Raw genomic sequence first — 72,089 nt, 5'->3', positions numbered from 1 at the left:
AATGTCACACACACACTCACACACCTACACACAGAAACACCCACATATTCAGACTGTCAGGCACACACATGCACACACACACAGTCACCCACTCATATACACATTCACTCTCTCACTCCCACTCACACACCTGCACTCACAAACACCCTAACAAACTCTCACCCTTACTCAGACACACACACACTCAGACAGAAATGCACTCCCACATAGACTCACACAATGTCACACACACACCTAAGGAAAAACACACTCACACACACACAAACACAATGACACACACATATACATACTCACACACTCATTCCCAATCACACTTACACTCTCACAAACTCACACACACACACAAACACATGAGCACTCACGCACATTGACACAGTGCCATAAACAGTCACACACCTACACACATGTAGACACACCCACAAACACACAGACACACAGACTCACACGCATTCACACTCACAATAACCCGGTCACACACACTCACACTCCTACTCACACAAACACTGACAGAGACACACGCACTAACACTGAAACACTGTCAAACACACTCGCACACCTACACACACAAACAAACCAACACACAAACACAGGCTCACATGCAATCACAAAGACAATCACAAATAGTCACACACTCTCACCTGCACACACAGACACACACACACCCACTCACAGACAAAAACACTCACACACAATCACACACTCGTATACACACTCTGTCCCACTAACACACCTACACACACACAAACAAACGCATCATCAAACACACACACTCACATACAGAAATCACACAGGCACTCAGACACTCCTACACTCACACACACTGTCACACACACTCACAAACACACACAATCACGCAGATATCAGCACAATCAAACACCTACACACCCAGACTCACTCACACACATTCTCACACACAATCACACACACACAATCACCCCATCTTATACACATTCACACACTCACTCCCACTCACACAACTACGCACACACACTCTCACAGTCACATGCACTCACACCCACACTAAAACTGTCAGACACACACACCTGCACACAGACGCTCAGAAACTCAACCACAAACACAATCACACACAATAACACACTCGTACACACACTCCCACTCTCACTCCCACTCATACTTACACACACACACTCACACACACACATATATTAACCACAAAGTCCCTCAAAAAGAAACACCTACACTCAAACGCTCACACACACTCTCACACACCCACACAAAATCACGAAGACTGAGACACTGTTTCACACACTCACACACATACACACAGACACATTCACTCACATTCTCACACACAATCACAAAAACTCAGACACAATCACACACCCGTATACACACTCACACACACACAAACACTCACACAACTACACTCTCACAAACACACTCACACATTCACACACCTACACACAGAAGCACCCAAATTCTCACACACATTTGCACACACACAATTACGCACCTACACATAGACACACACACATATAGGCACACACACATACTCACACACACTCACACACAATCGCACACTTATATACACACTCACACAATCACTCCCACTCACACAACTAGAATTTCACAAAGAAACACTCACACCCACACAGACTCACAGACACATTCCCACTCACACACTCACACACTGCTGCACTCACACATCTACACACACAGAGACACCAACACACAATCACAGAATGTCACAAACACACACACTCACACACTGCCACAAGCTCTCGCACACCTACTCACACACAAACACACACAGATTCACATGCACTCACACACACTCACACAATGTCACACACACACTCACACACCTACACACAGATACACCCACATATTCAGACTGTCAGGCAACACACATGCAAACACACAGTCACCCACTCATATACACATACACTCACACAATCCCACTCACACCCCTGCACTCTCACAAACACCCTAACACACTCTGACACTTACACACAGACACACAAACACTCAGAGAGAAATGAACTCCCACATAGACTCACACAATGTCACACACACACCTAAACAAAAACACACTCACACACACACAAACACAATGACGCACTCATATACACACTCACACACTCATACCCAATCACACCTACACTCTCACAATCTCACACACACACACATACACATGAGCACTCACGCACATTGACACAGTGCCATAAACAGTCACACACCTACACACATGTAGACACACCCACAAACACACAGACACACAGACTCACACGCATTCACACACACAATCACCCGGTCACACACACTCACACACCTACTCACACAAACACTTACAGACACTCACGCAATAACAGTGAAACATTGCCAAACACACTCGCACACCTACACACACAAACAAACCAACACACAAACACAGGCTCACATGCAAACACAAACACACTCACAAATAGTGACACACTCTCACCTGCACACACAGACACACTCACACCCACTCACAGACAAAATCACTCACACACAATCACACACTCGTATACACACTCACTCCAACTAACACACCTACACACACACAAACAAAGGCATCATCAAACACACACACACTCACATACAGAAATCACACAGGCACTCAGACACTCCTACACTCACACACACTGTCCCACACCCTCACAAACACACACAATCACACAGACGTCGGCACAATCACACACCTACACACACAGACTAACTCACACACATTCTCACACACACTCACACACACCCACAGTCACCCAATCGTATACACATTCACACACTCACTCCCACTCACACAACGAAACACACACACACTCTCACAGAGTCACATGCACTCACACCCACACTAAAATCGTCAGACACACACACCTGCACACAAAGACGCTCAGAAACAAACCCACAAACACAATCACACACAATAACACACTCGTACACACACTCCCACTCTCACTCCCACTCCCACTTACACACACACACACACACACACATATATTAACCACAAAGTCCCTCAAAAAGAAACACCTACACTCAAACGCTCACACACACTCTCACACACCCACACAAATTCACGAAGACTGAGACACTGTTTCACACACTCACACACATACACACAGACACATTCACTCACATTCTCACACACAATCACAAAAACTCAGACACAATCACACACCCGTATACACACTCACACACACACAAACACTCACACAACTACACTCTCACAAACACACTCACACATTCACACACCTACACACAGAAGCACCCAAATTCTCACACACATTTGCACACACACAATTACGCACCTACACATAGACACACACACATATAGGCACACACACATACTCACACACACTCACACACAATCGCACACTTATATACACACTCACACAATCACTCCCACTCACACAACTAGAATTTCACAAAGAAACACTCACACCCACACACACTCACAGACACATTCCCACTCACACACTCACACACTGCTGCACTCACACATCTACACACACAGAGACACCAACACACAATCACAGAATGTCACAAACACACACACTCACACACTGCCACAAGCTCTCGCACACCTACTCACACACAAACACACACAGATTCACATGCACTCACACACACTCACACAATGTCACACACACACTCACACACCTACACACAGATACACCCACATATTCAGACTGTCAGGCAACACACATGCAAACACACAGTCACCCACTCATATACACATACACTCACACAATCCCACTCACACCCCTGCACTCTCACAAACACCCTAACACACTCTGACACTTACACACAGACACACAAACACTCAGAGAGAAATGAACTCCCACATAGACTCACACAATGTCACACACACACCTAAACAAAAACACACTCACACACACACAAACACAATGACGCACTCATATACACACTCACACACTCATACCCAATCACACCTACACTCTCACAATCTCACACACACACACATACACATGAGCACTCACGCACATTGACACAGTGCCATAAACAGTCACACACCTACACACATGTAGACACACCCACAAACACACAGACACACAGACTCACACGCATTCACACACACAATCACCCGGTCACACACACTCACACACCTACTCACACAAACACTTACAGACACTCACGCAATAACAGTGAAACATTGCCAAACACACTCGCACACCTACACACACAAACAAACCAACACACAAACACAGGCTCACATGCAAACACAAACACACTCACAAATAGTGACACACTCTCACCTGCACACACAGACACACTCACACCCACTCACAGACAAAATCACTCACACACAATCACACACTCGTATACACACTCACTCCAACTAACACACCTACACACACACAAACAAAGGCATCATCAAACACACACACACTCACATACAGAAATCACACAGGCACTCAGACACTCCTACACTCACACACACTGTCCCACACCCTCACAAACACACACAATCACACAGACGTCGGCACAATCACACACCTACACACACAGACTAACTCACACACATTCTCACACACACTCACACACACCCACAGTCACCCAATCGTATACACATTCACACACTCACTCCCACTCACACAACGAAACACACACACACTCTCACAGAGTCACATGCACTCACACCCACACTAAAATCGTCAGACACACACACCTGCACACAAAGACGCTCAGAAACAAACCCACAAACACAATCACACACAATAACACACTCGTACACACTCCCACTCTCACTCCCACTCCCACTTACACACACACACACACACACATATATTAACCACAAAGGCCCTCAAAAAGAAACAACTACACTCAAACGCTCACACACACTCTCACACACCCACACAAAATCACGAAGACTGAGACACTGTTCCACACACTCACACACATACACACAGACACATTCACTCACATTCTCACACACAATCACAAAAACTCAGACACAATCACACACCCGTATACTCACTCACACACACAAACACTCACACAACTACACTCTCACAAACACACTCACACATTCACACACCTACACACAGAAACAACCACATTCTCACACACAATTGCACACACACAATTACGCACCTACACATAGACACACACACATATAGGGACACATACCTACTCACACACTATCACACACACTCACACACAATCGCACACTTATATACACACTCACACAATCACTCCCACTCACACAACTGAAATTTCACAAAGAAACACACTCACACCCACACACACTCACAGACTCATTTGCACTCACACACTGCTGCACTCACTCATCTACACACACAGAGACACCAACACACATTCACAGAATGTCACAAATACACACACTCACACAATGCCACAAGGTCTCGCACACCTACTCACACACCAACACACACAGATTCATATGCACTCACACACACTCACACAATGTCACACACACTCACACAATGTCACACACACACTCACACACCTACACACAGAAACACCCACATATTCAGACTGCCAGGCACACACATGCACACACACACACTCACCCACTCATATACACATTCACTCACTCACTCCCACTCACACACCTGCACTCTCACAAACACCCTAACACACTCTCACCCTTACTCACAGACACACACACACTCAGACAGAAATGCACTCCCACATAGACCCACACAATGTCACACACAGACCTAAAAAAAACACACTCACACACACACAAACACAATGACACACACACATATACATACTCACACACTCATTCCCAATCACACTTACACTCTCACAAACTCACACACACACACAGACACATGAGCACTCACGCACATTGACACAGTGCCATAAACAGTCTCACACCTACACACATGTAGACACACCCACAAACACACAGACACACAGACTCACACGCATTCACACTCACAATCACCCGGTCACACACACTCACACCCCTACTCACACAAACACTGACAGACACACGCACTAACACTGAAACACTGTCAAACACACTCGCACACCTACACACACAAACAAACCAACACACAAACCCAGGCTCACATGCAATCAAAAACACACTCACAAATAGTGACACAATCTCACCTGCACACACAGACACACTCACACCCTCTCAGACAAAAACACTCACACACAATCACACACTCGTATACACACTCTCTCCCACTAACACACCTACACACACACAAACAAACGCATCATCAAACACACACACACTCACATACAGAAATCACACAGGCACTCAGACACTCCTACACTCACACACACTGTCACACACACTCACAAACACACGCAATCACACAGATTTCGGCACAATCACACACCTACACACACAGAAACACTCACACACATTCTCACACACAAACACACACACACAATCACCCAATCGTGTACACATTCACACACTCACTCCCACTCACACAACTACGCACACACACTCTCACAGTCACATGCACTCACACCCACACTAAAACTGTCAGACACACACACCTGCACACAGACGCTCAGAAACTCAACCACAAACACAATCACACACAATAACACACTTGTACACACACTCCCACTCTCACTCCCACTCATACTTACACACACACACACTCACACACACACATATATTAACCACAAAGTCCCTCAAAAAGACAAACCTAAACTCAAACGCTCACACACACTCTCACACCCACACAAAATCACGAAGACTGAGACACTGTTTCACACACTCTCACACATACACACAGACACATTCACTCACATTCTCAAACACAATCACACAAACTCAGACACAATCACACACCCTAATACTCACTCACACACACACAAACACTCACACAACTACACTCTCACAAACACACTCACACATTCACACACCTACACACAGAAGCACCCACATTCTCACACACATTTGCACACACACAATTACGGACCTACACATAGACACACACATATATAGGCACACACACATACTCACACACACTCATACACAATCGCACACTTATATACACACTCACACAATCACTCCCACTCACACAACTAGAATTTCACAAAGAAACACACTCACACCCACACACTCACAAACACATTCCCACTCACACACTCACACACTGCTGCACTCACACATCTACACACACAGAGACACCAACACACAATCACAGAATGTCACAAACACACACACTCACACACTGCCACAAGCTCTCGCACACCTACTCACACACAAACACACACAGGTTCACATGCACTCACACACACTCACACAATGTCACACACACACTCACACACCTACACTCAGAAACACCCACATATTCAGACTGTCAGGCAACACACATGCAAACACACAGTAGCCCACTCATATACACATTCACTCACTCACTCCCACTCACACACCTGAACTCTCACAAACACCCTAACACACTCTCACACTTACACACAGACACACACACACTCAGACAGAAATGCACTCCCACATAGACTCACACAATGTCACACACAGACCTAAACAAAAACACACTCACACACACACAAACACAATGACACACTCATATACACACTCACACACTCATTCCCAATCTCACCTACACTCTCACAAACTCACACACACACAGACACATGCGCAATCACGCACATTGACACAGTGCTATAAACAGTCACACACCTACACACATATAGACACACCCACAAACACACAGACACACAGACTCACACGCATTCACACACACAATCACACTGTCACACACACACACACCTACTCACACAAACACTTACAGACACACACGCACTAACACTGAAACACTGTGAAACACACTCGCACACCTACATACACAAACAAAGCAACACACAAACACAGGCTCACATGCAATCACAAACACACTCACAAATAGTCACACACTCTCACCTGCACACACAGACACACTCACACCCACTCACAGACAAAAACACTCACACACAATCACACAATCATATACACACTCACTCCCACTAACACACCTACACACACACTAACAAACGCATCATCAAACACACACACACTCACATACAGAAATCACACAGGCACTCAGACACTCCTACTCTCACACACACTGTCACACACACTCACAAACACACGCAATCACACAGATTTCGGCACAATCACACACCTACACACACAGACTCACTCACACACATTCTCACACACAATCACACACACACAATCACCCAATCGTATACACATTAACACACTCACTCCCACTCACACAACTACACACACACACTCTCACAGAGTCACATGCACTCACACCCACACTAAAACACTCAGACACACACACCTGCCACACAGACGCAGAGAAACTCAACCACAAACACAATCACACACAATAACACACTCGTACACACATTCCCACTCTCACTCCCACTCACACTTACACACACACACACTCACACACACACATATATTAACCACAAAGTCCCCCAAAAAGAAACACCTACACTCAAACGCTCACACACACTCTCAGACACCCACACAAAATCACGAAGACTGAGAGACTGTTTCACACACTCACACACATACACACAGGCACATTCACTCACATTCTCACACACAATCACAAAAACTCAGACACAATCACACACCCGTATACACACTCACACACACACAAACTCTCACACAACTACACTCTCACAAACACACTCACACATTCACACACCTACACACAGAAGTACCCACATTCTCACACACACAATTACGCACCTACACATAGACACACACACATATAGACACACACACTTACTCACACACAATCACACACACACAATCGCACACTTATATACACACACACAATCACATCCACTCACAAAACTAGAATTTCACAAAGACACACTCACACCCACACACACTAACAGACACATTCGCACTCACACACTCACACACTGCTGCACTCACACATCTACACACACAGAGACACCAACACACAATCACAGAATGTAACAAACACACACTCACACACTGCCACAAGCTCTCGCACACCTACTCACACACAAACACACACAGATTCACATGCACTCACACACACACTCACACACCTACACACAGAAACACCCACATATTCAGACTGACAGGCACACACATGCATACTCACACAGTCACCCACTCATATATACATTCACTCACTCACTCCCACTCACACCCCTGCACTCTCACAAACACCCTAACACACTCTCACACTTACACACAGACACACACACACTCAGACAGAAATGCACTCCCACATAGACTCACACAATGTCACACACACTCCTAAACAAAAACACACTCACTCACAAACACAAACACAATGACACACTCATATACACACTCACACACTCATTCCCAAACACACCTACACTCTCACTAACTCACACACACACACAGACACATGAGCACTCACGCACATTGACACAGTGCCATAAACAGTCACACACCTACACACATATAGACACACTTCACAAACACACAGACACACAGACTCACACGCATTCACACACACAATCACACTGTCACACACACTCACACCCCTACTCACACAAACACTTACAGGCACACACGCACTAACGCTCACTCAAACAATGTCAAAGACACTCGCAGACCTACACACACAAACAAAACAACACACAAACACAGGCTCACATGCAATCACACACACACTCACAAATAGTGACACACTCTCACCTGCACTCACAGACACACTCACACCCAATCACAGACAGAACCACTCACACACAATCACACACTCATATACACACTCTCTCCTACTAACACACCTACACACACACTAACAAACGCATCATCAAACACACACACACTCACATACAGAAATCACACAGGCACTCAGACACTCCTACACTCACACACACTGTCACACACACTCACAAACACACGCAATCACACAGATTTCGGCACAATCACACACCTACACACACAGACTCACTCACACACATTCTCACACACAATCACACACACACAATCACCCAATCGTGTACACATTCACACACTCACTCCCACTCACACAACTACACACACTCTCACAAAGTCACATGCACTCACACCCACACTAAAACCGTCAGACACACACACCTGCACACAAAAACGCTCAGAAACTCAACCACAAACACAATCACACAGAATAACACACTCGTACACACACTCCCACTCTCACTCCCACTCCCACTTACACTCACACACACTCACACACACACATATATTAACCACAAAGGCCCTCAAAAAGAAACACCTACACTCAAACGCTCTAACACACTCTCACACACCCACACAAAATCACGAAGTCTGAGACACTGTTTCACACACTCACACACATACACACAGACACATTCACTCACATTCTCACACACAATCACAAAAACTCAGACACAATCACACACCCGTATACACACTCACACACACACAAACACTCACACAACTACACTCTCACATACACACTCACACATTCACACACCTACACACAGAAACAACCACATTCTCACACACAATTGCACACACACATTTACAGACCTACACATAGACACACACACATATAGGCACACACACATAATCACACACAATCACACACACTCACACACAATCGCACACTTATATACACACTCACACATTCACTCCCACTCACACAACAAAAATTTCACAAAGAAACACACTCACACCCACACACACTCACAGACTCATTCGCACTCACACACTCACACACTGCTGCACTCACACATCTACACACACAGAGACACAAACACACATTCACAGAATGTCACAAACACACACACTCACACACTGCCACAAGCTCTCGCACACCTACTCACACACCAACACACACAGATTCACATGCACTCACACACACTCACACAATGTCACACACACACTCACACACCTACACACAGAAACACCCACATATTCAGACTGTCAGGCACACACATGCACACACACACAGTCACGCACTCATATACACATTCACTCACACACTCCCACTCACACAACTGCACTCTCACAAACACCCTAACACACTCTCACACTTACACACAGACACACACACACTCAGACAGAAATGCACTCCCATAGAGACTCACACAATGTCACACACACTCCTAACCAAAAACACACTCACACACACCCAAACACAATGACACACTCATATACACACACACACACTCATTCCCAATCACACCTACACTCTCACCAACTCACACACACACAGACACATGCGCAATTACGCACATTGACACAGTGCGATAAACAGTCACACACCTACACACATATAGACACACCCACAAACACACAGACACACAGACTCACACCCATTCACACTCACAATCACCCGGACACACACACTCACACACCTACTCACACAAACACTTACAGACACACACGCAATAACACTGAAACACTGTCAAACACACTCGCACACCTACACACACAAACAAACCAACACACAAACACAGGCTCACATGCAATCACGAACACACTCACAAATAGTGACACACTCTCACCTGCACACACAGACACACTCACACCCACTCACAGGCAAAAACACTCACACACAATCACACACTCATATACACACTCTCTCCCAATAACACACCTACACACACACAAACAAACGCATCATCAAACACACACACACTCACATACAGAAATCACACAGGCACTCAGACACTCCTACACTCACACACACTGTCACACACCCTCACAAACACACGCAATCACACAGATTTCGGCACAATCACACACCTACACACACAGACTCACTCACACACATTCTCACACACAATCACACACACACACAATCACCCAATCGTATACACATTCACACACTCACTCCCACTCACACAACTACACACACACACTCTCACAGAGTCACATGCACTCACACCCACACTAAAACAGACACACACACCTGCCACACAGACGCTCAGAAACTCAACCACAAACACAATCACACACAATAACACACTCGTACACACACTCCCACTCTCACTCACACTCACACACACACATGTATTAACCACAAAGACCCTCAAAAAGAAACAGCTACACTCAAACGCTCACACACACTCTCAGACACCCACACAAAATCACGAAGACTGAGAGACTGTTTCACACACTCACACACATACACACAGACACATTCACTCACATTCTCACACACAATCACAAAAACTCAGACACAATCAAACACCCGTATACACACTCTCACACACACAAACTCTCACACAACTACACTCTCACAAACACACTCACACATTCACACACCTACACACAGAAGTACCCACATTCTCACACACACAATTACGCACCTACACATAGACACACACACATATAGTCACACACACTTACTCACACACAATCACACACACACACACAATCGCACACTTATATACACACACACAATCACTCCCACTCACACAACTAGAATTTCACAAAGAAACACACTCACACCCACACACACTCACAGACACATTCGCAGTCACACACTCACACACTGCTGCACTCACACATCTACACACACAGAGACACCAACACACAATCACAGAATGTAACAAACACACACTCACACACTGCCAAAAGCTCTCGCACACCTACTCACACACAAACACACACAGATTCACATGCAATCACACACACACTCACACACCTACACACAGAAACACCCACATATTCAGACTGTCAGGCACACACATGCACACACACACAGTCACCCACTCATATACACATTCACTCAGTCACTCCCACTCACACCCCTGCACTCTCACAAACACCCTAACACACTCTCACACTTACACACAGACACACACACACTCAGACAGAAATGCACTCCCACATAGACTCACACAATGTCACACACACACCTAAACAAAAACACACTCACTCACACACACAAACACAATGACACACTCATATACACACTTACACACTCTTTCCCAAACACACCTACACTCTCACTAACTCACACACACACAAACACATGAGCACTCACGCACATTGACACAGTGCCATAAACAGTCACACACCTACACACATATAGACACACTTCACAAACACACAGACACACAGACTCACACGCATTCACACACACAATCACACTGTCACACACACTCACACCCCTACTCACACAAACACTTACAGTCACACACGCACTAACGCTCACTCAAACACTGTCAAAGACACTCGCAGACCTACACACACAAACAAAACAACACACAAACACAGGCTCACATGCAATCACACACACACTCACAAATAGTCACACACTCTCACCTGCACACACAGACACACTCACACCCACTCACAGACAAAACCACTCACACACAATCACACACTCGTATACACCCTCTCTCCCACTAACACACCTACACACACACTAACAAACGCATCATCAAACACACACACACTCACATACAGAAATCACACAGGCACTCAGACACTCCTACACTCACACACACTGTCACACACACTCACAAACACACGCAATCACACAGATTTCGGCACAATCACACACCTACACACACAGACTCACTCACACACATTCTCACACACACTCACACACACCCACAGTCACCCAATCGTATACACATTCACACACTCACTCCCACTCACACAACTACACACACACACTCTCACAGAGTCACATGCACTCACAGCCACACTAAAACCGTCAGACACACACACCTGCACACAAAGACGCTCAGAAACAAACCCACAAACACAATCACACACAATAACACACTCATACACACACTCCCACTCTCACTCCCACTCACACTTACACACACACACTCACACACACACATATATTATCCACAAATGCCCTCAAAAAGAAACACCTACACTCAAACGCTCACACACACTCTCACACACCCACACAAAATCACGAAGACTGAGACACTGTTTCACACACTCACACACATACACACAGACACATTCACTCACATTCTCACACACAATCACAAAAACTCAGACATAATCACACACCCGTATACACACTCACACACACACAAACACTCACACAACTACACTCCCACAAACACACTCACACATTCACACACCTACACACAAACAACCACATTCTCACACACAATTGCACACACACATTTACACACCTACACATAGACACACACACATATATGCACACACACATACTCACACACAATCTCACACTCTCACACACAATCGCACACTTATATACACACTCACACAATCACTAACACTCAAACAACTGAAATTTCACAAAGAAACACACTCACACCCACACACACTCACAGACTCATTTGCACTCACACACTGCTGCACTCACTCATCTACACACACAGAGACAGCAACACACATTCACAGAATTTCACAAATACACACACTCACTCACTGCCACAAGGTCTCGCACACCTACTCACACACCAACACACACAGATTCATATGCATTCACACACACTCACACAATGTCACACACACTCACACAATGTCACACACACACTCACACACCTACACACAGGAACACCCACATATTCAGACTGTCCGGCACACACATGCACACACACACAGTCACCCACTCATATACACATTCACTCACTCACTCCCACTCACACCCCTGCACTCTCACAAACACCCTAACACACTCTCACACTTACACACGGACACACACACACTCAGAGAGAAATGCACTCCCACATAGACTCACACAATATCACAGACACACCTAAACAAAAACACACTCACACACACACAAACACATTGACACACTCATATGCATTCTCACACACTCATTCCCAATCACACCTACACTCTCACAAACTCACACACACACACACAGACACATGAGCACTCACGCACATTGACACAGTGCTATAAACAGTCACACACCTATACACATGTAGACACACCCACAAACACACAGACACACAGACTCACACGCATTCACACACACAATCACCCGGTCACACACACTCACACACCTACTCACACAAACACAGACACACACGCACTAACACTGAAACACTGTCAAACACAGGCACACCTACACACACAAACAAACCAACACACAAACACAGGCTCACATGCAATCACAAACACACTCACAAATAGTCACACACTCTCACCTGCACACACAGACACACTCACACCCACTCACAGGCAAAAACACTCACACAATCTTATACACACTCTCTCCCAATAACACACCTACACACACACAAACAAACGCATCATCAAACACACACTCACATACAGAAATCACACAGGCACTCAGACACTCCTACACTCACACACACTGTCACACACACTCACAAACACACGCAATCACATAGATTTCGGCACAATCACACACCTACACACAGACTCTCTCACACACATTCTCACACACAATCACACAGACACACAATCACCCAATCGTGTACACATTCACACACTCACTCCCACTCACACAACTACACACACACACTCTCACAGTCACATGCACTCACACCCACACTAAAACCGTCAGACACACACACCTGCACACAAAGTAGCTCTGAAACTCACCCACAAACACAATCACACACAATAACACTCTTGTACACACAACCCCACTCTCACTCCCACTCATACTTACACACACACACACTCACACACACATATATTAACCACAAAGGCCCTCAAAAAGAAACACCTACACTCAAACGCTCACACACACTCTCACACACCCACACAAAATCACGAAGACTGAGACACTGTTTCACACACTCACACACATACACACAGACACATTCACTCACATTCTCACACACAATCACAAAAACTCAGACACAATCACACACCCGTATACACACTCACACACACACAAACACTCACACAACTTCACTCTAACATACACACTCACACATTCACACACCTACACACACAAGCACCCACATTTGCACACACACAATTTTGCACCTACACATAGACACACACACATATAGGCACACACACAATCACACACACTCACACACAATCGCACACTTATATACACACTCACACAATCACACCCACACACACAACTAGAAATTCACAAAGAAACACACTCACACCCACACACACTCACAGACACATTCCCACTCACACACTCACACACTGCTGCACTCACACATCTACACACACAGAGACACCAACACACATGCTCAGAATGTCTCAAACACACACTCTCACACACTGCCACAAGCTCTCGCTCACCTACTCACACACCAACACACACAGATTCACTTGCACTCACACACACACTCACACAATGTCACACACACACTCACACACCTACACACAGAAACACCCACATATTCAGACTGTCAGGCACAAACATGCACACACACACAGTCACCCACTCATATACACATTCACTCACTCACTCCCACTCACACACCTGCACTCTCACAAACACCCTAACACACTCTCACCGTTACTCACAGACACACACACACTCAGACAGAAATGCACTCCCACATAGACTCACACAATGTCACACACAGACCTAAACAAAAACACACTCACACACACACAAACACAATGACACACTCATATACATACTCACACACTCATTACCAATCACACTGACACTCTCACCAACTCACACACACACACACAGACACATGAGCACTCACGCGCATTGACACAGTGCCATAAACAGTCACACACCTACACACATGTAGACACACCCACAAACACACAGACACACAGACTCACACTCATTCACACACACAATCACCCGGTCACACACACTCACACACCTACTCACACAAACCAACACACAAACACAGGCTCACATGCAAACACAAACACACTCACAAATAGTCACACACTCTCACCTGCACACACAGACACACTCACACCCACTCACAGACAAAAACACTCACACACATTCACACACTCGTATTCACACTCTCTCCCACTAACACACCTACACACACACAAACAAACGCATCATCAAACACACACACACTCACATACAGAAATCACACAGGCACTCAGACACTCCTACACTCACACACACTGTCACACACACTCACAAACACACGCAATCACACAGATTTCGGCACAATCACACACCTACACACACAGACTCACTCACACACATTCTCACACACAATCACACACACACAATCACCCAATCGTGTACACATTCACACACTCACTCCCACTCACACAACTACACACACACTCTCACAGAGTCACATGCACTCACACCCACACTAAAACATTCAGACACACACACCTGCACACAAAGACGCTCAGAAACTCAACCACAAACACAATCACACACAATAACACACTCGTACACACACTCCCACTCTCACTCACACTCCCACTTACACACACACACACTCACACACACACATATATTAACCACAAAGTCCCTCAAAAAGAAACACCTACACTCAAACGCTCACACACACTCTCACACACCCACACAAAATCACGAAGACTGAGACACTGTTTCACACACTCACACACATACACACAGACACATTCACTCACATTCTCACACACAATCACAAAAACTCAGACACAATCACACACCCGTATACACACTCACACACACACAAACACGCACACAACTACCCTCTCACAAACACACACATTCACACACCTACACACAGAACCACCCACATTTTCACACACAATTGCACACACACAATTACGCACTTACACATAGACGCACACACATATAGGCACACACACATACTCACACACAGTCACACACACTCACACACAATCGCACACTTATATACACACTCACACAGTCACTCCCACTCACACAACTGAAATTTCACAAAGAAACACACTCGCACCCACACACACTCACAGACTCATTCGCACTCACACACTCACACACTGCTGCACTCACTCATCTACACACACAGAGACACCAACACACATTCTCAGAATGTCTCAAACACACACTCTCACACACTGCCACAAGCTCTCGCTCACCTACTCACACACCAACACACACAGATTCACTTGCACTCACACACACACTCACACAATGTCACACACACACTCACACACCTACACACAGAAACACCCACATATTCAGACTGTCAGGCACAAACATGCACACACACACAGTCACCCACTCATATACACATTCACTCACTCACTCCCACTCACACACCTGCACTCTCACAAACACCCTAACACACTCTCACCGTTACTCACAGACACACACACTCAGACAGAAATGCACTCCCACATAGACTCACACAATGTCACACACAGACCTAAACAAAAACACACTCACACACACACAAACACAATGACACACTCATATACATACTCACACACTCATTCCCAATCACACTTACACTCTCACAAACTCACACACACACACAGACACATGAGCACTCACGCACATTGACACAGTGCCATAAACAGTCACACACCTACACACATGTAGACACACCCACAAACACACAGACACACAGACTCACACGCATTCACACTCACAATCACCCGGTCACACACACTCACACACCTACTCACACAAACACTTACAGTCACACACGCAATAACACTGAAACACTGTCAAACACACTCGCACACCTACACACACAAACAAACCAACACACAAACACAGGCTCACATGCAATCACAAACACACTCACAAATAGTCACACACTCTCACCTGCACACACAGACACACTCACACCCACTCACAGACAAAAACACTCACACACAATCACACACTCGTATACACACTCTCTCCCACTAACACACCTACACACACACAAACAAACGCATCATCAAACACATACACACACATACAGAAATCACACAGGCACTCAGACACTCCTACACTCACACACACTGTCACACACACTCACAAACACACGCAATCACACAGATTTCGGCAAATTCACACACCTACACACACAGACTCACTCACACACATTCTCACACACAATCACACACACACGCAATCACCCAATCGTATACACATTCACACACACACTCCCACACACAACTACACACACACACTCTCACAGAGTCACATGCACTCACACCCACACTAAAACTCTCAGACACTCACACCTGCACACAGACGCTCAGAAATTCAACCACAAACACAATCACACACAATAACACACTCGTACACACACTCCCACTCTCACTCACACTCACACTTACACACACACTCACACACACACATATATTAACCACAAAGGCCCTCAAAAAGAAACACCTACACTCAAACGCTCACACACACACTCACACACACACACAAAATCACGAAGACTGAGACACTGTTTCACACACTCACACACATACACACAGACACATTCAATCACATTCTCACACACAATCACAAAAACTCAGACACAATCACACACCCGTATACACACTCACACACACACAAACACTCACACAACTACACTCTCACAAACACACTCACACATTCACACACCTACACACAGAAACAACCACATTCTCACACACAATTGCACACACACATTTACACACCTACACATAGACACACACACATATAGGCACACACACATAATCACACACAATCACACACATTCACACACAATCGCACACTTCTATAAACACTCACACAATCACTCCCACTCACACAACTGAAATTTCACAAAGAAACACACTCACACCCACACACACTCACAGACTCATTCGCACTCACACACTCACACACTGCTGCACTCACACATCTACACACACAGAGACACCAACACACAATCACAGAATGTCACAAACACACACACTCACACACTTCCACAAGCTCTCGAACACCTACTCACACACCAACACCCACAGATTCACATGCACTCACACACACTCACACAATGTCACACACACACTCACACACCTACACACCGAAACACCCACATATTCAGACTGTCAGGCACAAACATGCACACACACACAGTCACCCACTCATATACACATTCACTCACTCACTCCCACTCACACCCCTGCACTCTCACAAACACCCTAACACACTCTCACCCTTACTCACAGACACACACACACTCAGACAGAAATGCACTCCCACATAGACTCACACAATGTCACACACAGACCTAAACCAAAACACACTCACACACACACATACACAATGACACACTCATATACACACTCACACACTCATTCCCAATCACAACTACACTCTCACAAACTCACACACACACACAGACACATGAGCACTCACGCACATTGACACAGTGCCATAAACAGTCACACACCTACACACATGTAGACACACCCACAAACACACAGACACACAGACTCACACGCATTCACACTCACAATCACACGGTCACACACACTCACACACCTACTAACACAAACACTTACAGACACACACGCACTAACACTGAAACACTGTCAAACACACTCGCACACCTACACACACAAACAAAGCAACACACAAACACAGGCTCACATGCAATCACAAACACACTCACAAATAGTCACACACTCTCACCTGCACACACAGACACACTCACACCCACTCACAGACAAAAACACTCACACACAATCACACACTCATATTCACACTCTCTCCCACTAACACACCTACACACACACAAACAAACGCATCATCAAACACACACACACTCACATACAGAAATCACACAGGCACTCAGACACTCCTACACTCACACACACTGTCACACACACTCACAAACACACGCAATCACACAGATTTCGGCACACACACCTACACACACAGACTCACTCACACACATTCTCACACACAATCACACACACACACAATCACCCAATCGTATACACATTCACACACTCTCTCCCACTCACACAACTACACACACACACTCACAATCACATGCACTCACACCCTCACTCAAACTGTCAGGCACACACACCTGCACACAAAGATGCTCAGACACTCACCCACAAACAAAATCACACACAATAAAACACTCGTACACACACTCAGACACTCACACCAACTCACACCTACACACACACACACTCACACACACACATATAATAACCACAAATGCCCTCAAACAGACACAGCTACACTCAAAAACACACACACTCTCACACACCCACACAAAATCATGAAGACTGAGACACTGTTTCAGACACTCACACACATACACACAGTCACAATCACTCACATTCTCACAAACAATCACAAAAACTCAGACACAATCACACACCCGTATACACACACACAAAATCTCACACAACTACACTCTCACAAACACATTCACACATTCACACACCTACACACAGAAGCACCCACATTCTCACACACATTTGCACACACACATTTACGCACCTACCATAGACACGCACACATATAGACACACACACATACTCACACACAATCACACACACTCACACACAATCCCACAATTATATACACACTCACACAATCACTCTCACTCACACTACTAGAATTTCACAAAGAAACACACTCACACCCACACACACTCACAGACTCATTTGCACCCACACACTCACACACTGCTGCACTCACACATCTACACACACAGAGACACCAACACACATTCACAAAATGTCACAAACACACACTCCCACACTCCCACCAGCTCTCGCACACCAACTCACACACCAACACACACAGATTCACATGCACTCACACACACTCACACAATGTCACACACACACTCACACACCTACACACAGAAACACCCACATATTCAGACTGTCTGGCACACACATGCACACACACACTGTCACTCACTCATATACACATTCACTCACTCCCACTCACACCCCTGCACTCTCACAAACACCCTAACACACTCTCACACTTACACACAGACACACACACTCAGACAGAAATGCACTCACACATAGACTCACACAATGTCACACACACACCTAAACAAAAACACACTCACACACACACACAAACACAATGACACACTCATATACACACTCACACACTCATTCCCAATCTCACCTACACACTCACAAACTCACACACACACACAGACACATGAGCACTCACGCACATTGACACAGTGACATAAAAAGTCACACACCTACACACATAGAGACACACTTCACAAACACAGAGACACACAGACTCACACGCACTAACACACACAATCACACTGTCACACACTCTCACACACCTACTCACACTAACACTTACAGACACACACGCACTAACACTCACTCAAACACTGTCAAGCACACTCGCACACCTACACACACAAACAAAACAACACACAAACACAGGCTCAAATAAAATCACACACACACGCACAAATAGTCACACACTCTCACCTGCACACACAGACACACTCACACCCACTCACAGACAAAAACACTCACACACAATCACACACTCGTATACACACTCTCTCCCACAAACACACCTACACACACACTAACAAACGCATCATCAAACACACACACATACAGAAATCACACAGGCACTCAGACACTCCTACACTCACACACACTGTCACACACACTCACAAACACACGCAATCACACAGATTTCGGCACAATCACACACCTACACACACAGACTCACTCACACACATTCTCACACACAATCACACACACTCACACACAGTCACCCAATCGTATACACATTCACACACTCACTCCCACTCACACAACAACACACACACACTCTCACAGAGTCACATGCACTCACACCCACACTAAAACCGTCAGACACACACACCTGCACACAAAGACGCTCATAAACAAACCCACAAACACAATCACACACAATAACACACTCGTACACACACTCCCACTCTCACTCCCACTCACACTTACACACACACACTCACACACACACATATATTAACCACAAAGGCCCTCAAAATGAAACACCTACACTCAAACGCTCTCACACACTCTCAAACACCCACCCAAAATCACGAAGACTGAGACACTGTTTCATATACTCACACACTTACACACAGACACATTCACTCACATTCTCAAACACAATCACAAAAACTCAGACACAGTCACACACCCGTATACACACTCACACACACACAAACACTCACACAACTACCCTCTCACAAACACACTCACACATTCACACACCTACACACAGAAGCACCCACATTCTCACACACATTTGCACACACACCATTACGCACCTACACATAGACACACACACATATAGGCACACACACATACTCACACACAATCACACACTCACACACAATCGCACACTTATATACACTCTCACACAATCACTCCCACTCACACAATTGAAATTTCACAAAGAAACACACTCACACCCACACCCACTCACAGACTCATTCGCACTCACACACTCACACACTGCTGCACTCACTCATCTACACACACAGAGACACCAACACACATTCTCAGAATCTCTCAAACACACACACTCACACACTGCCACAAGCTCTCGCACACCTACTCACACACCAATACACAGATTCACATGCACTCACACACACACTCACACAATGCCACACACACACTCACACACATACACACTGAAACACCCACTTATTCAGACTGTCAGGCACAAACTTGCACACACACACAGTCACCCACTCATATACACATTCACTCACTCACTCCCACTCACACACCTGCACTCTCACAAACACCATAACGCACTCTCACCCTTACTCACAGACACACACACACTCAGACAGAAATGCACTCCCACATAGACTCACACAATGTCACACACAGACCTAAACAAAAACACACTCACACACACACAAACACAATGACACACACATATACATACTCACACACTCATTCCCAATCACACTTACACTCTCACAAACTCACACACACACACAGACACATGAGCACTCACGCACATTGACACAGTGCCATAAACAGTCACACACCTACACACATGTAGACACACCCACAAACACACAGACCCACAGACTCACACGCATTCACACACACAATCACCCGGTCACACACACTCACACACCTACTCACACAAACACTTACAGACACACACGCACTAACACTGAAACACTGTCAAACACTCGCACACCTACACACACAAACAAACCAACACACAAACACAGGCTCACATGCAATCACAAACACACTCACAAATAGTCACACACTCTCACCTGCACACACAGACACACTCACACCCTCTCAGACAAAAAAACTCAGACACAATCACACACTCGTATACACACTCTGTCCCACTAACACACCTACACACACACAAACAAACGCATCATCAAACACACACACTCACATACAGAAATCACACAGGCACTCAGACACTCCTACACTCACACACACTGTCACACACACTCGCAAACACACGCAATCACATAGATTTCGGCACAATCACACACCTACACACACAGACTCACTCACACACATTCACACACACAATCACACAGACACACAATCACCCAATCGTGTACAAATTCACACACTCACTCCCACTCACACAACTACACACACACACTCTCACAGTCACATGCACTCACACCCACACTAAAACCGTCAGACACACACACCTGCACACAAAGAAGCTCTGAAACTCACCCACAAACACAATCACACACAATAACACACTTGTACACACACCCCCACTCTCATTCCCACTCATACTTACACACACACACACTCACACACACATATATTAACCACAAAGGCCCTCAAAAAGAAACACCTACACTCAAACGCTCACACACACTCTCACACACCCACACAAAATCACGAAGACTGAGACACTGTTTCACACACTCACACACATACACACAGACACATTCACTCACATTCTCACACACAATCACAAAAAATCAGACACAATCACACACCCGTATACACACTCACACACACACAAACACTCACACAACTTCACTCTAACATACACACTCACACATTCACACACCTACACACACAAGCACCCACATTCTCACACACACAATTACGCACCTACACATAGACACCCACACATATAGACACACAAACATACACACAATCACACACAATCACTCACAATCGCACACTTATATACACAGTCACACCATCACTCCCACTCACACAACTAGAATTTCACAAAGAAACACACTCACACCCACACACACTCACAGACACTTTCCCACTCAAACACTCACACACTGCTGCACTCACACATCTACACACACAGAGACACCAACACACAATCACAGAATGTCACAAACACACACACTCACACACTGCCACATGCTCTCGCACACCTACTCGCACACCAACACACACAGATTCATATACACTCACACACACTCACACAATGTCACACACACACTCACACAATGTCACACACACACTCACACACCTACACACAGAAACACCCACATATTCAGACTGTCAGGTACACACATGCACACACACACAGTCACCCACTCATATACACATTCACTCACTCACTCCCACTCACACACCTGCACTCTCACAAACACCTTAACACACTCTCACCCTTACTCACAGACACACACACTCAGACAGAAATGCACTCCCACATAGACCCACACAATGTCACACACAGACCTAAAAAAACACACTCACACACACACAAACACAATGACACACACACATATACATACTCACACACTCATTCCCAATCACACTTACACTCTCACAAACTCACACACACACACAGACACATGAGCACTCACGCACATTGACACAGTGCCATAAACAGTCACACACCTACACACATGTAGACACACCCACAAACACACAGACACACAGACTCACACGCATTCACACTCACAATCACCCGGTCACACACACTCACACCCCTACTCACACAAACACTGACAGACACACGCACTAACACTGAAACACTGTCAAACACACTCGCACACCTACACACACAAACAAACCAACACACAAACACAGGCTCACATGCAATCACAATGACACTCACAAATAGTCACACACTCTCACCTGCACACACAGACACACTCACACCCTCTCAGACAAATACACTCACACACAATCACACACGTATACACACTCACTCCCACTAACACACCTACACACACACAAACAAACGCATCATCAAACACACACACTCACATACAGAAATCACACAGGCACTCAGACACTCCTACACTTACACACTGTCACACACCCTCACAAACAAACACAATCACACAAGGTTCGGCACAATCACACACCTACACACACAGACTCACTCACACACATTCTCACACACAATCACACACACACACAATCACCCAATCGTATACACATTCACACACTCACTCCCACTCACACAACTACGCACACACACTCTCACAGTCACATGCACTCACACCCACACTAAAACTGTCAGACACACACACCTGCACACAGACGCTCAGAAACTCAACCACAAACACAATCACACACAATAACACACTTGTATACACACTCCCACTCTCACTCCCACTCATACTTACACACACACACACTCACACACACATATATTAACCACAAAGTCCCTCAAAAAGAAACACCTACACTCAAACGCTCACACACACTCTCACACACCCACACAAAATCACAAAGACTGAGACACTGTTTCACACACTCACACACATACACACAGACACATTCACTCACATTCTCACACACATTCACAAAAACTCAGACACAATCACACACCCGTATACACACTCACACACACACAAACACTCACACAACTACACTCTCACAAACACACTCACACATTCACACACCTACACACAGAAGCACCCACATTCTCACACACATTTGCACACACACAATTACGGACCTACACATAGACACACACACATATAGGCACACACACATACTCACACACACTCACACACAATCGCACACTTATATACACACTCACACAATCACTCCCACTCACACAACTAGAATTTCACAAAGAAACACACTCACACCCACACACACTCACAGACACATTCCCACTCACACACTCACACACTGCTGCACTCACACATCTACACACACAGAGACACCAACACACAATCACAGAATGTCACAAACACACACACTCACACACTGCCACAAGCTCTCGCACACCTACTCACACACAAACACACACAGATTCACATGCACTCACACACACTCACACAATGTCACACACACACTCACACACCTACACACAGATACACCCACATATTCAGACAGTCAGGCAACACACATGCAAACACACAGTCACCCACTCATATACACATACACTCACTCAATGCCACTCACACCCCTGCACTCTCACAAACACCCTAACACACTCTCACACTTACACACAGACACACACACACTCAGAGAGAAATGCACTCCCACATAGACTCACACAATGTCACACACACCTAAACAAAAACACACTCACACACACACAAACACAATGACACACTCATATACACACACACTCATTCCCAATCACACCTACACTCTCACAATCTCACACACACACACAGACACATGAGCACTCACGCACATTGACACAGTGCCATAAAGAGTCACACACCAACACACATGTAGACACACCCACAAACACACAGACACACAGACTCACACGCATTCACACACACAATCACCCGGTCACACACACTCACACACCTACTCACACAAACACTTACAGACACACACGCACTAACACTGAAACACTGTCAAACACACTCGCACACCTACACACACAAACAAACCAACACATATACACAGGCTCACATGCAATCACACACACACTCACAAATAGTGACACACTCTCACCTGCACACACAGACACACTCACACCCACTCACAGACAAAAACACTCACACACAATCACACACTCGTATACACACTCTCTCCCACTAACACACCTACACACACACAAACAAAGGCATCATCAAACACACACACACTCACATACAGAAATCACACAGGCACTCAGACACTCCTACACTCACACACACTGTCACACACCCTCACAAACACACACAATCACACAGGGTTCGGCACAATCACACACCTACACACACAGACTCACACACACACATTCTCACACACAATCACACACACTCACACACAGTCACCCAATCGTATACACATTCACACACTCCCACTCACACAACTACACACACTCTCACAGAGTCACATGCACTCACACCCACACTAAAACCGTCAGACACACACACCTGCACACAAAGACGCTCAGAAACAAACCCACAAACACAATCACACACAATAACACACTCGTACACACACTCCCACTCTCACTCCCACTCCCACTTACACACACACACACTCACACACACACATATATTAACCACAAAGGCCCTCAAAAAGAAACACCTACACTCAAACGCTCACACACACTCTCACACACCCACACAAAATCACGATGACTGAGACACTGTTCCACACACTCACACACATACACACAGACACATTCACTCACATTCTCACACACAATCACAAAAACTCAGACACAATCACACACCCGTATACACACTCACACACACACAAACACTCACACAACTACACTCTCACAAACACTCACACATTCACACACCTACACACAGAAGCACCCACATTATCACACACATTTGCACACACACAATTACGCACCTACACATAGACACACACACATATAGGCACACACACAATCACACACACTCACACACAATCGCACACTTATATACACACTCACACAATCACTCCCACACACACAACTAGAATTTCACAAAGAAACACTCTCACACCCACACACACTCACGGACACATTCCCACTCACACACTCACACACTGCTGCACTCACACATCTACACACACAGAGACACCAACACACATGCTCAGAATGTCTCAAACACACACTCTCACACACTGCCACAAGCTCTCGCTCACCTACTCACACACCAACACACACAGATTCACTTGCACTCACACACACACTCACACAATGTCACACACACACTCACACACCTACACACAGAAACACCCACATATTCAGACTGTCAGGCACAAACATGCACACACACACAGTCACCCACTCATATACACATTCACTCACTCACTCCCACTCACACACCTGCACTCTCACAAACACCCTAACACACTCTCACCGTTACTCACAGACACACACACACTCAGACAGAAATGCACTCCCACATAGACTCACACAATGTCACACACAGACCTAAACAAAAACACACTCACACACACACAAACACAATGACACACTCATATACATACTCACACACTCATTACCAATCACACTGACACTCTCACCAACTCACACACACACACAGACACATGAGCACTCACGCGCATTGACACAGTGCCATAAACAGTCACACACCTACACACATGTAGACACACCCACAAACACACAGACACACAGACTCACACTCATTCACACACACAATCACCCGGTCACACACACTCACTCACCTACTCACACAAACACTTACAGACACACACGCACTCACCCTTAAACACTGTCAAACACACTCGCACACCTACACACACAAACAAACCAACATACAAACACAGGCTAACATGCAATCACAAACACACTCACAAATACTGACACACTCACACCTGCACACACAGACACACTCACACCCACTCACAGACATAAACACTCACACACAATCACACACTCGTATACACACACTCTCCCACTAACACACCTACACACACAAAAAAAAACGCATCATCAAACACACACACACTCACATACAGAAATCACACAGGCACTCAGACACTCCTACACTCACACACACTGTCACACACACTCACAAACACACGCAATCACACAGAGTTCGGCACAATCACACACCTACACACACAGACTCACTCACACACATTCTCACACACAATCACACACACTCACACACAGTCACCCAATCGTATACACATTCACACACTCACTCCCACTCACACAACTACACACACACACTCTCACAGAGTCACATGCACTCACACCCACACTAAAACCGTCAGAAACACACCTGCACACAAAGACGCTCAGAAACTCACCCACAAACACAATCACACACAACACACTCGTGCACACACTCCCACTCTCACTCCCACTCACACTTACACACACACACTCACACACACACATATATTAACCACAAAGGCCCTCAAAAAGAAACACCTACACCCAAACGCTCACACACACTCTCACACACCCACACAAAATCACGAAGACTGAGACACTGTTTCACACATTCACACACATACACACAGACACCTTCACTCACATTCTCACACACAATCACAAAAACTCAGACACAATCACACACCGTATACACACTCACACACACACAAACACTCACACAACTTCACTCTCACAAACACACTCACACATTCACACACCTACACACAGAAGCACCCACATTCTCACACACAATTACGCACCTACACATAGACACACACACATATAGTCACACACACATACACACAATCACACACACTCACACACAAACACACACTTATATACACACACACAATCACTCCCACACACACAACTAGAATTTCAAAAAAAACACACTCACACCCACACACACTCACAGACACATTCCCACTCACACACTCACACACTGCTGCACTCACACATCTACACACACAGAGACTCCAACACACAATCTCAGAATGTCACAAACACACACACTCACACACTGTCACAAGCTCTCGCACACCTTTTCACACACCAACACACACAGATTCATATGCACTCACACACACTCACACATTGTCACACACACACTCACACAATGTCACACACTCACTCACACACCTACACACAGAAACACCCACATATTCAGACTGTCAGGCACACACATGCACACACACAGTCACCCACTCATATACACATTCACTCACTCACTCCCACTCACACACCTGCACTCTCACAAACACCCTAACACACTCTCACACTTACACACAGACACACACACACTCAGACAGAAATGCACTCCCACATAGACTCACACAATGTCACACACACACCTAAACAAAAACACACTCACACACACACAAACACAATGACACACTCATATACACACTCACACACTCATTCCCAATCACACCTACACACTCACAAACTCACACACACACAGACACATGAGCACTCACGCACATTGACACAGTGCCATAAAGAGTCATACACCTACACACATATAGACACACATCACAAACACACAGACACACAGACTCACACGCACTCACACACACAATCACACTGTCACACACACTCACACACCTACTCACACAAACACTTACAGACACACACGCACTTACACTCACTCAAACACTGTCAAACACACTCGCACACCTACACACAAAAACAAAACAACACACAAACACAGGCTCACATGCAATCACACACACACTCACAAATAGTCACACACTCTCACCTGCACTCACAGACACACTCACACCCACTCACAGACAAAATCAATCACACACAATCACACACTCGTATACACACTCTCTCCCACTAACACACATACACACACACTAACAAACGCATCATCAAACACACACACACTCACATACAGAAATCACACAGGCACTCAGACACTCCTACACTCACACACACTGTCACACACACTCACAAACACACGCAATCACACAGATTTCGGCACAAACACACACCTACACACACAGACTCACTCACACACATTCTCACACACAATCACACACACACAATCACCCATTCGTATACACATTCACACACTCACTCCCACTCACACAACTACACACACACACTCTCACAGAGTCACATGCACTCACACCCACACTAAAACCGTCAGACACACACACCTGCACACAAAGACGCTCAGAAACAAACCCACAAACACAATCACACACAATAACACACTTGTACACACACTCCCACTCTCACTCCCACTCACACTTACACACACACACTCACACACACACATATATTAACCACAAAGGCCCTCAAAAAGAAACACCTACACTCAAACGCTCACACACACTCTCACACACCCACACAAAATCACGAAGACTGAGACACTGTTCCACACACTCACACACATACACACAGTCACATTCACTCACATTCTCACACACAATCACAAAAACTCAGACACAATCACACACCCGTATACACACTCACACACACACAAACACTCACACAACTACACTCACAAACACTCACACATTCACACACCTACACACAGAAGCACCCACATTATCACACACATTTGCACACACACAATTACGCACCTACACATAGACACACACACATATAGGCACACACGCAATCACACACACTCACACACAATCGCACACTTATATACACACTCACACAATCACTCCCACTCACACAACTAGAATTTCACAAAGAAACACACTCACACCCACACACACTCACAGACACATTCCCACTCACACACTCACACACTGCTGCACTCACACATCTACACACACAGAGACACCAACACACATGCTCAGAATGTCTCAAACACACACTCTCACACACTGCCACAAGCTCTCGCTCACCTACTCACACACCAACACACACAGATTCACTTGCACTCACACACACACTCACACAATGTCACACACACACTCACACACCTACACACAGAAACACCCACATATTCAGACTGTCAGGCACAAACATGCACACACACACAGTCACCCACTCATATACACATTCACTCACTCACTCCCACTCACACACCTGCACTCTCACAAACACCCTAACACACTCTCACCCTTACTCACAGACACACACACACTCAGACAGAAATGCACTCCCACATAGACTCACACAATGTCACACACAGACCTAAACAAAAACACACTCACACACACAAACACAATGACACACTCATATACATACTCACACACTCATTACCAATCACACTGACACTCTCACCAACTCACACACACACACACAGACACATGAGCACTCACGCGCATTGACACAGTGCCATAAACAGTCACACACCTACACACATGTAGACACACCCACAAACACACAGACACACAGACTCACACTCATTCACACACACAATCACCCGGTCACACACACTCACTCACCTACTCACACAAACACTTACAGACACACACGCACTCACCCTTAAACACTGTCAAACACACTCGCACACCTACACACACAAACAAACCAACATACAAACACAGGCTCACATGCAATCACAAACACACTCACAAATACTGACACACTCACACCTGCACACACAGACACACTCACACCCACTCACAGACATAAACACTCACACACAATCACACACTCGTATACACACACTCTCCCACTAACACACCTACACACACACAAAAAAACGCATCATCAAACACACACACACTCACATACAGAAATCACACAGGCACTCAGACACTCCTACACTCACACACACTGTCACACACACTCACAAACACACGCAATCACACAGAGTTCGGCACAATCACACACCTACACACACAGACTCACTCACACACATTCTCACACACAATCACACACACTCACACACAGTCACCCAATCGTATACACATTCACACACTCACTCCCACTCACACAACTACACACACACACTCTCACAGAGTCACATGCACTCACACCCACACTAAAACCGTCAGAAACACACCTGCACACAAAGACGCTCAGAAACTCACCCACAAACACAATCACACACAACACACTCGTGCACACACTCCCACTCTCACTCCCACTCACACTTACACACACACACACTCACACACACATATATTAACCACAAAGGCCCTCAAAAAGAAACACCTACACCCAAACGCTCACACACACTCTCACACACCCACACAAAATCACGAAGACTGAGACACTGTTTCACACACTCACACACAAACACACACTTATATACACACACACAATCACTCCCACACACACAACTAGAATTTCAAAAAAAACACACTCACACCCACACACACTCACAGACACATTCCCACTCACACACTCACACACTGCTGCACTCACACATCTACACACACAGAGACACCAACACACAATCTCAGAATGTCACAAACACACACACTCACACACTGTCACAAGCTCTCGCACACCTTTTCACACACCAACACACACAGATTCATATGCACTCACACACACTCACACATTGTCACACACACACTCACACAATGTCACACACTCACTCACACACCTACACACAGAAACACCCACATATTCAGACTGTCAGGCACACACATGCACACACACAGTCACCCACTCATATACACATTCACTCACTCACTCCCACTCACACACCTGCACTCTCACAAACACCCTAACACACTCTCACACTTACACACAGACACACACACACTCAGACAGAAATGCACTCCCACATAGACTCACACAATGTCACACACACACCTAAACAAAAACACACTCACACACACACACAAACACAATGACACACTCATATACACACTCACACACTCATTCCCAATCACACCTACACACTCACAAACTCACACACACACAGACACATGAGCACTCACGCACATTGACACAGTGCCATAAAGAGTCACACACCTACACACATATAGACACACATCACAAACACACAGACACACAGACTCACACGCACTCACACACACAATCACACTGTCACACACACTCACACACCTACTCACACAAACACTTACAGACACACACGCACTAACACTCACTCAAACACTGTCAAACACACTCGCACACCTACACACACAAACAAAACAACACACAAACACAGGCTCACATGCAATCACACACACACTCACAAATAGTCACACACTCTCACCTGCACTCACAGACACACTCACACCCACTCACAGACAAAATCACTCACACACAATCACACACTCGTATACACACTCTCTCCCTCTAACACACCTACTCACACACTAACAAACGCATCATCAAACACACACACACTCACATACAGAAATCACACAGGCACTCAGACACTCCTACACTCACACACACTGTCACACACACTCACAAACACACGCAATCACACAGATTTCGGCACAAACACACACCTACACACACAGACTCACTCACACACATTCTCACACACAATCACACACACACAATCACCCAATCGTCTACACATTCACACACTCACTCCCACTCACACAACTACACACACACACTCTCACAGAGTCACATGCACTCACACCCACACTAAAACCGTCAGACACACACACCTGCACACAAAGACGCTCAGAAACAAACCCACAAACACAATCACACACAATAACACACTCGTACACACACTCCCACTCTCACTCCCACTCCCACTTACACACACACACACTCACACACACACATATATTAACCACAAAGGCCCTCAAAAAGAAACACCTACACTCAAACGCTCACACACACTCTCACACACCCACACAAAATCACGAAGACTGAGACACTGTTCCACACACTCACACACATACACACAGACACATTCACTCACATTCTCACACACAATCACAAAAACTCAGACACAATCACACACCCGTATACACACTCACACACACACAAACACTCACACAACTACACTCTCACAAACACTCACACATTCACACACCTACACACAGAAGCACCCACATTATCACACACATTTGCACACACACAATTACGCACCTACACATAGACACACACACATATAGGCACACACACAATCACACACACTCACACACAATCGCACACTTATATACACACTCACACAATCACTCCCACTCACACAACTAGAATTTCACAAGGAAACACACTCACACCCACACACACTCACAGACACATTCCCACTCACACACTCACACACTGCTGCACTCACACATCTACACACACAGAGACACCAACACACATGCTCAGAATGTCTCAAACACACACTCTCACACACTGCCACAAGCTCTCGCTCACCTACTCACACACCAACACACACAGATTCACTTGCACTCACACACACACTCACACAATGTCACACACACACTCACACACATACACACAGAAACACCCACATATTCAGACTGTCAGGCACACACATGCACACACACACAGTCACCCACTCATATACACATTCACTCACTCACTCCCACTCACACACCTGCACTCTCACAAACACCCTAACACACTCTCACACTTACACACAGACACACACACACTCAGACAGAAATGCACTCCCACATAGACTCACACAATGTCACACACAGACCTAAACAAAAACACACTCACACACACACAAACACAATGACACACTCATATACATACTCACACACTCATTACCAATCACACTGACACTCTCACCAACTCACACACACACACACAGACACATGAGCACTCACACGCATTGACACAGTGCCATAAACAGTCACACACCTACACACATGTAGACACACCCACAAACACACAGACACACATACTCACACTCATTCACACACACAATCACCCGGTCACACACACTCACTCACCTACTCACACAAACACTTACAGACACACACGCACTCACCCTTAAACACTGTCAAACACACTCGCACACCTACACACACAAACAAACCAACATACAAACACAGGCTCACATGCAATCACAAACACACTCACAAATACTGACACACTCACACCTGCACACACAGACACACTCACACCCACTCACAGACATAAACACTCACACACAATCACACACTCGTATACACACACTCTCCCACTAACACACCTACACACACAAAAAAAAACGCATCATCAAACACACACACACTCACATACAGAAATCACACAGGCACTCAGACACTCCTACACTCACACACACTGTCACACACACTCACAAACACACGCAATCACACAGAGTTCGGCACAATCACACACCTACACACACAGACTCACTCACACACATTCTCACACACAATCACACACACTCACACACAGTCACCCAATCGTATACACATTCACACACTCACTCCCACTCACACAACTACACACACACACTCTCACAGAGTCACATGCACTCACACCCACACTAAAACCGTCAGAAACACACCTGCACACAAAGACGCTCAGAAACTCACCCACAAACACAATCACACACAACACACTCGTGCACACACTCCCACTCTCACTCCCACTCACACTTACACACACACACACTCACACACACATATATTAACCACAAAGGCCCTCAAAAAGAAACACCTACACCCAAACGCTCACACACACTCTCACACACCCACACAAAATCACGAAGACTGAGACACTGTTTCACACACTCACACACAAACACACACTTATATACACACACACAATCACTCCCACACACACAACTAGAATTTCAAAAAAAACACACTCACACCCACACACACTCACAGACACATTCCCACTCACACACTCACACACTGCTGCACTCACACATCTACACACACAGAGACACCAACACACAATCTCAGAATGTCACAAACACACACACTCACACACTGTCACAAGCTCTCGCACACCTTTTCACACACCAACACACACAGATTCATATGCACTCACACACACTCACACATTGTCACACACACACTCACACAATGTCACACACTCACTCACACACCTACACACAGAAACACCCACATATTCAGACTGTCAGGCACACACATGCACACACACAGTCACCCACTCATATACACATTCACTCACTCACTCCCACTCACACACCTGCACTCTCACAAACACCCTAACACACTCTCACACTTACACACAGACACACACACACTCAGACAGAAATGCACTCCCACATAGACTCACACAATGTCACACACACACCTAAACAAAAACACACTCACACACACACACAAACACAATGACACACTCATATACACACTCACACACTCATTCCCAATCACACCTACACACTCACAAACTCACACACACACAGACACATGAGCACTCACGCACATTGACACAGTGCCATAAAGAGTCACACACCTACACACATATAGACACACATCACAAACACACAGACACACAGACTCACACGCACTCACACACACAATCACACTGTCACACACACTCACACACCTACTCACACAAACACTTACAGACACACACGCACTAACACTCACTCAAACACTGTCAAAGACACTCGCAGACCTACACACACAAACAAAACAACACACAAACACAGGCTCACATGCAATCACACACACACTCACAAATAGTCACACACTCTCACCTGCACTCACAGACACACTCACACCCACTCACAGACAAAATCACTCACACACAATCACACACTCGTATACACACTCTCTCCCTCTAACACACCTACTCACACACTAACAAACGCATCATCAAACACACACACACTCACATACAGAAATCACACAGGCACTCAGACACTCCTACACTCACACACACTGTCACACACACTCACAAACACACGCAATCACACAGATTTCGGCACAAACACACACCTACACACACAGACTCACTCACACACATTCTCACACACAATCACACACACACAATCACCCAATCGTCTACACATTCACACACTCACTCCCACTCACACAACTACACACACACACTCTCACAGAGTCACATGCACTCACACCCACACTAAAACCGTCAGACACACACACCTGCACACAAAGACGCTCAGAAACAAACCCACAAACACAATCACACACAATAACACACTCGTACACACACTCCCACTCTCACTCCCACTCCCACTTACACACACACACACTCACACACACACATATATTAACCACAAAGGCCCTCAAAAAGAAACACCTACACTCAAACGCTCACACACACTCTCACACACCCACACAAAATCACGAAGACTGAGACACTGTTCCACACACTCACACACATACACACAGACACATTCACTCACATTCTCACACACAATCACAAAAACTCAGACACAATCACACACCCGTATACACACTCACACACACACAAACACTCACACAACTACACTCTCACAAACACTCACACATTCACACACCTACACACAGAAGCACCCACATTATCACACACATTTGCACACACACAATTACGCACCTACACATAGACACACACACATATAGGCACACACACAATCACACACACTCACACACAATCGCACACTTATATACACACTCACACAATCACTCCCACTCACACAACTAGAATTTCACAAGGAAACACACTCACACCCACACACACTCACAGACACATTCCCACTCACACACTCACACACTGCTGCACTCACACATCTACACACACAGAGACACCAACACACATGCTCAGAATGTCTCAAACACACACTCTCACACACTGCCACAAGCTCTCGCTCACCTACTCACACACCAACACACACAGATTCACTTGCACTCACACACACACTCACACAATGTCACACACACACTCACACACATACACACAGAAACACCCACATATTCAGACTGTCAGGCACACACATGCACACACACACAGTCACCCACTCATATACACATTCACTCACTCACTCCCACTCACACACCTGCACTCTCACAAACACCCTAACACACTCTCACACTTACACACAGACACACACACACTCAGACAGAAATGCACTCCCACATAGACTCACACAATGTCACACACACACCTAAACAAAAACACACTCACACACACACACAAACACAATGACACACTCATATACACACTCACACACTCATTCCCAATCACACCTACACACTCACAAACTCACACACACACAGACACATGAGCACTCACGCACATTGACACAGTGCCATAAAGAGTCACACACCTACACACATATAGACACACATCACAAACACACAGACACACAGACTCACACGCACTCACACACACAATCACACTGTCACACACACTCACACACCTACTCACACAAACACTTACAGACACACACGCACTAACACTCACTCAAACACTGTCAAAGACACTCGCAGACCTACACACACAAACAAAACAACACACAAACACAGGCTCACATGCAATCACACACACACTCACAAATAGTCACACACTCTCACCTGCACTCACAGACACACTCACACCCACTCACAGACAAAATCACTCACACACAATCACACACTCGTATACACACTCTCTCCCTCTAACACACCTACTCACACACTAACAAACGCATCATCAAACACACACACACTCACATACAGAAATCACACAGGCACTCAGACACTCCTACACTCACACACACTGTCACACACACTCACAAACACACGCAATCACACAGATTTCGGCACAAACACACACCTACACACACAGACTCACTCACACACATTCTCACACACAATCACACACACACAATCACCCAATCGTCTACACATTCACACACTCACTCCCACTCACACAACTACACACACACACTCTCACAGAGTCACATGCACTCACACCCACACTAAAACCGTCAGACACACACACCTGCACACAAAGACGCTCAGAAACAAACCCACAAACACAATCACACACAATAACACACTCGTACACACACTCCCACTCTCACTCCCACTCCCACTTACACACACACACACTCACACACACACATATATTAACCACAAAGGCCCTCAAAAAGAAACACCTACACTCAAACGCTCACACACACTCTCACACACCCACACAAAATCACGAAGACTGAGACACTGTTCCACACACTCACACACATACACACAGACACATTCACTCACATTCTCACACACAATCACAAAAACTCAGACACAATCACACACCCGTATACACACTCACACACACACAAACACTCACACAACTACACTCTCACAAACACTCACACATTCACACACCTACACACAGAAGCACCCACATTATCACACACATTTGCACACACACAATTACGCACCTACACATAGACACACACACATATAGGCACACACACAATCACACACACTCACACACAATCGCACACTTATATACACACTCACACAATCACTCCCACTCACACAACTAGAATTTCACAAGGAAACACACTCACACCCACACACACTCACAGACACATTCCCACTCACACACTCACACACTGCTGCACTCACACATCTACACACACAGAGACACCAACACACATGCTCAGAATGTCTCAAACACACACTCTCACACACTGCCACAAGCTCTCGCTCACCTACTCACACACCAACACACACAGATTCACTTGCACTCACACACACACTCACACAATGTCACACACACACTCACACACATACACACAGAAACACCCACATATTCAGACTGTCAGGCACACACATGCACACACACACAGTCACCCACTCATATACACATTCACTCACTCACTCCCACTCACACACCTGCACTCTCACAAACACCCTAACACACTCTCACACTTACACACAGACACACACACACTCAGACAGAAATGCACTCCCACATAGACTCACACAATGTCACACACAGACCTAAACAAAAACACACTCACACACACACAAACACAATGACACACTCATATACATACTCACACACTCATTACCAATCACACTGACACTCTCACCAACTCACACACACACACACAGACACATGAGCACTCACACGCATTGACACAGTGCCATAAACAGTCACACACCTACACACATGTAGACACACCCACAAACACACAGACACACATACTCACACTCATTCACACACACAATCACCCGGTCACACACACTCACTCACCTACTCACACAAACACTTACAGAAACACACGCACTCACCATTAAACACTGTCAAACACACTCGCACACCTACACACACAAACAAACCAACATACAAACACAGGCTCACATGCAATCACACACACACTCACAAATACTGACACACTCACACCTGCACACACAGACACACTCACACCCACTCACAGACATAAACACTCACACACAATCACACACTCGTATACACACACTCTCCCACTAACACACCTACACACACACAAAAAAACGCATCATCAAACACACACACACATACAGAAATCACACAGGCACTCAGACACTCCTACACTCACACACACTGTCACACACACTCACAAACACACGCAATCACACAGATTTCGGCACAAACACACACCTACACACACAGACTCACTCACACACATTCTCACACACAATCACACACACACACAATCACCCAATCGTATACACATTCACACACTCACTCCCACTCACACAACTACACACACACACTCTCACAGAGTCACATGCACTCACACCCACACTAAAACAGACACACACACCTGCCACACAGACGCTCAGAAACTCACCCTCAAACACAATCACACACAACACACTCGTGCACACACTCCCACTCTCACTCCCACTCACACTTACACACACACACACTCACACACACATATATTAACCACAAAGGCCCTCAAAAAGAAACACCTACACCCAAACGCTCACACACACTCTCACACACCCACACAAAATCACGAAGACTGAGACACTGTTTCACACATTCACACACATACACACAGACACCTTCACTCACATTCTCACACACAATCACAAAAACTCAGACACAATCACACACCGTATACACACTCACACACACACAAACACTCACACAACTTCACTCTCACAAACACACTCACACATTCACACACCTACACACAGAAGCACCCACATTCTCACACACAATTACGCACCTACACATAGACACACACACATATAGTCACACACACATACACACAATCACACACACTCACACACAAACGAACACTTATATACACACACACAATCACTCCCACACACACAACTAGAATTTCAAAAAAAGCACACTCACACCCACACACACTCACAGACACATTCCCACTCACACACTCACACACTGCTGCACTCACACATCTACACACACAGAGACACCAACACACAATCTCAGAATGTCACAAACACACACACTCACACACTGTCACAAGCTCTCGCACACCTTTTCACACACCAACACACACAGATTCATATGCTCTCACACACACTCACACATTGTCACACACACACTCACACAATATCACACACTCACTCACACACCTACACACAGAAACACCCACATATTCAGACTGTCAGGCACACACATGCACACACACAGTCACCCACTCATATACGCATTCACTCACTCACTCCCACTCATACACCTGCACTCTCACAAACACCCTAACACACTCTCACACTTACACACAGACACACACACACTCAGACAGAAATGCACTCCCACATAGACTCACACAATGTCACACACACACCTAAACAAAAACACACTCACACACACACACAAACACAATGACACACTCATATACACACTCACACACTCATTCCCAATCACACCTACACACTCACAAACTCACACACACACAGACACATGAGCACTCACGCACATTGACACAGTGCCATAAAGAGTCACACACCTACACACATATAGACACACATCACAAACACACAGACACACAGACTCACACGCACTCACACACACAATCACTCTGTCACACACCTACTCACACAAACACTTACAGACACACACGCACTAACACTCACTCAAACACTGTCAAACACACTCGCACACCTACACACACAAACAAAACAACACACAAACACAGGCTCACATGCAATCACACACACACTCACAAATAGTCACACACTCTCACCTGCACTCACAGACACACTCACACCCACTCACAGACAAAATCACTCACACACAATCACACACTCGTATACACACTCTCTCCCTCTAACACAACTACTCACACACTAACAAACGCATCATCAAACACACACACACTCACATACAGAAATCACACAGGCACTCAGACACTCCTACACTCACACACACTGTCACACACACTCACAAACACACGCAATCACACAGATTTCGGCACAAACACACACCTACACACACAGACTCACTCACACACATTCTCACACACAATCACACACACACAATCACCCATTCGTATACACATTCACACACTCACTCCCACTCACACAACTACACACACACACTCTCACAGAGTCACATGCACTCACACCCACACTAAAACCGTCAGACACACACACCTGCACACAAAGACGCTCAGAAACAAACCCACAAACACAATCACACACAATAACACACTCGTACACACACTCCCACTCTCACTCCCACTCCCACTTACACACACACACACTCACACACACACATATATTAACCACAAAGGCCCTCAAAAAGAAACACCTACACTCAAACGCTCACACACACTCTCACACACCCACACAAAATCACGAAGACTGAGACACTGTTTCACACACTCACACACATACACACAGACACATTCACTCACATTCTCACACACAATCACAAAAACTCAGACACAATCACACACCCGTATACACACTCACACACACACAAACACTCACACAACTACACTCTCACAAACACTCACACATTCACACACCTACACACAGAAGCACCCACATTATCACACACATTTGCACACACACAATTACGCACCTACACATAGACACACACACATATAGGCACACACACCATCACACACACTCACACACAATCGCACACTTATATACACACTCACACAATCACTCCCACTCACACAACTAGAATTTCACAAAGAAACACACTCACACCCACACACACTCACAGACACATTCCCACTCACACACTCACACACTGCTGCACTCACACATCTACACACACAGAGACACCAACACACATGCTCAGAATGTCTCAAACACACACTCTCACAAACTGCCACAAGCTCTCGCACACCTACTCAAACACCAACACACACAGATTCACTTGCACTCACACACACACTCACACAATGTCACACACACACTCACACACCTACACACAGAAACACCCACATATTCAGACTGTCAGGCACAAACATGCACACACACACAGTCACCCACTCATATACACATTCACTCACTCACTCCCACTCACACACCTGCACTCTCACAAACACCCTAACACACTCTCACCGTTACTCACAGACACACACACTCAGACAGAAATGCACTCCCACATAGACTCACACAATGTCACACACAGACCTAAACAAAAACACACTCACACACACACAAACACAATGACACACTCATATACATACTCACACACTCATTCCCAATCACACTTACACTCTCACAAACTCACACACACACACAGACACATGAGCACTCACGCACATTGACACAGTGCCATAAACAGACACACACCTACACACATGTAGACACTCCCACAAACACACAGACACACAGACTCACACGCATTCACACACACACTCACACACCTACTCACACAAACACTTACAGACACCCACGCACTAACACTGAAACACTGTCAAACACACTCGCACACCTACACACACAAACAAACCAACACAAACACAGGCTCACATGCAATCACAAACACACTCACAAATAGTCACACACACTCACCTGCACACACAGACACACTCACACCCACTCAGACAAAAACACTCACACACAATCACAGATTCGTATACACACTCTCTCCCACTAACACACCTACACACAAACAAACAAACGCATCATCAAACACACACACACTCACATGCAGAAATCACACAGGCACTCAGACACTCCTACACTCACACACACTGTCACACACACTCACAAACACATGCAATCACACAGATTTTGGCACAATCACACACCTACACACACAGACTCACTCACACACATTCTCACACACAATCACACACACACACAATCACCCAATCGTATACACATTCACACACTCACTCCCACTCACACAACTACACACACACACTCTCACAGTCACATGCACTCACACCCACACTAAAACTTTCAGACACACACACCTGTACACAGACGCTCAGAAACTCAACCACAAACACAATTACACACAATAACACACTCGTACACACACTCCCACTCTCACTCACACTCACACTTACACACACACACACTCACACACACACATATATTAACCACAAAGTCCCTCAAAAAGAAACACCTACACTCAAACGCTCACACACACTCTCACAAACCCACACAAAATCACGAAGACTGAGACACTGTTTCACACACTCACACACATACACACAGACACATTCACTCACATTCTCACACACAATCACAAAAACAGAGACACAATCACACACCCGTATACACACTCACTCACACACAAACACTCACACAACTACACTCTCACAAACACACCAACACATTCACACACCTACACACAGAAGCACCCACATTCTCACACACATTTGCACACACACAATTATGCACCTACACATAGACACACACATATACTCACACACAATCACACACACTCACACACAAACGCCCACTTATATACACACTCACACAATCTCTCCCACTCACACAACTAGAATTTCAAAAAGTAACACACTCACACCCACACACACTCACAGACACATTCCCACTCACACACTCACACACTGCTGCACTCACACATCTACACACACCGAGACACCAACACACAATCAGAGAATGTCTCAAACACACACACTCACACACTGCCACAAGCTCTCGCACACCTACTCACACACCAACACACACAGATTCACATGCACTCACACACACTCACACAATGTCACACACACACTCACACACCTACACACAGAAACACCCACATATTCAGACTGTCAGGCAACACACATGCACACACACAGTCACCCACTCATATACACATTCACTCACTCACTCCCACTCACACACCTGCACTCTCACAAACACCCTAACACACTCTCACACTTACACACAGACACACACACACTCAGACAGAAATGCACTCCCACATAGACTCACACAATGTCACACACAGACCTAAACAAAAACACACTCACACACACACAAACACAATGACACACTCATATACATACTCACACACTCATTCCCAATCACACTTACCCTCTCACAAACTCACACACACAGACACATGAGCACTCACGCACATTGACACAGTGCCATAAACAGTCACACACCTACACACATATAGACACACTTCACAAACACACAGACACAAAGACTCACACGCACTCACACACACAATCACACTGTCACACACACTCACACCCCTACTCACACAAAAACTTACAGACACACACGCACTAACACTCACTCAAACACTGTCAAACACACTCGCACACCTACACACACAAACAAAACAACACACAAACACAGGCTCACATGCAATCACACACACACTCACAAATAGTCACACACTCTCACCTGCACTCACAGACACACTCACACCCACTCACAGACAAAAACACTGACACACAATCACAGAGTCGAATACACACTCTCTCCCACTAACACACCTACACACACACTAACAAACGCATCATCAAACACACACACTCACATACAGAAATCACACAGGCACTCAGACACTCCTACACTCACACACACTGTCACACACCCTCACAAACACACACAATCACACAGATTTCGGCACAATCACACACCTACACACACAGACTCACTCACACACATTCTCACACACAATCACACACACTCACACACAGTCACCCAATCGTATACACATTCACACACTCTCTCCCACTCACACAACTACACACACACACTCTCACAGAGTCACATGCACTCACACCCACACTAAAACCGTCAGACACACACACCTGCACACAAAGACGCTCAGAAACTCACCCACAAACACAATCACACACAACACACTCGTGCACACACTCCCACTCTCACTCCCACTCACACTTACACACACACACACACATATATTAACCACAAAGGCCCTCAAAAAGAAACACCTACACCCAAACGCTCACACACACTCTCACACACCCACACAAAATCACGAAGGCTGAGACACTGATTCACACATTCACACACATACACACAGACACCTTCACTCACATTCTCACACACAATCACAAAAACTCAGACACAATCACACACCGTATACACACTCACACACACACAAACACTCACACAACTTCACTCTCACAAACACACTCACATATTCACACACCTACACACAGAAGCACCCACATTCTCACACACAATTACGCACCTACACATAGACACACACACATATAGTCACACACACATACACACAATCACACACACTCACACACAAATGCACACTTATATACACACACACAATCACTCCCACACACACAACTAGAATTTCAAAAAAACACACTCACACCCACACACACTCACAGACACATTCCCACTTACACACTCACACACTGCTGCACTCACACATCTACACACACAGAGACTCCAACACACAATCTCAGAATGTCACAAACACACACACTCACACACTGCAACAAGCTCTCGCACACCTTTTCACACACCAACACACACAGATTCATATGCACTCACACACACTCATACAATGTCACACACACACTCACACAATGTCACACACACACTCACACACCTACACACAGAAACACCCACATATTCAGACTGTCAGGCACACACATGCACACACACAGTCACCCACTCATATACACATTCACTCACTCACTCCCACTCACACACCTGCACTCTCACAAACACCCTAACACACTCTCACACTTACACACAGACACACACACACTCAGACAGAAATGCACTCCCACATAGACTCACACAATGTCACACACACACCTAAACAAAAACACACTCACACACACACACAAACACAATGACACACTCATATACACACTCACACACTCATTCCCAATCACACCTACACACTCACAAACTCACACACACACAGACACATGAGCACTCACGCACATTGACACAGTGCCATAAAGAGTCACACACCTACACACATATAGACACACATCACAAACACACAGACACACAGACTCACACGCACTCACACACACAATCACACTGTCACACACACTCACACACCTACTCACACAAACACTTACAGACACACACGCACTAACACTCACTCAAACACTGCCAAACACACTCGCACACCTACACACACAAACAAAACAACACACAAACACAGGCTCACATGCAATCACACACACACTCACAAATAGTCACACACACTATCCTGCACACAAAGACACACTCAAACCCACTCACAGACAAAAACACTCACACACAATCACACACTCGTATTCACACTCACTCCCACTAACACACCTACACACACACAAACAAACGCATCATCAAACGCACACACTCACATACAGAAATCACACAGACACTCAGACACTCCTACACTCACACACACTGTCACACACACTCACAAACACACGCAATCACACAGATTTCGGCACAAACACACACCTACACACACAGACTCACTCACACACATTCTCACACACAGTCACACACACACAATCACCCAATCGTCTACACATTCACACACTCACTCCCACTCACACAACTACACACACACACACTCACAGAGTCACATGCACTCACACCCACACTAAAACTCCCAGACACTCACACCTGCACACAGACGCTCAGAAACTCAACCACAAACACAATCACACACAATAACACACTCGTACACACACTCCCACTCTCACTCCCACTCCCACTTACACACACACACACTCACACACACACATATATTAACCACAAAGGCCCTCAAAAAGAAACACCTTCACTCAAACGCTCACACACACTCTCACACACCCACACAAAATCACGAAGACTGAGACACTGTTTCACACACTCACACACATACACACAGACACATTCACTCACATTCTCACACACAATCACAAAAACTCAGACACAATCACACACCCGTATACACACTCACACACACACAAACACTCACACAACTACACCCTCACAAACACACACATTCACACACCTACACACAGAATCACCCACATTTTCACACACAATTACGCACCTACACATAGACGCACACACATATAGGCACACACACATAATCACAGCAATCACACACACTCCCACACAATCACACACTTATATACACACTCACACATTCACTCCCACTCACACAACAAAAATTTCACAAAGAAACACACTCACACCAACACACACTCACAGACCCATTTGCACTCACACACTCACACACTGCTGCACTCACTCATCTACACACACAGAGAAACCAACACACATTCTCAGAATGTCTCAAACACACACTCTCACACACTGCCACAACTCTCGCACACCTACTCACACACCAACACACACAGATAAACATGCACTCACACACACACTCACACAATGTCACACACACAATCACACAACTACACACAGACACATTCACTCACATTCTCACACACAATCACAAAAACTCAGACACAATCACACACCCGTATACACACTCACACACACACAAACACTCACACAACTACACTCTCACAAACACTCACACATTCACACACCTACACACAGAAGCACCCACATTATCACACACTTTTGCACACACACAATTACGCACCTACACATAGACACACACACATATAGGCACACACACAATCACACACACTCACACACAATCGCACACTTATATACACACTCACACAATCACTCCCACTCACACAACTAGAATTTCACAAAGAAACACACTCACACCCACACACACTCACAGACACATTCCCACTCACACACTCACACACTGCTGCACTCACACATCTACACACACAGAGACACCAACACACATGCTCAGAATGTCTCAAACACACACTCTCACACACTGCCACAAGCTCTCGCACACCTACTCACACACCAACACACACAGATTCACTTGCACTCACACACACACTCACACAATGTCACACACACACTCACACACCTACACACAGAAACACCCACATATTCAGACTGTCAGGCACAAACATGCACACACACACAGTCACCCACACATATACACATTCACTCACTCCCACTCACACACCTGCACTCTCACAAACACCCTAACACACTCTCACACTTACACACAGACACACACACACTCAGACAGAAATGCACTCCCACATAGACTCACACAATGTCACACACAGACCTAAACAAAAACACACTCACACACACACAAACACAATGACACACTCATATACATACTCACACACTCATTACCAATCACACTGACACTCTCACCAACTCACACACACACACACACAGACACATGAGCACTCACGCGCATTGACACAGTGCCATAAACAGTCACACACCTACACACATGTAGACACACCCACAAACACACAGACACACAGACTCACACTCATTCACACACACAATCACCCGGTCACACACACTCACTCACCTACTCACACAAACACTTACAGACACACACGCACTCACCCTTAAACACTGTCAAACACACTCGCACACCTACACACACAAACAAACCAACATACAAACACAGGCTCACATGCAATCACAAACACACTCACAAATACTGACACACTCACACCTGCACACACAGACACACTCACACCCACTCACAGACATAAACACTCACACACAATCACACACTCGTATACACACACTCTCCCACTAACACACCTACACACACAAAAAAAAACGCATCATCAAACACACACACACTCACATACAGAAATCACACAGGCACTCAGACACTCCTACACTCACACACACTGTCACACACACTCACAAACACCCGCAATCACACAGGGTTCGGCACAATCACACACCTACACACACAGACTCACTCACACACATTCTCACACACAATCACACACACTCACACACAGTCACCCAATCGTATACACATTCACACACTCACTCCCACTCACACAACTACACACACACTCTCACAGAGTCACATGCACTCACACCCACACTAAAACTCCCAGACACTCACACCTGCACACACACACAGTCACACACTCATATACACACTCACTCACTCCCACTCTCACACCTGCACTCTCACAAACACCCTAACACACTCTCACCCTTAATCACAGACACACACACACTCAGACAGAAATGCACTCCCACATAGACTCACACAATGTCACACACAGACCTAAACAAAAACACACTCACACACACACAAACACAATGACACACTCATATACATACTCACACACTCATTACCAATCACACTGACACTCTCACCAACTCACACACACACACACAGACACATGAGCACTCACGCGCATTGACACAGTGCCATAAACAGTCACACACCTACACACATGTAGACACATCCACAAACACACAGACACACAGACTCACACTCATTCACACACACAATCACCCGGTCACACACACTCACTCACCTACTCACACAAACACTTACAGACACACACGCACTCACCCTTAAACACTGTCAAACACACTCGCACACCTACACACACAAACAAACCAACATACAAACACAGGCTCACATGCAATCACAAACACACTCACAAATACTGACACACTCACACCTGCACACACAGACACACTCACACCCACTCACAGACATAAACACTCACACACAATCACACACTCGTATACACACACTCTCCCACTAACACACCTACACACACACAAAAAAACGCATCATCAAACACACACACACTCACATACAGAAATCACACAGGCACTCAGACACTCCTACACTCACACACACTGTCACACACACTCACAAACACACACAATCACACAGGGTTCGGCACAATCACACACCTACACACACAGACTCACACACACACATTCTCACACACAATCACACACACTCACACACAATCACCCAATCGTATACACATTCACACACTCACTCCCACTCACACAACTACACACACACTCTCACAGAGTCACATGCACTCACACCCACACTAAAATTCCCAGACACTCACACATGCACACACACACAGTCACACACTCATATACACACTCACTCACTCCCACTCTCACACCTGCACTCTCACAAACACCCTAACACACTCTCACCCTTAATCACAGACACACACACACTCAGACAGAAATGCACTCCCACATAGACTCACACAATGTCACACACAGACCTAAACAAAAACACACTCACACACACACAAACACAATGACACACTCATATACATACTCACACACTCATTCCCAATCACACTTACACTCTCACAAACTCACACACACACAGACACATGAGCACTCACGCACATTGACACAGTGCCATAAAAAGTCACACACCTACACACATGTAGACACACCCACAAACACACAGACACACAGACTCACACGCATTCACACTCACAATCACCCGGTCACACACACTCACACACCTACACACACAAACACTTACAGACACACACGCAATAACACTGAAACACTGTCAAACACACTCGCACACCTAAACACACAAACAAACCAACAGACAAACACAGGCTCAAATGCAATCACAAACACGCTCACAAATAGTGACACACTCTCACCTGCACACACAGACACACTCACACCCACTCACAGACAAAAACACTCACACACAATCACACACTCATATACACACTCTCTCCCACTAACACACCTACACACACACAAACAAACGCATCATCAAACACACACACTCACATACAGAAATCACACAGGCACTCAGACACTCCTACACTCACACACACTGTCACACACACACACAAACACACGCAATCACACAGATTTCGGCACAATCACACACCTACACACACAGACTCACTCACACACATTCTCACACACACTCACACACACCCACAGTCACCCAATCGTATACACATTCACACACTCACTCCCACTCACACAACTACACACACACACTCTCACAGAGTCACATGCACTCACACCCACACTAAAACCGTCAGACACACACACCTGCACACAAAGACGCTCAGAAACAAACCCACAAACACAATCACACACAATAACACACTCGTACACACACTCCCACTCTCACTCCCACTCACACTTACACACACACACTCACACACACATATATTAACCACAAAGGCCCTCAAAAAGAAACACATACACTCAAACGCTCACACACACTCTCACACACCCACACAAAATCACGAAGACTGAGACACTGTTTCACACACTCACACACATACACACAGACACATTCACTCACATTCTCACACACAATCACAACAACTCAGACACAATCACACACCCGTATACACACTCACACACACACAAACACTCACACAACTGCACTCCCACAAACACACACACACATTCACACACCTACACACAAACAACCACATTCTCACACACAATTGCACACACACATTCACACACCTACACATAGACACACACATATATGCACACACACATACTCACACACAATCACACACTCTCACACACAATCGCACACTTATATACACACTCACACAATCACTCCAACTCACGCAACTGAAATTTCACAAAGAAACACACTCACACCCACACACACTCACAGACTCATTTGCACTCACACAGTGCTGCACTCACTCATATACACACACAGAGACACCAACACACATTCACAGAATGTCACAAATACACACACTCACACACTGCCACAAGGTCTCGCATACCTTCTCACACACCAACACACACAGATTCATATGCACTCACACACACTCACACAATGTCACACACACTCACACAATGTCACACACACACTCACACACCTACACACAGAAACACCCACATATTCAGACTGTCAGGCACACACATGCACACACACACAGTCACCCACTCATATACACATTCACTCTCTCACTCCCACTCACACACCTGCACTCACAAACACCCTAACAAACTCTCACCCTTACTCAGACACACACACACTCAGACAGAAATGCACTCCCACATAGACTCACACAATGTCACACACACCTAAGGAAAAACACACTCACACACACACAAACACAATGACACACACATATACATACTCACACACTCATTCCCAATCACACTTACACTCTCACAAACTCACACACACACACAAACACATGAGCACTCACGCACATTGACACAGTGCCATAAACAGTCACACACCTACACACATGTAGACACACCCACAAACACACAGACACACAGACTCACACGCATTCACACTCACAATAACCCGGTCACACACACTCACACTCCTACTCACACAAACACTGACAGAGACACACGCACTAACACTGAAACACTGTCAAACACACTCGCACACCTACACACACAAACAAACCAACACACAAACACAGGCTCACATGCAATCACAAAGACAATCACAAATAGTCACACACTCTCACCTGCACACACAGACACACACACACCCACTCACAGACAAAAACACTCACACACAATCACACACTCGTATACACACTCTGTCCCACTAACACACCTACACACACACAAACAAACGCATCATCAAACACACACACTCACATACAGAAATCACACAGGCACTCAGACACTCCTACACTCACACACACTGTCACACACACTCACAAACACACACAATCACGCAGATATCAGCACAATCAAACACCTACACACCCAGACTCACTCACACACATTCTCACACACAATCACACACACACAATCACCCCATCTTATACACATTCACACACTCACTCCCACTCACACAACTACGCACACACACTCTCACAGTCACATGCACTCACACCCACACTAAAACTGTCAGACACACACACCTGCACACAGACGCTCAGAAACTCAACCACAAACACAATCACACACAATAACACACTCGTACACACACTCCCACTCTCACTCCCACTCATACTTACACACACACACTCACACACACACATATATTAACCACAAAGTCCCTCAAAAAGAAACACCTACACTCAAACGCTCACACACACTCTCACACACCCACACAAAATCACGAAGACTGAGACACTGTTTCACACACTCACACACATACACACAGACACATTCACTCACATTCTCACACACAATCACAAAAAATCAGACACAATCACACACCCGTATACACACTCACACACACACAAACACTCACACAACTACACTCTCACAAACACACTCACACATTCACACACCTACACACAGAAGCACCCAAATTCTCACACACATTTGCACACACACAATTACGCACCTACACATAGACACACACACATATAGGCACACACACATACTCACACACACTCACACACAATCGCACACTTATATACACACTCACACAATCACTCCCACTCACACAACTAGAATTTCACAAAGAAACACTCACACCCACACACACTCACAGACACATTCCCACTCACACACTCACACACTGCTGCACTCACACATCTACACACACAGAGACACCAACACACAATCACAGAATGTCACAAACACACACACTCACACACTGCCACAAGCTCTCGCACACCTACTCACACACAAACACACACAGATTCACATGCACTCACACACACTCACACAATGTCACACACACACTCACACACCTACACACAGATACACCCACATATTCAGACTGTCAGGCAACACACATGCAAACACACAGTCACCCACTCATATACACATACACTCACACAATCCCACTCACACCCCTGCACTCTCACAAACACCCTAACACACTCTGACACTTACACACAGACACACAAACACTCAGAGAGAAATGAACTCCCACATAGACTCACACAATGTCACACACACACCTAAACAAAAACACACTCACACACACACAAACACAATGACGCACTCATATACACACTCACACACTCATACCCAATCACACCTACACTCTCACAATCTCACACACACACACATACACATGAGCACTCACGCACATTGACACAGTGCCATAAACAGTCACACACCTACACACATGTAGACACACCCACAAACACACAGACACACAGACTCACACGCATTCACACACACAATCACCCGGTCACACACACTCACACACCTACTCACACAAACACTTACAGACACTCACGCAATAACAGTGAAACATTGCCAAACACACTCGCACACCTACACACACAAACAAACCAACACACAAACACAGGCTCACATGCAAACACAAACACACTCACAAATACTGACACACTCACACCTGCACACACAGACACACTCACACCCACTCACAGACATAAACACTCACACACAATCACACACTCGTATACACACACTCTCCCACTAACACACCTACACACACAAAAAAAAACGCATCATCAAACACACACACACTCACATACAGAAATCACACAGGCACTCAGACACTCCTACACTCACACACACTGTCACACACACTCACAAACACCCGCAATCACACAGGGTTCGGCACAATCACACACCTACACACACAGACTCACTCACACACATTCTCACACACAATCACACACACTCACACACAGTCACCCAATCGTATACACATTCACACACTCACTCCCACTCACACAACTACACACACACTCTCACAGAGTCACATGCACTCACACCCACACTAAAACTCCCAGACACTCACACCTGCACACACACACAGTCACACACTCATATACACACTCACTCACTCCCACTCTCACACCTGCACTCTCACAAACACCCTAACACACTCTCACCCTTAATCACAGACACACACACACTCAGACAGAAATGCACTCCCACATAGACTCACACAATGTCACACACAGACCTAAACAAAAACACACTCACACACACACAAACACAATGACACACTCATATACATACTCACACACTCATTACCAATCACACTGACACTCTCACCAACTCACACACACACACACACAGACACATGAGCACTCACGCGCATTGACACAGTGCCATAAACAGTCACACACCTACACACATGTAGACACACCCACAAACACACAGACACACAGACTCACACTCATTCACACACACAATCACCCGGTCACACACACTCACTCACCTACTCACACAAACACTTACAGACACACACGCACTCACCCTTAAACACTGTCAAACACACTCGCACACCTACACACACAAACAAACCAACATACAAACACAGGCTCACATGCAATCACAAACACACTCACAAATACTGACACACTCACACCTGCACACACAGACACACTCACACCCACTCACAGACATAAACACTCACACACAATCACACACTCGTATACACACACTCTCCCACTAACACACCTACACACACACAAAAAAACGCATCATCAAACACACACACACTCACATACAGAAATCACACAGGCACTCAGACACTCCTACACTCACACACACTGTCACACACACTCACAAACACACACAATCACACAGGGTTCGGCACAATCACACACCTACACACACAGACTCACACACACACATTCTCACACACAATCACACACACTCACACACAATCACCCAATCGTATACACATTCACACACTCACTCCCACTCACACAACTACACACACACTCTCACAGAGTCACATGCACTCACACCCACACTAAAATTCCCAGACACTCACACATGCACACACACACAGTCACACACTCATATACACACTCACTCACTCCCACTCTCACACCTGCACTCTCACAAACACCCTAACACACTCTCACCCTTAATCACAGACACACACACACTCAGACAGAAATGCACTCCCACATAGACTCACACAATGTCACACACAGACCTAAACAAAAACACACTCACACACACACAAACACAATGACACACTCATATACATACTCACACACTCATTCCCAATCACACTTACACTCTCACAAACTCACACACACACAGACACATGAGCACTCACGCACATTGACACAGTGCCATAAAAAGTCACACACCTACACACATGTAGACACACCCACAAACACACAGACACACAGACTCACACGCATTCACACTCACAATCACCCGGTCACACACACTCACACACCTACACACACAAACACTTACAGACACACACGCAATAACACTGAAACACTGTCAAACACACTCGCACACCTAAACACACAAACAAACCAACAGACAAACACAGGCTCAAATGCAATCACAAACACGCTCACAAATAGTGACACACTCTCACCTGCACACACAGACACACTCACACCCACTCACAGACAAAAACACTCACACACAATCACACACTCATATACACACTCTCTCCCACTAACACACCTACACACACACAAACAAACGCATCATCAAACACACACACTCACATACAGAAATCACACAGGCACTCAGACACTCCTACACTCACACACACTGTCACACACACACACAAACACACGCAATCACACAGATTTCGGCACAATCACACACCTACACACACAGACTCACTCACACACATTCTCACACACACTCACACACACCCACAGTCACCCAATCGTATACACATTCACACACTCACTCCCACTCACACAACTACACACACACACTCTCACAGAGTCACATGCACTCACACCCACACTAAAACCGTCAGACACACACACCTGCACACAAAGACGCTCAGAAACAAACCCACAAACACAATCACACACAATAACACACTCGTACACACACTCCCACTCTCACTCCCACTCACACTTACACACACACACTCACACACACATATATTAACCACAAAGGCCCTCAAAAAGAAACACATACACTCAAACGCTCACACACACTCTCACACACCCACACAAAATCACGAAGACTGAGACACTGTTTCACACACTCACACACATACACACAGACACATTCACTCACATTCTCACACACAATCACAACAACTCAGACACAATCACACACCCGTATACACACTCACACACACACAAACACTCACACAACTGCACTCCCACAAACACACACACACATTCACACACCTACACACAAACAACCACATTCTCACACACAATTGCACACACACATTCACACACCTACACATAGACACACACATATATGCACACACACATACTCACACACAATCACACACTCTCACACACAATCGCACACTTATATACACACTCACACAATCACTCCAACTCACGCAACTGAAATTTCACAAAGAAACACACTCACACCCACACACACTCACAGACTCATTTGCACTCACACACTGCTGCACTCACTCATATACACACACAGAGACACCAACACACATTCACAGAATGTCACAAATACACACACTCACACACTGCCACAAGGTCTCGCATACCTTCTCACACACCAACACACACAGATTCATATGCACTCACACACACTCACACAATGTCACACACACTCACACAATGTCACACACACACTCACACACCTACACACAGAAACACCCACATATTCAGACTGTCAGGCACACACATGCACACACACACAGTCACCCACTCATATACACATTCACTCTCTCACTCCCACTCACACACCTGCACTCACAAACACCCTAACAAACTCTCACCCTTACTCAGACACACACACACTCAGACAGAAATGCACTCCCACATAGACTCACACAATGTCACACACACACCTAAGGAAAAACACACTCACACCCACACAAACACAATGACACACACATATACATACTCACACACTCATTCCCAATCACACTTACACTCTCACAAACTCACACACACACACAAACACATGAGCACTCACGCACATTGACACAGTGCCATAAACAGTCACACACCTACACACATGTAGACACACCCACAAACACACAGACACACAGACTCACACGCATTCACACTCACAATAACCCGGTCACACACACTCACACTCCTACTCACACAAACACTGACAGAGACACACGCACTAACACTGAAACACTGTCAAACACACTCGCACACCTACACACACAAACAAACCAACACACAAACACAGGCTCACATGCAATCACAAAGACAATCACAAATAGTCACACACTCTCACCTGCACACACAGACACACACACACCCACTCACAGACAAAAACACTCACACACAATCACACACTCGTATACACACTCTGTCCCACTAACACACCTACACACACACAAACAAACGCATCATCAAACACACACACTCACATACAGAAATCACACAGGCACTCAGACACTCCTACACTCACACACACTGTCACACACACTCACAAACACACACAATCACGCAGATATCAGCACAATCAAACACCTACACACCCAGACTCACTCACACACATTCTCACACACAATCACACACACACAATCACCCCATCTTATACACATTCACACACTCACTCCCACTCACACAACTACGCACACACACTCTCACAGTCACATGCACTCACACCCACACTAAAACTGTCAGACACACACACCTGCACACAGACGCTCAGAAACTCAACCACAAACACAATCACACACAATAACACACTCGTACACACACTCCCACTCTCACTCCCACTCATACTTACACACACACACTCACACACACACATATATTAACCACAAAGTCCCTCAAAAAGAAACACCTACACTCAAACGCTCACACACACTCTCACACACCCACACAAAATCACGAAGACTGAGACACTGTTTCACACACTCACACACATACACACAGACACATTCACTCACATTCTCACACACAATCACAAAAACTCAGACACAATCACACACCCGTATACACACTCACACACACACAAACACTCACACAACTACACTCTCACAAACACACTCACACATTCACACACCTACACACAGAAGCACCCAAATTCTCACACACATTTGCACACACACAATTACGCACCTACACATAGACACACACACATATAGGCACACACACATACTCACACACACTCACACACAATCGCACACTTATATACACACTCACACAATCACTCCCACTCACACAACTAGAATTTCACAAAGAAACACTCACACCCACACACACTCACAGACACATTCCCACTCACACACTCACACACTGCTGCACTCACACATCTACACACACAGAGACACCAACACACAATCACAGAATGTCACAAACACACACACTCACACACTGCCACAAGCTCTCGCACACCTACTCACACACAAACACACACAGATTCACATGCACTCACACACACTCACACAATGTCACACACACACTCACACACCTACACACAGATACACCCACATATTCAGACTGTCAGGCAACACACATGCAAACACACAGTCACCCACTCATATACACATACACTCACACAATCCCACTCACACCCCTGCACTCTCACAAACACCCTAACACACTCTGACACTTACACACAGACACACAAACACTCAGAGAGAAATGAACTCCCACATAGACTCACACAATGTCACACACACACCTAAACAAAAACACACTCACACACACACAAACACAATGACGCACTCATATACACACTCACACACTCATACCCAATCACACCTACACTCTCACAATCTCACACACACACACATACACATGAGCACTCACGCACATTGACACAGTGCCATAAACAGTCACACACCTACACACATGTAGACACACCCACAAACACACAGACACACAGACTCACACGCATTCACACACACAATCACCCGGTCACACACACTCACACACCTACTCACACAAACACTTACAGACACTCACGCAATAACAGTGAAACATTGCCAAACACACTCGCACACCTACACACACAAACAAACCAACACACAAACACAGGCTCACATGCAAACACAAACACACTCACAAATACTGACACACTCACACCTGCACACACAGACACACTCACACCCACTCACAGACATAAACACTCACACACAATCACACACTCGTATACACACACTCTCCCACTAACACACCTACACACACACAAAAAAACGCATCATCAAACACACACACACTCACATACAGAAATCACACAGGCACTCAGACACTCCTACACTCACACACACTGTCACACACACTCACAAACACCCGCAATCACACAGGGTTCGGCACAATCACACACCTACACACACAGACTCACTCACACACATTCTCACACACAATCACACACACTCACACACAGTCACCCAATCGTATACACATTCACACACTCACTCCCACTCACACAACTACACACACACTCTCACAGAGTCACATGCACTCACACCCACACTAAAACTCCCAGACACTCACACCTGCACACACACACAGTCACACACTCATATACACACTCACTCACTCCCACTCTCACACCTGCACTCTCACAAACACCCTAACACACTCTCACCCTTAATCACAGACACACACACACTCAGACAGAAATGCACTCCCACATAGACTCACACAATGTCACACACAGACCTAAACAAAAACACACTCACACACACACAAACACAATGACACACTCATATACATACTCACACACTCATTACCAATCACACTGACACTCTCACCAACTCACACACACACACACACAGACACATGAGCACTCACGCGCATTGACACAGTGCCATAAACAGTCACACACCTACACACATGTAGACACACCCACAAACACACAGACACACAGACTCACACTCATTCACACACACAATCACCCGGTCACACACACTCACTCACCTACTCACACAAACACTTACAGACACACACGCACTCACCCTTAAACACTGTCAAACACACTCGCACACCTACACACACAAACAAACCAACATACAAACACAGGCTCACATGCAATCACAAACACACTCACAAATACTGACACACTCACACCTGCACACACAGACACACTCACACCCACTCACAGACATAAACACTCACACACAATCACACACTCGTATACACACACTCTCCCACTAACACACCTACACACACACAAAAAAACGCATCATCAAACACACACACACTCACATACAGAAATCACACAGGCACTCAGACACTCCTACACTCACACACACTGTCACACACACTCACAAACACACACAATCACACAGGGTTCGGCACAATCACACACCTACACACACAGACTCACACACACACATTCTCACACACAATCACACACACTCACACACAATCACCCAATCGTATACACATTCACACACTCACTCCCACTCACACAACTACACACACACTCTCACAGAGTCACATGCACTCACACCCACACTAAAATTCCCAGACACTCACACATGCACACACACACAGTCACACACTCATATACACACTCACTCACTCCCACTCTCACACCTGCACTCTCACAAACACCCTAACACACTCTCACCCTTAATCACAGACACACACACACTCAGACAGAAATGCACTCCCACATAGACTCACACAATGTCACACACAGACCTAAACAAAAACACACTCACACACACACAAACACAATGACACACTCATATACATACTCACACACTCATTCCCAATCACACTTACACTCTCACAAACTCACACACACACAGACACATGAGCACTCACGCACATTGACACAGTGCCATAAAAAGTCACACACCTACACACATGTAGACACACCCACAAACACACAGACACACAGACTCACACGCATTCACACTCACAATCACCCGGTCACACACACTCACACACCTACACACACAAACACTTACAGACACACACGCAATAACACTGAAACACTGTCAAACACACTCGCACACCTAAACACACAAACAAACCAACAGACAAACACAGGCTCAAATGCAATCACAAACACGCTCACAAATAGTGACACACTCTCACCTGCACACACAGACACACTCACACCCACTCACAGACAAAAACACTCACACACAATCACACACTCATATACACACTCTCTCCCACTAACACACCTACACACACACAAACAAACGCATCATCAAACACACACACTCACATACAGAAATCACACAGGCACTCAGACACTCCTACACTCACACACACTGTCACACACACACACAAACACACGCAATCACACAGATTTCGGCACAATCACACACCTACACACACAGACTCACTCACACACATTCTCACACACACTCACACACACCCACAGTCACCCAATCGTATACACATTCACACACTCACTCCCACTCACACAACTACACACACACACTCTCACAGAGTCACATGCACTCACACCCACACTAAAACCGTCAGACACACACACCTGCACACAAAGACGCTCAGAAACAAACCCACAAACACAATCACACACAATAACACACTCGTACACACACTCCCACTCTCACTCCCACTCACACTTACACACACACACTCACACACACATATATTAACCACAAAGGCCCTCAAAAAGAAACACATACACTCAAACGCTCACACACACTCTCACACACCCACACAAAATCACGAAGACTGAGACACTGTTTCACACACTCACACACATACACACAGACACATTCACTCACATTCTCACACACAATCACAACAACTCAGACACCATCACACACCCGTATACACACTCACACACACACAAACACTCACACAACTGCACTCCCACAAACACACACACACATTCACACACCTACACACAAACAACCACATTCTCACACACAATTGCACACACACATTCACACACCTACACATAGACACACACATATATGCACACACACATACTCACACACAATCACACACTCTCACACACAATCGCACACTTATATACACACTCACACAATCACTCCAACTCACGCAACTGAAATTTCACAAAGAAACACACTCACACCCACACACACTCACAGACTCATTTGCACTCACACACTGCTGCACTCACTCATATACACACACAGAGACACCAACACACATTCACAGAATGTCACAAATACACACACTCACACACTGCCACAAGGTCTCGCATACCTTCTCACACACCAACACACACAGATTCATATGCACTCACACACACTCACACAATGTCACACACACTCACACAATGTCACACACACACTCACACACCTACACACAGAAACACCCACATATTCAGACTGTCAGGCACACACATGCACACACACACAGTCACCCACTCATATACACATTCACTCTCTCACTCCCACTCACACACCTGCACTCACAAACACCCTAACAAACTCTCACCCTTACTCAGACACACACACACTCAGACAGAAATGCACTCCCACATAGACTCACACAATGTCACACACACACCTAAGGAAAAACACACTCACACCCACACAAACACAATGACACACACATATACATACTCACACACTCATTCCCAATCACACTTACACTCTCACAAACTCACACACACACACAAACACATGAGCACTCACGCACATTGACACAGTGCCATAAACAGTCACACACCTACACACATGTAGACACACCCACAAACACACAGACACACAGACTCACACGCATTCACACTCACAATAACCCGGTCACACACACTCACACTCCTACTCACACAAACACTGACAGAGACACACGCACTAACACTGAAACACTGTCAAACACACTCGCACACCTACACACACAAACAAACCAACACACAAACACAGGCTCACATGCAATCACAAAGACAATCACAAATAGTCACACACTCTCACCTGCACACACAGACACACACACACCCACTCACAGACAAAAACACTCACACACAATCACACACTCGTATACACACTCTGTCCCACTAACACACCTACACACACACAAACAAACGCATCATCAAACACACACACTCACATACAGAAATCACACAGGCACTCAGACACTCCTACACTCACACACACTGTCACACACACTCACAAACACACACAATCACGCAGATATCAGCACAATCAAACACCTACACACCCAGACTCACTCACACACATTCTCACACACAATCACACACACACAATCACCCCATCTTATACACATTCACACACTCACTCCCACTCACACAACTACGCACACACACTCTCACAGTCACATGCACTCACACCCACACTAAAACTGTCAGACACACACACCTGCACACAGACGCTCAGAAACTCAACCACAAACACAATCACACACAATAACACACTCGTACACACACTCCCACTCTCACTCCCACTCATACTTACACACACACACTCACACACACACATATATTAACCACAAAGTCCCTCAAAAAGAAACACCTACACTCAAACGCTCACACACACTCTCACACACCCACACAAAATCACGAAGACTGAGACACTGTTTCACACACTCACACACATACACACAGACACATTCACTCACATTCTCACACACAATCACAAAAACTCAGACACAATCACACACCCGTATACACACTCACACACACACAAACACTCACACAACTACACTCTCACAAACACACTCACACATTCACACACCTACACACAGAAGCACCCAAATTCTCACACACATTTGCACACACACAATTACGCACCTACACATAGACACACACACATATAGGCACACACACATACTCACACACACTCACACACAATCGCACACTTATATACACACTCACACAATCACTCCCACTCACACAACTAGAATTTCACAAAGAAACACTCACACCCACACACACTCACAGACACATTCCCACTCACACACTCACACACTGCTGCACTCACACATCTACACACACAGAGACACCAACACACAATCACAGAATGTCACAAACACACACACTCACACACTGCCACAAGCTCTCGCACACCTACTCACACACAAACACACACAGATTCACATGCACTCACACACACTCACACAATGTCACACACACACTCACACACCTACACACAGATACACCCACATATTCAGACTGTCAGGCAACACACATGCAAACACACAGTCACCCACTCATATACACATACACTCACACAATCCCACTCACACCCCTGCACTCTCACAAACACCCTAACACACTCTGACACTTACACACAGACACACAAACACTCAGAGAGAAATGAACTCCCACATAGACTCACACAATGTCACACACACACCTAAACAAAAACACACTCACACACACACAAACACAATGACGCACTCATATACACACTCACACACTCATACCCAATCACACCTACACTCTCACAATCTCACACACACACACATACACATGAGCACTCACGCACATTGACACAGTGCCATAAACAGTCACACACCTACACACATGTAGACACACCCACAAACACACAGACACACAGACTCACACGCATTCACACACACAATCACCCGGTCACACACACTCACACACCTACTCACACAAACACTTACAGACACTCACGCAATAACAGTGAAACATTGCCAAACACACTCGCACACCTACACACACAAACAAACCAACACACAAACACAGGCTCACATGCAAACACAAACACACTCACAAATACTGACACACTCACACCTGCACACACAGACACACTCACACCCACTCACAGACATAAACACTCACACACAATCACACACTCGTATACACACACTCTCCCACTAACACACCTACACACACACAAAAAAACGCATCATCAAACACACACACACTCACATACAGAAATCACACAGGCACTCAGACACTCCTACACTCACACACACTGTCACACACACTCACAAACACCCGCAATCACACAGGGTTCGGCACAATCACACACCTACACACACAGACTCACTCACACACATTCTCACACACAATCACACACACTCACACACAGTCACCCAATCGTATACACATTCACACACTCACTCCCACTCACACAACTACACACACACTCTCACAGAGTCACATGCACTCACACCCACACTAAAACTCCCAGACACTCACACCTGCACACACACACAGTCACACACTCATATACACACTCACTCACTCCCACTCTCACACCTGCACTCTCACAAACACCCTAACACACTCTCACCCTTAATCACAGACACACACACACTCAGACAGAAATGCACTCCCACATAGACTCACACAATGTCACACACAGACCTAAACAAAAACACACTCACACACACACAAACACAATGACACACTCATATACATACTCACACACTCATTACCAATCACACTGACACTCTCACCAACTCACACACACACACACACAGACACATGAGCACTCACGCGCATTGACACAGTGCCATAAACAGTCACACACCTACACACATGTAGACACACCCACAAACACACAGACACACAGACTCACACTCATTCACACACACAATCACCCGGTCACACACACTCACTCACCTACTCACACAAACACTTACAGACACACACGCACTCACCCTTAAACACTGTCAAACACACTCGCACACCTACACACACAAACAAACCAACATACAAACACAGGCTCACATGCAATCACAAACACACTCACAAATACTGACACACTCACACCTGCACACACAGACACACTCACACCCACTCACAGACATAAACACTCACACACAATCACACACTCGTATACACACACTCTCCCACTAACACACCTACACACACACAAAAAAACGCATCATCAAACACACACACACTCACATACAGAAATCACACAGGCACTCAGACACTCCTACACTCACACACACTGTCACACACACTCACAAACACACACAATCACACAGGGTTCGGCACAATCACACACCTACACACACAGACTCACACACACACATTCTCACACACAATCACACACACTCACACACAATCACCCAATCGTATACACATTCACACACTCACTCCCACTCACACAACTACACACACACTCTCACAGAGTCACATGCACTCACACCCACACTAAAATTCCCAGACACTCACACATGCACACACACACAGTCACACACTCATATACACACTCACTCACTCCCACTCTCACACCTGCACTCTCACAAACACCCTAACACACTCTCACCCTTAATCACAGACACACACACACTCAGACAGAAATGCACTCCCACATAGACTCACACAATGTCACACACAGACCTAAACAAAAACACACTCACACACACACAAACACAATGACACACTCATATACATACTCACACACTCATTCCCAATCACACTTACACTCTCACAAACTCACACACACACAGACACATGAGCACTCACGCACATTGACACAGTGCCATAAAAAGTCACACACCTACACACATGTAGACACACCCACAAACACACAGACACACAGACTCACACGCATTCACACTCACAATCACCCGGTCACACACACTCACACACCTACACACACAAACACTTACAGACACACACGCAATAACACTGAAACACTGTCAAACACACTCGCACACCTAAACACACAAACAAACCAACAGACAAACACAGGCTCAAATGCAATCACAAACACGCTCACAAATAGTGACACACTCTCACCTGCACACACAGACACACTCACACCCACTCACAGACAAAAACACTCACACACAATCACACACTCATATACACACTCTCTCCCACTAACACACCTACACACACACAAACAAACGCATCATCAAACACACACACTCACATACAGAAATCACACAGGCACTCAGACACTCCTACACTCACACACACTGTCACACACACACACAAACACACGCAATCACACAGATTTCGGCACAATCACACACCTACACACACAGACTCACTCACACACATTCTCACACACACTCACACACACCCACAGTCACCCAATCGTATACACATTCACACACTCACTCCCACTCACACAACTACACACACACACTCTCACAGAGTCACATGCACTCACACCCACACTAAAACCGTCAGACACACACACCTGCACACAAAGACGCTCAGAAACAAACCCACAAACACAATCACACACAATAACACACTCGTACACACACTCCCACTCTCACTCCCACTCACACTTACACACACACACTCACACACACATATATTAACCACAAAGGCCCTCAAAAAGAAACACATACACTCAAACGCTCACACACACTCTCACACACCCACACAAAATCACGAAGACTGAGACACTGTTTCACACACTCACACACATACACACAGACACATTCACTCACATTCTCACACACAATCACAACAACTCAGACACAATCACACACCCGTATACACACTCACACACACACAAACACTCACACAACTGCACTCCCACAAACACACACACACATTCACACACCTACACACAAACAACCACATTCTCACACACAATTGCACACACACATTCACACACCTACACATAGACACACACATATATGCACACACACATACTCACACACAATCACACACTCTCACACACAATCGCACACTTATATACACACTCACACAATCACTCCAACTCACGCAACTGAAATTTCACAAAGAAACACACTCACACCCACACACACTCACAGACTCATTTGCACTCACACACTGCTGCACTCACTCATATACACACACAGAGACACCAACACACATTCACAGAATGTCACAAATACACACACTCACACACTGCCACAAGGTCTCGCATACCTTCTCACACACCAACACACACAGATTCATATGCACTCACACACACTCACACAATGTCACACACACTCACACAATGTCACACACACACTCACACACCTACACACAGAAACACCCACATATTCAGACTGTCAGGCACACACATGCACACACACACAGTCACCCACTCATATACACATTCACTCTCTCACTCCCACTCACACACCTGCACTCACAAACACCCTAACAAACTCTCACCCTTACTCAGACACACACACACTCAGACAGAAATGCACTCCCACATAGACTCACACAATGTCACACACACACCTAAGGAAAAACACACTCACACCCACACAAACACAATGACACACATATACATACTCACACACTCATTCCCAATCACACTTACACTCTCACAAACTCACACACACACACAAACACATGAGCACTCACGCACATTGACACAGTGCCATAAACAGTCACACACCTACACACATGTAGACACACCCACAAACACACAGACACACAGACTCACACGCATTCACACTCACAATAACCCGGTCACACACACTCACACTCCTACTCACACAAACACTGACAGAGACACACGCACTAACACTGAAACACTGTCAAACACACTCGCACACCTACACACACAAACAAACCAACACACAAACACAGGCTCACATGCAATCACAAAGACAATCACAAATAGTCACACACTCTCACCTGCACACACAGACACACACACACCCACTCACAGACAAAAACACTCACACACAATCACACACTCGTATACACACTCTGTCCCACTAACACACCTACACACACACAAACAAACGCATCATCAAACACACACACTCACATACAGAAATCACACAGGCACTCAGACACT

This window comes from Manis pentadactyla, chromosome 6, assembly GCF_030020395.1.
Source record: "Manis pentadactyla isolate mManPen7 chromosome 6, mManPen7.hap1, whole genome shotgun sequence".
Taxonomy (NCBI): Eukaryota; Metazoa; Chordata; class Mammalia; order Pholidota; family Manidae; genus Manis; species Manis pentadactyla.
This window is presented reverse-complemented; position numbering follows the sequence as displayed.